General features: G+C 50.7%; 1 protein-coding gene across 8 annotated transcripts; it reads right to left on the bottom strand.

Moving 5' to 3' along the window:
- Nucleotides 1–936: 936 nt before the first annotated feature.
- On the bottom strand, nt 937–54061 carry TSPAN14 (tetraspanin 14). Of its 8 annotated transcripts, none has more exons than XM_019749489.2 (10): nt 53852–53989; nt 52809–52952; nt 27078–27175; nt 11706–11756; nt 9788–9934; nt 8096–8266; nt 6039–6164; nt 4816–4860; nt 3719–3838; nt 937–2630 (listed from the first exon to the last, which is right to left on the bottom strand). In XM_019749489.2, exons 3-10 carry the CDS (start codon nt 27156–27158, stop codon nt 2559–2561), a joined length of 813 nt encoding a protein of 270 aa, XP_019605048.1. In that variant the 5' UTR covers nt 27159–27175; nt 52809–52952; nt 53852–53989; the 3' UTR covers nt 937–2558. The 8 variants fall into 8 exon arrangements, with proteins under 8 accessions (XP_019605048.1, XP_019605051.1, XP_074195799.1 ...); XM_019749492.2 differs by having other exon boundaries at nt 52843–52952; XM_074339698.1 differs by having other exon boundaries at nt 52843–52946; nt 53852–53956.
- Between the last annotated feature and the right edge of the window lie 6887 nt (nt 54062–60948).

Below are 60948 nucleotides of genomic sequence, written 5' to 3'. Positions count from 1 at the left end.
AAGATAAGGAAAGATCCTGAAACTTTGAAGTGTATATGGGAGGCTGAGGGGGGAAGTGCAGAGCTCCCACCCTGGCCTCCATTCCCGTCTGAGAGAACAGGGGGTAGGTGGGAATTCGGGGCAGGCTGGGTGGGGAGTGACGGCAGGGCTGCACTGGGCTCTGTGCCGAGCCCATGTTTGTTGAAGAAACCCATGTGCGCACCCCTTATCCTACGCTTCTTTTCTATCCTCGTCCAACTACTCAGAGTCAGATGACGTGGCTAAAAGTGGCCGAAAAGTTGTATAAACTAATTAGAAAACAAACCCAACTGAACAAGTCATAGCCAGACTTCATCCTGAAGTCTGGCTGTGACCTGTGAAGAGATTTGCAAGGGCTCCATCCACTAGGTCCACCTGAACACAGGGAGCCGTTGGTCCCACACACTGGCAGGGAGGTCGGGGGCCACCAACTCCCCCAAGGCAGGCTGGGTCAGAGGTACCTGACAAGGTGGGCACTGCCACAAACCCCCACCACAGATAGGCCAGCAGGTACAGGGCACACAGCTCATGCAGCGGCCCACATTCCAACCTCGTGTCCCCAAGCTCTTCTGCCTGGATCTTACTGCCTGGGGCTAGACAGAAAGAACCTAAAAGAACGTTTCCTCCAGACCTATGCAGTCCAAGTTCTGTTACCATGTGCTTCTAGCTGGGCAGAGCTAAGCCACAAGCCAGCTCGTGCCAGCTGTAACCTCCACACAAAGGATAATTGAAAGTGGCTCAGAGTCTAAAACTCACTTGATAAATTTCGGACTGTGCCAATAGAGGCCTTTACCATTCCCTCCTGTCGTGTCCAGCCACACCCTATCCCGCTGGTTCCCTTGGCAGCCGAGTTTACCACTGAGATGCTTAATGCTGTCTTGATGTGACCCCAAACAAAAAACCACCAAAACAACAGCATTAATATAAAGATATATTCCATAAAAGAGTTTGGCAGTCAAAGAAAAGCATCACACTTTCTAAAAACACAACCATTCTTCTTCCCCTTGTCTACAGAGAAAATTGTAAAAAAAAAAGTTATAACAACATCATCAACAAACACCCACCAGTATATACCACGCTAGCTAGTCAGTGAAGGTAGCACTCAATCCCTGAACAATGAGGACAGAACTGGTACAAGATCCAGAGAAGTGTTAGAAAGTAGCCCAAAGATGCCCAGATGCCCAGCTATCCCTGGGGGGGAAGGGTTCAGTACACGAGACAGACTTCATTTCCAAGAGCAATCCCAGAATAGCCCTAATAGGAGGGGTGGACACGGTGACCACAGATATCCTGGTCAGGGAAGGGGAGTCACCTTCAAAGTTAGCAACAAAGTCCCAAGCTTGTCCGCAGCTCCAGGCTGGGGACTGCGGCTCGACACAAGGGCCTGGCCAGAGCTTCTCTCTCCAGGGAGAGGCAACGCCAGGCCAGCCAGCCGGCCCTTAGCATGTGGCCTCGAGGGCAGCCCTGGCCAAAGGCTTCAGGCTGGCCGTGTCTGGCTGGGGCTCCTTGGCCTTGCAGTCGGGGGACAGTCAGGAATTCAAGTTCCGGGTGACAGTTTCAGTAGCACCAAGACCAGAAGACAGCGAGGCCAAGCTGGGAATAGTTGGGGGGGGTGCGTTGGGGGTGCACAGAGGAAGGGGAGCACATACATGCCCCTGGGTGGTTAGGGACTGAAAGGAGAAGCTGATGGGGTTGGTTCTGAAGACGCTCAAGGGAAGTGCGAGGGTGTCTTCAGTCCCAGACACTATAAGGCTGCTTAGAGGAGAACGCCAGAGGAAATGAAGAGATGCTGTGAGAACATTCTTACCCCTATAAATAAACTATTTACATCCTTAAGGAAAAGAGCGCCCCACGCTGAGGAGAACCACGCCCACGGTCCCCCCCTCGCCCTCAGGGCATAATGCTGAGCGACCAGACGCAGTTCTTGGCCGGAAGGACGGCAGACCAGGCTGTCCTCCACACCAGTCCATGCACTGGCTGAGGCTTACTTCACTCGGACACGGCTGAGGATCCTGCAAGCACCCCAACTCGTGCAGACACCACAGGCCCCCAGCCTCAGAGGCCCGCTTGTTCTTCTCCCCTCCCCTCCCTGCTGGAAGCCTTGTCCATGCCTGTGGGTCCCCTACGCACGACCCACTCAAAGAAGACATGGCTGCACTCCAGACCACCATTGATGACATGAGTGGTGAAGAGGCCAGGGCGCCCTGCAGACACGTTTGGGTTCCAGGAGGACCGAGTCAAATCCCCCTCGCAGCCACAGGAGCCGTGTGTCCCTCAGTCACCACCCCCACCTAAAGACATATTCCGTCTGTGGGCAGACCCCTGTGGGGGTCTTGGTCCCAAGTTCCTGCAGGTGAGGAGCCCTCGGTCTTCAGCACCAGCAAGCAGGATCAAAGAGGTTACGTCACGCTGATGCTGAAGACGGGGTGCTGGCTGTGGCAGGGGGCATCCACTTCTCTCCCTCTGGACATACAGTTGACGACAGTGAAGGGCTCTGGCCTCCACGGTGTGGCTCAGCTCCGCTCGCTCACCTCTGCTCCTCAGAAGTGATGGCCGGCCTTCACTGCCTCAATGTCCGAGATCAAGGTCCTCGCCAGGAAGATGCCAAATATCTGAAACCAAAGCCAGCAGAGATCGAGGCTGTCAGTGCTGGGACATCAAGGGAGGGGCTGGCTCAGAGGACAAGCTGGTGAGGCGTGGCCTGCCATGCACACCACCTCCACACCCAACCCTCAGAGACTGAGCACGCAGCAAGGGCAACCACCAGCACGTGGCAAAACAAGACCAGCCCACCAGTAAAAAGTGAGTCCTGGGGGGTCTATTTTGCTGTGCGTACCTAGAGCCTGGAAGGGACGAAGAGTAGGCACCACAGAAGCAAAGGGACACTCTGCCCGGCCTCCAACACAACTATGCATGTCACATACCACGGGTAGGGACATACTTTGTATCCTGGGTTAAACCGAAAATAACAGGTCCCTGACTGCTTCTGATTTCCAAAATAATAAACCTTAAATGTTTCCTATAAACCCAGATTCCATAATAAAATCAAGGTTGTCCCCGATGCTGACTGTGCTGGTAACTGAAGCTATATCCTGACCTTGGTGACCGGATAATCATATGGGAAGACTGATGTTTTTCTACCAGAAACAGACTACTGTGAACTTGGTCACCTCAGGAATTTTGCTTCCCCCACCCCCACCCCTTTAAATTCTTATTGTGGTTTGTATTTGGTGAGTGAGATCTTCTGAAGTCTTATTCCTTTACCCGCTTTGCAAGTATATTTTTCCCTGCCTTTTCTAGATGCTTCTTCCTGTCTCTCAGCCTTCCTTTGAGATTACTTGACATGTTTGCTGAGTGAGGGGGAAGGAACACTCAGATGGCTGGTTGGCAGGCCCAGGCCCACCTTCCACAGAGCAAAGCAGCAGCACAGGCTGTCCCAGGGGCTCCTTAGAGGCTGCCAGCGTCTCCCCAGGTGCTATGGGCATGCTGGAAAAACACCCGGTTCTCTGACTCACCGAGTTCTTGACTTTTTCCTGCCAGTTCTTCTCTTGGCAGACACTGGCCAGCCCACTCACTACTCACCAGGCCTCACTGCCCCCCTGGCGACCACCATCTTTCCACATGTGAGAGAAACCTGGTTCACATGAACAGGCACAGCCCGCAAGGGGAGAGGAACCCACAAAGGGCAGGGGGACCAGACCTGTAGCAGTGAGATGGCGATGAAGACACCAGCCACGATGTAAATATTCCGCGGAAGCCAGCCCTCCAGCGCAGGGATGCAGCCTTTCGTGAAGATGACCTCCTCCCACTTGCTCTTCAGCTGCAGGAGAACAGCACAGTAGCCTGAGCCCAGGACATTCCATCAGACCGTCTCCACCCTGCAGAGGGCTCCCGTGGGGGGCAGGGCAAAGCTCAGTGCGAACCAGGGACCTGGGAGGCGAGTGCCAAGGACCAACAGACCTGTCCAGGAGGACACCACTGTCTCGGTCTGTGTCCCTACACTGGCTAGGCAGGGTGCACCAATAACCTACCTAACTACACAGCCTGTGGTACTCTGTACCACAGCCCTAGCAACTAACACAAGTGGCCATTAAACTCATCGCTGGAGAAGCTGCTGTGGATATGGGCCCACCCCTGTGAAATGGAGGTCACTGCAGGACGATCTGAGGTTTCCCAAATTGGAGGTGCACATCCCCACTATCCATGGCCAACAGGAGGGGTGTCCATCAACACCCGAGATCCCTCTCCTTCAGTACAGTCGTTCATATCACCAACGGTCACCAGAGCAAGGGCCAGGGTGGGGACTCGCTTCTCCTCACTTCCAAGTGCACACTCTGTGGCCTGCAGAGCCCCCAAGCACTGACCCTGTTCCTCCGGAGACCCCTCTCCCTCCTTTGTCACCATTGCCTCCATAGGCAGCTGGACCGAGGAACAAGTTCCTGCAGCTTCATCCTGAGCCCCTACGTAAGACACCTTCTGGGGCTCCAAGGAACCTCTTAAAAATGTAGTCTTTGCTCCCCCAAACTTGACCTCTCTCCACTGACATAGCAACTGCAAGGTTGTGTGGGCTTGAAATCACACACATTCCCGATCCCGAGTCTTGCCGCCAGCTCGGGCAGGAAGCGTGTGTGGCAGCCTGTGGCAGCTGCTGCTGCTTGCCTGGCACCCAGCTCAGACGACACCTGTAAGCTGCGTCTCCCCTAGCTCCCCCACTCGCTTGCACTTGTGCTAACTCAGGAAGTTGGACCACGGGAATGAACCTGAAGGACTGAAAGTGAGAAGCACTGGGACTCTCACCTGGGTCCTGACGTCATATCCACACTGTGTGTTCACAACCTTTTGCTGTAAGAAAAGCAGAAAAAATTAGTCATTTCATTCCCTTGAGAAGCCATTGGTGGGAGTCTCCAGAAAAGTCACAACCAAACACCAGCAAACACTGGCACAAACTCCATTACAGCTCACGTCCTTTAATCATGCTGGCAACGAAGCTTCCTGCCAGGGTGGGGTCAGTACAGTTTCTGTGTAAAAGGCTAGACAGGGAATATTTCAGACTCATCTATGCAGCTCTGCCTGCTGTGGCAGCGTGAGAGCGGCCAGTGACGTCATGGAAACACACAGGCATGGCTACATTACAATGAAACTGGATACGGACACTGAAAATTGAATTTCATATAATTTTCATGTGTCATGAAATACTGTCCTTCTTTTATGGTCAACCATTTAAAAATGGCTGAAAGCATTCCTGGCGCAAAGGGTCACATAAAAACAGGCAGCAGGCCCGATCTGGCCGTGGGTCAGAGTTTGCCAATCCCTGTGCTGGGAGGTAAAAGTTACACTTGCTCAGTATTTCAGTCACAGCGGAGACCTCAGACACCAGCTATGCAACCTCAGCAAACCCGAGCCTCTCCCCACCGGGGAACTGGCTCCTGCCACAGGGATGAGGCTAGCTGCCCAGAGCCCTTTGCCCTAGCAGCACGCCCACGTAACAGCACCAAGTTCTGCTCAGGCTCATTTCAGGCAAATATCCAGTGCTCTTTCACATGTCACCCCAAGAGCTCAGTTTCTGGAACCCAAGGACCTGGGCTGTGGACTGGGAATGCAAACAGGTGAAGAAAGAACAGAGCAGACTTCTCCACCACCCCCAGGTGGCGACGTACCCATACTGTCTCTGTGGGCGTGTAAGAACTGGGCGTTTTTCTCCCGAGAAAGGAGAGTGAAGAGGGCAGACCACGGCTCGCTGCATTCATAGCAGCATGTCCAGGCACCCGAGTGAGAGCCCCTCGAGGGAGGGATAAGACTGTTTTTCTCTGCTTCACCCAGGACACTAAAGCCAGGGTGGGCCATGCAGAAATGTTCCCGGAATTTATCTGTGGAGGATTTCGGAGCTGCAGGAGCCCTGGGATGGGACATGGAAGGTGGGCACTCATTCCATCTGCAGAAGGAAGCGGCCCGGGGCCCTCAGTCAGAGCCGCTCTGCTCCGGGGGGCCGCGTGCTCCTCGCGCCAAGCCAGGCCACTCACCGCGGGGTCCGGTACACAGCAGGAGAAGGGCACCCCGCACTTCTCACGGCTGTAGCTGGCGCCACTGCAGTTGAAGTAGACATTGAGGTCCCAGTCCTCAGGGCCATACGCCCCACAGCACAAGTTCTGCAATCAGAAAAGCCGAGAACCATCAGGGTTTCCAGCCAGGGCTGTGGCTGCCCGGCACAGGATGTCAGGCTTGGGGACATGACGTGAGGTACACCTCCACGTGTGTATCTCACACAGAGAAATGGAGGCTGCCCCACTGATCTCCCCACAGGCACAGAGCACTGTCAGGTAGTTCTTTACAAAGGAAACTGCGGCCAACACACAGGGCTGGCTCCACGGCACTCTGGGCTTAGCACAGGCTCAGCTCGTGCCTCCTCGGCATGGAGCCTTGCCTTCCTCCCATCCCCCAGCCCAGAGCGGGTATCTCACTGCCCTTGGAGGCCCCTCGGCACCTCCGATGTGGTCCTCTATACCCCCAAGAGAACACCTCGTGGGCAGTATGTCTTCCTCCCCAAGAAATTTCCAAGCTGGTCCCATCTACCTTTTCCGCTTCTTTACAAAACACAGCAGCTGAGTATCTACTCCCAAGAAAGGAGTTATAACTGGGGTGAGTGGGAACACAATTAAAGCTCTGCCCTCCCCTTCCCACCACCCCAATGTCTGGTGTAGCTGCAAAGAGAGCCCCCATTTGTCTAAAAAAGTGTAACACCAAGCACACTGAAAGCAGTGCTGTGACACTCATGGCACCCCAATCCAAGAGCAGATTTCGTTTTGCACTTGTCATTACAGCTCACATGCTTATGGCCGTAATCACAGCAAACACACAACCGGGATTTCTGGTATTTTTACTTCTAAAGTAAAATCCCATCTCCCCACCTCTACCCATCCGTGATTCCAGCTGTTCTAACGATGACCTAATATTTCACCATAAGGAAGCTCCATAATTGATTGAAAACCTCTGGGAAATTCTATTTCTAAAAGGCAAGGGAGGCAATGGAGTAAACTACAGTGTCTTTAAGGCCGATGCAGTGAGGAGCCACCCAAGACAGTATGAAAATGGAGAGAGAGAGGACGGCAGCTTTAAACAGAAAACGCACAGTAGGGACATCGGACAATGGCTGGGACATGGTGACTTTCACAGACTCATACAGATCACTGTGAACAACACAGGAAGGATGTCTGGTCACAGAGATGGGTTTTGCCAGATCCCATGATACTTGAAATGAGGGTAAACAAGTTTTGGTTAATAATGAGAACAGATCAGTTATTTTTAACGCTTTTGGATTTATTTTGTTCTCAGAACCAAAATGTTCCATATAAAAAGTTCCTGAGGAAGCTAGGTTTTCTGGCAGCGACCAGCTCAAACGAGAGCCTTGCACAGGCCAGAGTGGCAAGAAGTGGGTTCCTCCCCGGGGGAGGCTGGCTGTGGTCCAAGCATCCAGGTGCAGCTGCACACAGGGGGTCACAGAGGTCAGCTGGAGAAAAGGCCACGGCCTGGGACTGCTTAGACACCCCCCCACGGACACCACCACCCACCCCCCACCCCCAACAAGTTCCAGGGAGGTTACATTCCTCTCTATCTGAGGAAGTTTCCTCCAGGCAGCTCTGTCCTCTCAAACAGGAAGGGGAAAAGGTCCCAAGGAGGAAGGAGACAGGAATAGCCTCAGACAGTGAGTCATGTGCCTGGGAGGGAAGCGCCCTACCCCTCAATACCCACAGCACCCAGGGGACTGTGGTCGCCTGCGTGGCCAGGGCTAGAGAGGCTGGGACCCCACAGAGGAGAACAGCACTGGGATCCTGGGGGAGGGTGGCCATGGGGCAGCCGGACCTGCCTGCCCGATCCAGATTGGGGGCGGGCATGTGGAGAGGAGGCCTGGACTCTCAGGCAACCATGAGCAGGCAAAGCTACACTGACCAGAAATGGAGGGGGCCCTCCATGGCCTCCGTGACCCTGTCCCCACTAGCCTGGCTCTCAAGCAACACACATAGGCTCCCGCCAAGAAAGGAAAGCACGCGCTTCATCAGGGCGCCGTCATGGGCGTACTTACGGCTTTCTGAAGGGAGTCAATGAGGTTCTGCAGGTCAATGTCGTCCCGGTAGGACCTGATGTTGCTCTCAAAGAACTCCCGGAACCGGTCCCTCACCCAGTCCTGGAATAAGAAGGCCAGCACAGCCACGGCCAGCTCCAGGAAGAAGATGAGCACGATGGCGCCACAGAACTGCAGGGGGATGAGGGCGGGAGTGGGCGTCACCACACCTCCAGCCCCCAGTCAGACGCATAGCCTCGTCTGACCCGAGCCCCACATGGGGGCCCTGGGAACCCCACATCATTAGCTGAGTGACTCTGGGCAAGTGCACCTCATCTGTAAAATGGAGACATTCACCCCTACTCACATCACTGCGTTGCTGGCTTAAGAGTCAAATGAGCTCGAGTATAAGAAAACTCTAAGCCAATGTATCAAGCATCTCCTATGAAGTGCCCTCCCCAACCAACGCACAGGAAACCCCATCACCGGAATGAAGGGCTATGCTATCCCCAGGCTCTCCTCTCCTCAAGGCAGAGCCAGTGGCCCAGACACTATCTGCTAACTCTCCTCGCACACACAACCATCTGAGTTGCTAGAAATCTAACCCGTCACCCCCACTTTGGGATAAGGAAACTGAGGCTCACTCAGCTGTGTAGCTTGCCTGAGGTGGCAGAACTCACGCATGACGTGTGAGCTCCCTGGCAGGGCTCTGTACAACTCTGGAGCGGTCATGTTATCAGTACCCACTCTGTACGTGAGTATATGATGGTCAACTGCAGAAAGCACTCTCCGGAAGCACAGCTGCCCTGGCCACAGTAGAGGTGGCATTCTACAAGGGCCCGCACAGCCACAGGTCCACATCCTTCCCTCCCACTGAGGATGACTTCCAGCCTGCAGAGGTGTGTTCCCACCACCATTATCACCGTCCATACAGCCTAAGACAGGGTAACACACTCATGCACACACACATGCAAACATACATACACACTGGGCCCTCCAGAATGGAATCTCCATTCACACAGAAGCAAGGTACTAAACACAATTTTAAGAGATTAAAAAAAATTATGGGAAAAAAGCATGTGTTTTGCTTTTTAAGTCAAGCCCAGGAAAGAGGAAGCTTGAGCTAAAAAATTCAACAAATAATATATTGGAAAACACGATTATGTGTTTTTCCCATCAGGTGCTATTTAATTTTAAGTGAATGCATTTCAAAATGAATGTGTTATCTAAATATAAAACTAACTCGCAGTTCTGCCAGCAAATTAAGCATTCTGCACTGCACACCCAACACACCCTGGAGGAGGGAAATGATTTCCTAACATTACTGACAATATCTTTTGATCTTAGTCAGGAAGGGCAAAAGTGAGCAGCAAACAAACAATTCCTTTAGAACTCGGGAGGGAAGATAAAAGGCGGGGGAGGAGGGGGCTGGGGGGCAGCTGGCCTAGGAGCAGCCAACTCCTCCCACTGGGAGCTGAACACCAGAGAGTCCAACTCCTCTTTCTGCAGGATTGAGGAGCTAGCTTGGCTGATTGTTTCCTGAAATCTTACCATTGATGCAAGGGCTGCCCCCTCCCCGCACTGCAGGGCCCGGGGTGGCTTGTTAAGAGCTACCTGTTCTGACCAGATAAGTAACACCCTACCCGGCAGAGCCCACCCCCACCCCCCCACCAATGCCCTGGCTCCTCCCATCCCATCCCTGGGGCCACTCACAAACTTGAGCAGGCAGATGTTCTCCCGCAGGGCCCCCACGCAGCCAGCAAACCCCAGGGTGAACATCACCACGCCCACCATGAGGACCAGCACCACAGGGTCAATTCCGTGCAGCCGGGTCACTTTGGTGAGGTCGGACAGCACCCCCTGAAAGAAGCAGAGACAGGCAGGGCAGGGTCAGCCTCGGCGTCAAGGGTGCCCTGACAGGCTGGGCTGCATCCAGAACTAAACTAGCCACGTATCAGGATGGGGGCCTGCCTTGCGAGGCTCAGTCATCTCAGTCTGAAAAAGCCAGGAGAGAGTGTGGCCCCTGCCCCTTTAGAGGGCCCTCTGCCCAGCAGCCCCCAGGGCCTTCACACGCATCATTCCTGGGCTCCATCTAGGCTGTGACTTCCTCCCAGGCGGACCCCACACATACTCTGTAGCCTCAGGGTGCCTTGTGCCAGGCTGGGGTGGAGGGAGCCCTGAGAGCCCTGTGACTTGTGGTCAAGGCCGCCTGTGCCACCACCTCACCCTGGCCTCTGGACACCTGGCGGCTGACTTCACACTCAATTCGTGAAGGGCACCACTATCCTGAGATGAAAATGGCTTCAATATGAACACTCTTGTGGAAAACACACCCACCAAGGGCACACACGAGCAGCACTGCCCATAAAACATCTTGTGATGACAGTGGGGTCTACATCAGCACCGTTCAAAATAGTAGCCACTGGTCACATGTGCTACCTGATACATGGCTAGTGAAACGGAGAACTGAATTTTAACTTGCATTTCACTTCAAGTAACTTAAATATAAGTAGTCTTATGTGGCTAGTGGACAGAGCAGTTCTACAGGAATCAAAGGAGAGAGGAGAAAACAGCAATCAGACCAGGCAACCCAGCTGGGACGTAAGCAGCCAGGTCTAAACTCAGGGCTCTGCAGGTTGACCTGCTATTCTGGAGGTGGCCACACGGTGGCGCTGTGAGTCATGAATTGCACCGGCTTTCAGTTCACTAGGATAAAGCCACGTTGCATCTCAGTTCCTGCCCTCTAGGGGTTCACAGGCCCCCTTGAAGGTACCCAAATCCAAAGGCTGGCCTTATCCAGTTCCTAAGGCCATGGCAAGAAAGCCCATAGATATAAGAGCTCCTGCTTCCTCCTTCTGGAGGCTCTATTGAAGAAACAGAACCCTGGGCCTGAGGCTCAAGAGGAAGCTTTAGTCCCCAGTTTCCTGCCTGGCCTGCGGGACCTTGTTCCTTCTCTCCCTTCCACCGCCCTCCCTGTTCAGCCCTTACCACCCACTGACCCACAGAGCAAAAGGTGGCACCACAGTTCCATCCTGCCCACATCCAGTCTAGTACACTCCCGGGAGTTCCAACTGCCCTTGGCCCTTCCCAACAGGAAAAGCCCGGCCTCTGCTCCTCACCTGTCCTCCGCAGGATGGGCAAAGAGGTACACAGGTAAGTAAAGACCTACCCCTGCCCCACAGGGCACCCAGGGGCACATAACCCAGCCTTGCTCCCTGATTCTGGGGTTCTTTCTGTGGGCAAGGACAAGAGCTTCAGGAATATACACAGGGACCTCAGGCACAGCTGCAGACAAGCCCCAGGGCGACTTGGAGCTTCTGGGCACAGAAAATAGGGCTCTCCACACTCATAGGTCTCTCCACTCAATGGAGCTCAAAACCCCAGCCAGCCCAGCCAGCCCAGGCCTCTCACAGAGACCCTCGCTCGGGGAAGCCGCAGCACCCCGGGAGTTTTCACGGTAAGTTCAGTGACTATTTCCAAGAGCTGGTTCTGTAAATATTAACGATTACACATCACTACCTCACACAAGAAATGCCTGTCAGGGAGGAGACTGGAGGAGGAAGGGGTAACCGAAGCTGAAGGAACCTGGTTCTGGCTATCTGATGCTCGGGTCCTAGTGAGTTACACCTACCTTTTCGCTCCATGCCCACAGTCCGGCTCCAAGGAAGGCAACACCAGCCAACTGAACAGGGGTGGGGTAGGGGGGCAGAGAGAGACAGAGACAGAGTTAGGTTGGAAACCAGCACCACGAACATGCTTCTTAGAGGAGGGTCCACAGCACTAGTCGGGATGTCAATGGCTGGTGTCCATGCTGGGTGGAGCAGGGGCAAGGTGGCCCCTCAGCCCCTGCAGTTGACAGGGTCTGCACCCCAGAACAAAGGTGCACCAGCCTCTTCAGGTACCCACACCTACCTTCCCTGAATGTTTGGACAAACTCCTTCAACCCCACCCCTCCCCGTGCAGAGTCAAACATCTCAGAGCACACCGTCCTGGAGAGACCAGAGTCAGACGTCAGGCCATGCTGTTTTTGCCCCGTTCCGAAAGCCCCCCAACTTATTTCAATGCACTATCTGGTGTATAAGAAGACATCGCCCCTTGTGACAGCTGCCCTGTGCAGCTAAGGCTCAGCATAGTAATGGGTACCGCTGTCTGGGGCACAGAGCCCAGCGCCACCTCTGCCACCCGCCTCAGGCCTCCAGCCCTGGAGACAGTCCCAAGCACACACAAGCAGCTGCCCGGGCCATTTGCTGGCCAGGGCTGGGCCTCCTCCGCATGGTACCTACATTGTACACAGGGCGTACCTGCGCTTGGGATATTCTGGCTTATTCATTACTACATCAATACAGGCCTGTGCTAAGCAATGTGCTCACCCCAGAAAAGCAGCAAACCCCCCCCAACCCTGACTTCCCACCCACAGGAACCCGTTAGGGCCAGGCTGCCCCACCTGCACCACCAGTACACCACAATACACCACACAGATCTCTGAATCAGGGAGGATTTTTGCCATAAAACAGAATACCTCATGGTCTCTGCAAATTGCACAGCCCTCTGGTGTTCTGTTTCACTGCTTCATACCATGCCGGCTTTTAGCTGCCATGTATCAGTACCTCACGATAAATAATAGGGTGAGGTGCCCCTATGGCTCTCAACTCTCCTAAGTGTATTCTCAAAGCTTCAGGACACTGCTGCGGACTTTATTCACTGCTAGGCCCAGGAGGCTGGAGTGGGAAGGAAAGGCCCTTTAAAGAAAGCCCCGGGAGTTCTCAGCCTCTTTTGCAACACAGACCACTTTCAGAAAATGTGTCCCTGCCCAGTATTTTGGACAGAATTTCAGAGGGTTCAAGGACTTCTCATGGCTGGTTCCCACACAGCCTGTGGACCCCGAGTGAGGAAGCCCTGCCTGGCCCTGACCCCTCTATTTTACAAAGTGGGACATAGGACCTCAAAGGACCAAGACCAAAACGCCACGCAGCAGTGGAGAAGGGCTCAGATCCCAAATCTGTTTCATTCATTCATTCACTCATTCATTCTACAAATACTGACTGAGTACATCCTAAGTGCCAGGTGCCGTCTCAAACTCTGGAGCCAGCCCTGAGCCACACAGCAACACCCCTAGGCTGTGGACCTCGGGCTCTAAGGGGCCCACAAAGCGTCCTTTCCACCACACCACACTGACCGTAGGTTTGTCAGTCCTCCAGTGATCAACTACTTGATGAAAGTCTATTTTCTTGATGGGGTGCATGACCACTTCCTCTCCCCAGTGTCTGACACTGCATGGAAAGCAAGTCCCAAAGTGACCAGTCACTGTCTGCTGATGTCATCCGCCACAGCTGGTCATCCAGTCCCTTCTCTACCGAGGCACTGACACACTCCGCTGTGGGGCCACCAGCTCACACTCAGGTTGTCTTCCACCCCCGCTGTCACTCCTCAGTTCCATCTGTCAGCTCGCTGTCCTCTTTCAGGACCAGACTCTACATGATGGTGAGACTCACTGCTCAGTCCTGGAGCCCTCCAAATGATTTCGTAATTCCCATGGCGTTCAATTCTATCTGTCCTGTATACTGCCGACTCCCAAATCCAAATCTCCAGCCACACCTGCTCCTGAGTCAAAGACCCTAACGTCTGCTTGACTTGTCCACCTCAGAGATCGAAGGACAACATTTTGAACTTAATGTGCCTGCAAATGGAGCCTTGGTCTCTCAGCCCCCAACCAATCCCTTCCCAATTTTTCTTTCCCTTTTCACTAAATGGTACCACTGTCCATCTACTCATTCATTAAAGACAGAAAACCTAGAACTCATGCTTGATGCCTTTCTTCCCCTCCAACTCCACATTCACCCAATCAGGACCCTCTGCTGGTTCTGCCTCCGAAATCCATAGTGCATTTGGCATGTTTTCTTCCTGACTGTTCCCACCCTGCAGGAACCAGCCTCATCTCAGCCTCCTCACAGGTCCCCAGGTAAGTAGAACAATCCTTTAAAATAAAGATCAGATAACTCCACTCCTTCAAACCCTCCAATGACTTTCTTTTACACTTAAAATGTAACTCAAACTCCTTGCCACAGCCCAGGAGGGCCTACACGGCCAGCCCTGGGCCACCTCTCCAACCTCGTATCCTACCCATCTCCCCACGCCAACCCTACTCACAGGCCACCCTGGCATTGTAACTAGTCCTTGATCCCACCAAACTCATCCTGCCTCAGAAACTTGACGCTATTCCCTCAGCCTAGAATGTTCTTCCTCCATAGCCCTTCCTGGCTTTCTCCCTCACGTCATTCCAAGTCTCTTCAAATTTCACCTCCTCAGAGACGCCTTCCTCTCCTGCCCTAGGTGGACAGTTCCCCCTCCATCACTCCTGATCACCTCCCTGCTGGATTTTCCTCCTGGCACTCAACCCAGACCACGCGAGGCTCTGCCTGTCTGTGTCTCCCTGACCCGAGCCCTCTGAGGGCAGGGATGTTTTCTCTTTTGCTCAGAATTGTATCCCAAGAACCTGGAGAAGGACATAGCCCCATAGGGACAGAGTAGGCACAAATGAGTGCGTCACCAGAGCTCCCAGACCAGGGGTTATTGCCTGTGACCCTTCCTGCTACCCTCAGGCACACTCATTCCCGTGTCTAACTCAATCCAAATGCATTCAAATCAAGGGAGGGCCAAGTAAAAGCCCTGCCTCGCCCAGCTCCAAGGCCAAGGCCTATACAGGGCATTAGGGTCAGAACAGGACAGGGCCTGGAGGCTGTCCATCCCTATCCCCCATGCAGTGTCCCCAGGAAGCATTCCAGCCCCTGCCTAACCACTTTCCACGACAGCCCACCCTCGCCTGGCACCACATGGGACGGTGTGGAAAGTCTGCCCCTTGGGAGCCCCCCCATTGAATCAGAGTCCGTTTGAGCCACTGGCTCCCCACCACTGAGCACAGCTCTCCTTCTTTCACAGGGACTGAGCCTCAGGAAGGGCTCGTGTTTTTTTCCATTCTGTTTTAAAGGAAGAACTAAAGTGAACTCACACCAGAAGACAGGAACTGGGGGAGTGGGGGTGGGGGTCACATGTCAGATCATGGGTTCAATGAATACTGGCCCAGGGCAAACACTTTGGGGACCAACACTTGTTTTAGAGACAAGCTGACTGAGGAAAGACCAGACAGGGCAATTGACCTGTCTGGGTGCTCAGACGACGGCCCCTTGAACGAGCCACGACACTCGCCCGCTTCACCGAGCTCCCAGCAGAGCACCTTCCTTGGAATCCTCTCGGGCAGACGGCCTGTGGGCCAGGCTCCTCACTGGCTGCCAACCATCTGGGAGCGACAGGACAGCTAGAGGTCTTCCAGCTTCGGAACCTTCCTCGTCTCTTTTCTATGACCTGATTAAAGTCCGTCCCAAAGAATGAGGCCCCCCAGCCCAAAGGGAGGCCAGCCTCGGACTCCCAGGTATAGGCACTGCATTGGTCACCACCCTCCCCTGGGTGCCAGGTGCTGTGTTAAACACTTAATACACCTCAAGAGGCCCTTCCCTACCTACGGCACTGGTACCACTACCCCCACTTTTCAAATAGGAAAGCTCAGATACAGAACCAGTGACTTGGTGGTTATTTGCCCCAAGTCACTGGCTAGCTGGTGGCCGAGTTAGGACCAAACCTGAGTGTCTCTGACCCTCCTGACACCCACTATGTCACCGCCCACAGGGCAGCCACCCAGGCCCAGCAGGAAGGGCCAGTCACAGGGGCCGGGACGGGAGGATCACTATGCCCATCCAGGACAGGTGTCCAAGGGAGTGGGGCCTCTTCTTTGGGGGGGGGGGGGGGGCCACGGGTTACCATTGTAAAAATTCAATATTGGCCTTTCCACCTAAGCCAAAAGGCCCTAAGAGAACAAAGGTGAGAGGTCCTCTTGGGGCGCTCTGGGCTGGCCCAGCCCCACCTGGTCCCTGAAGCCACACGGAACCCACTCACCATGTGAGCAAGCCTGTGGCACTTGACTCAGGCAGGTTCAAGACACGACAGAAGTGCAGACACCTGGCCTGGCCCTGCTGGACTGGAGGACACTTCCAACACCACGCAGGTCAAAAGCAGCCCCGTATCACCCACACTTTAGTGGCCCAGGACCCTTGCAGGAGCATTTGTGCAAAAGCATTCAGGCAATTCATGCAGCCCTAGAGGCCTTTCCTCAGCAAGCTCCAGGCAGACCAGCAGCAGCAACGCAACTCTTTCAGGCTCTGCCTTGCTGGCCTCTGGTTCTTGCAAATTCCCACAGCTGATGCAGGCTGCCATTCAGAGTCCCTTCCCGAGCCGTCTATGGGAGCCTCAGAGAAAACCGGAAGGAAGCCCAACAAAGAGTAGACCACTGAAACTAAAGGCAGTCCAGAGCAACGCTGAAGGAACTCACAGCCCAGGGCCAGCCCGTCCGGCTCCAGTCTCCACTCTGCAACTTCATGCAAGTCTGGGAACTTCTCTGAGCCTGTTTTCCGCTGCAAAATGGAGTGACCCTCCCTGGGTCATAGGAAGGTGGTAGGGCTGAAAGACGTATATACCTGACATACTTACCCTGGGGCACAGAGCCATTCTGAGCAGGCCCTGCCCTCCTGCAGTGGTGGCAAAGCAGAGGCATGGAGGGGCCTTCAAGAAGCCACCAGCATTTGCAGGACTGAAAACATTCTGCACCCTCCCTCCATCCCCAGAAATCTCCCAGCACCACTTCTTGTGCTAAGACAAGATCATCCCTTCCAGTAGCATCTGTTTCATTGGGTTTCTAGAGACAACAGTAAAGCACAGTTTAGGGAAATGGAGCCTTCTGGAGGCTTTTCAAATGAGGCAGGGAAGGACAATGGAAAGAAAACAGGGCAAGAAGTGGAAGAAGCTAGAACAGAGTCTCATCTCCGTTCCTAACTCACCCTGCAGCCTGAGCGAGCCATCCCTCTCTTGGACCTGTTTGCCAGTCTGCACTACGAAGCAGTCAGAAGCCAATGATCCCCGAGGGCCGATGCACCTCCTGCTGTCTAAGCTTTGCATTCATAAATCACACCAGGTGGAGACCCCATAGTCCTGGCACTCTCCAGAACAGGAAATCTTGACTCCAGGCCCAGTGAGTTCAGAGAACACCGGAGAGACTCGTAGCCACATGAAATGACAACAACTCAATTATTGGCCAGAAAGGACTCCAGAGAGCACAGACCCCAGACCCAACCTGGCCCTGAGAGCCCAGTGGGCTGAGGAAGAGTGCCAGGGCATCTGCCAGGGTTAGGAGGCCTTGCCCCTCAAGGCTGTGGCTACTCTGAACCGAAACAGAACAGGAAACATTCCTTTCACAACGGTACCACTTCTCAGTGGGAGTTTGGAAGGTGTGGGAGCCAGAAAGGACGCTAGAGCTCAGCTTCCTCATTACAGAGGGAAGCAGGGCCCAGGATGGTGCTTTGCACAGGGTCACACAGCATCACACACTAGCTTTTCCTCCTGCCGGAAGGGTGGTTCTGAGAATAAGACACATGTGTGCCCTTCCTAGCACACCCAGTGAACCCACGCTAGCAGCCACAGCGGGAGGGGTAGAGATGACCCAGAGGGTTCTAGGGGCAGCTTCCACAGATGTCTGTGTTCCCTGATAACAGAGAGCCAACCCCCACCAAGCCCCGCCCAGGAATCTGAACATGTCAAAGCCTTTGAAAGGAAGGAAGGAGGAGGGCAGAGTCATCCAAGGGAGGTTACAGGAAGCTCCCCAAGCAACTGAGAGAAGGAACCCCCAACCCAGCCTCACCCCGACCCCAGCCACTGCCATCACTGGCACAGATCAGTGATTAACAGTGGACAGAAAACCAAGATACCAAGCCAGGCCTCGACACTTCTGTAAGCCAAATAGTAAATACTTTCAGCTCTGCACACTGGATGGTCTCTGTTCCAACTCCTCAGCTCTGCTGTTACAGCAGGAAAGCAGCCACAGACAATATGTAAACGAATGGGCAGGACTGTGTTCCAATAACGTATGTGCAAAAACAGGCAGAGAGCCAGGTTTGTCCTGCAAGCCATGTCCTGTACTCAACTACCAAACGCGAAAACCATTTGGACCTACAGAAGAAAGTCACGATTTTCTTCAGCTCAGCCACATAAGCCCTGGGACATCCCTGTAATTCAGGTCTACAACCCTGGTATGTTTTTATATTACCTCACCAGGTCTTATTAGCCTAAAACTGCAAACAATCCAAATGATACATTCCCACAACAGAGCATTACACAATGAAGAGAATGATCTACAACTACATACAAGAGCATGAATGACTCTCATACAATATTTAACAAAACATGTCTGACTCAAAAGACAAAACTGTTAAGGAAATATTATGGATTGAATGCTTGCAGCCCCCCGCCCCCCAATTCATATATTGAAGCCACAACCCCTTCCCCACTGTGATGGTCTTTGGAGGTGGGGCCTTTGGGAGGTAATCAGGGTTAGACAAGGTCACGAGGGTGGGGCCTCCACGATTAGTGTCCGCATAAGGGGAAGAGAGACCAGAGCTCTCTCTCTCTCTCTTCACCATGTGAGGACATAGTAAGAAGGCAGCCATCTGCAAGCCAGGAAAAGAGTCCTCACCAGAACCTGGCCATGATGGTACCCTGCTCTCAGACTTCGAGCCTCCAGAAATGTGAGAAAACAAATTTCTGTTGTTTAAGCCAACCGGTCAATGGCATTTTGTTATGGCAACCCAAGCTGACCAAGATAGGAATACTTAGGTGGAAAAGCTCTATCTAGCATCTAGTCAAAATTACTAGATAGGCAAAAAGGGGAAAAAATGTGACCTATGATAAGGGAAAAAAAATCAGTAACTAGGAAAAGACACAGGAATGACACAGAGGATGGAATTAGCAAAGATTTTTTTAAAAACATTGTGACTATGCTCAGGGATTTAAAGGAAAATATAAATGTAATGAGAGAAATAGAGAATATAAAAAAGATCCAAATGAAACTATCAGAAATAGAAAATACAATATTAGAAATGATAAACTGACTAGATGGGCTTAACATCCAATTAGACACTATAGAAGATGAGTGAACTTGAAGACAAAGCAATAGAAACTATCCAAACAAAAGGATGGGGACGGGGAGAGAGGTTGAATAGAGCCTCAGTGACCTGTGGGACAAAGTGTCTAAGAAAAAAATAGTGGAGAAGGGTGTACATTTGAAGAAATAATGGTCAAAAGAGTCCCAAATTCAGGCCGGCCCAGTGGCTCAGGGGGTTAGAGCTCCATGCTCCTAACTCCGAAGGCTGCCGGTTCGATTCCCACATGGGCCAGTGGGCTCTCAACCACGAGGTTGCCAGTTCAATTCCTCGACTCCCGCAAAGGATGGTGGGCTCTGCCCCCTGCAACTAAGATTGAACACGGCACCTTGAGCTGAGCTGCCTCCCAAATGGCTCAGTTGGTTGGAGCGCGGGCTCCCAACCACAAGGTTGCCAGTTCGATTCCTCAACTCCCGCAATGGATGGTGGGCAGCGCCCCCTGCAACTAAGATTGAACACGGCACCTGGAGCTGAGCTGCCACTGAGCTCCTGGATGGCTCAGTTGGTTGGAGCACGTCCTCTCAACCACAAGGTTGCCAGTTCGACTCCCGCAAGGGATCGTGGGCTGTGCCCCCTGCAACTAGAAAACGGCAACTGGACCTGGAGCTTAGCTGTGCCCTCCACAACTGAGACTGAAAGGACAACAACTTGACTTGGAAAAAAGGCCTGGAAATACACACTGTTCCCCAATAAAGTCCTGTTCCCCTTCCCCAATAAAATCTAAAAAAAAAAAAAAAAGAAAAAGTCCCAAATTTGATGAAAACTGCAAACCCCCAAATCTAAAAAGCCCAATGAATCCCAAACAGAATAAACAAAAATCACACCAGTACATAGATCATAATAAAATTACTGAAATCCAGTAATAAAGTGAAACTCTTAAAGTGAGCCACAGGGGGAAAAGACACATTACATCAGAATATGCGTATACAAGGTATTTTAACCAAATGAAATGAAAATATATCAAATTGTATGGAATGCAGAAAACACATAGCATGAAATACACTAGGAAAAAAGAAAGATCTAAAATCAATGATCTGATCTTCTACTTTAAGATGCTAGAAAAACAGCAAAATAATCCCAAAGTAAGTACAAGGGAGGAAATAAAAACACGAGCAGAAATCAGTAAAACAGACTGGAGATGGATGGTGGCAATGGTTGCACAACAACGTGAATGTACTTAATGCCGCTGAACTGTGCACTTAAAAATGGTCACAATTATAAATTTTGTTATATGTTTTACCACACTTTTTTAAAAATAAAATTAATAAAGAATTTATTAAAGATTCAATAAAGTTAAAAAGAGCAACACAACAGAGAAAACATCACCTAAACTAAAAGAAGTCAGATTCGAGAGTTGGATCTAACTGATGGCAGTCAATGGTTGCCTGCGGAAGGGGGCGGAGAATGACTGGGGAAGGCTCAGGAAAGTTTCTGAAGTGCTGGAAATGTTTTCTCTCTTCATTGTGGTGATGGTGGTTACATGGGGTAGTCAGCTGGCTGTCAACTCATCAGACTATACACTTGAAATGGGTGCATGTTATTCTATCTAATTTCCACCTCAGTAGTGGTGAAAAAAAGCATTTCTGGGGGGAACAAAGGTATAAACAAGATGGGACTGAGTCACTCCTAGGCAGGAACAAACCACTCCAGCAGCCTGGACTATGCTGACTATGTACTAGAAAAGGATGCAGTTACACACACACCAGTGAGCTAGACTTGACACATTCCTGTTCGCATATAATAATCATAGGTGCCGTGCGGGCAATAATCGCAGTGTACGGTGAACAGCCCTTCCTCGGAAATTCTTACTGGGGATCCCAGCCTCAACGTGCCTGAGCCGATGAACCCAGGAGCTGAGGCCGGCAAGGATCAGCTCCACAGGCAAGTGCAGTTCTAGTGGTTCTCTGATGAAGCAATCCTTGACCACTGCCTTGGCAAGCCTACATGTGGAAAAATACACACACCCCTCTGTGCCAAAAGATAAGGTGATCTACTTCCTATGAATTGGGGCAGCCTGTCTGGAGAAGCAACTTTGACTAGGCCAATCAAAACTACGTACACACCTTCTGACCCACTTAATCTCCATCCTGGGAATCAATTCCAGGAAATAATTTCCCTCTTTTCCCCACAGGGAAGAATCTGTATTACAGAAAACTAATCACTGCATCCTTATCTAGGATAGCAACAAAACAAAAAAAAAAAAAAAAGGAAACAACCTAAATGTCCAATACAGGAATTTCCACAAATACAATCAGAAAGAAAGACGATTATAGCAACCTGGAATGTTCTATAAGAGATGATGCTGATAAGGAAAGACAGACTCCAGGACCGCAAGGAGGCTCTCACAAGACTATGAAACTATGTGTGACTGCAGACAGGAGAACGGAGCATGAAGAAGGGGATGGAATACAGCTGAGATGCTTTAGTATAGCATGTCCACGCAATTACAAAAGCTTATTAAATAAAACCTGAAGAGGTAAAAGGTACCACTTCTTCTCAGCAGTGAAAATGAAGACACTACACACATTACTAAAACACTAGACTCTTCCTTTTTGTGTGCATTAATTACCAAGGGATGGAAGAGGAGAAACCATCTGCACCAGACCTGACATCAGGCCTTGGGTCTGACAGGACATGGACAGAGCCCAGCTCACACAAGGGCCGTTCTCTAAGGCCAGAAGGATCCAGAGACAACAGCCCAGGCAGGAGGTGCTGATTTCCCCGCCTCTTCCCTCCCCCATCAAAGGAGGTACAAAATAAAGACCAGAGAAAAAGAATAAGACTCTGGCCCACAAACCTGCTGTAACAGGGGTGGCGGGGAGGGAGCTAACGGTTAAGTCCTTCCCCATCAAACTCGCTTTGCCTCTCTCGTGTAGGGTGACCACATGTCCCCGTTTGCCTGGGGCAAAGACCTGTTGTTGTTCTGGCAAAATTCCTACTAACCTCTCTTTCATTCTTAAGTTTCCTGATTTGGACCATAAACTACACATTCGCCCTACTCATGGGAGGCCTCTGACTTTGAAGGAAGGGGCCGCCAGCCAGGCTGATCAGAGCACCAATGCCCTGGGCTCTCCTCTCACTCAGAAACAGGAGGCACACAGGCTCAGGCGCTAACTCCTGCGTCTCACAAGCAGGGACGCAGCGGCTCAGCCCTGCCGTCCCTGAGGAAGGCAAGGGCAGGGTGCTCTCTCAGGGACACAGGCTTACTGTCTGTGCTCACAACAGGGCTCAGTGCTTCACTTTTAATCCGCCTCTGAAATAGATCCAAGCAAGGGCTTTATCCGAATCTTTGCAGATTAAAACTGCTGGTGGTGGGAAGCAGTCCTGGCGTGGCTGACATCATCCGACTCGTCCTTCTAGAGGACTCACTCAGGAAAACCAGGAAAGCGCAAATTCTCTGTGGAACCAGATGGGGTGAGACGACCAAAGGGCTATATCTGGCTCCTCCAACTACACCTCTCCCTGCCTCCCTTCCGCTGCAAGTCAAGTGAGATTTGTTTTTTTTAATTTAAATTGTGGTAAAGTATCCATAACATAACATTAATCATATTTACGTGTACAGCTTAGTGGCATTAAGTACATTCAGTGTTATGCAACCATCACCACCATCCACAGAACTTTTCAGCTTGCAAAACTGACACTCTACCTATTAAACAATAACGTCCTCTTCTCCCTTCCCCCCACCTGGCAGCCACCATTCTACTTTCTGCTTTCTGTTTCTATGAATTTGACTACTCTAGGTACCTCATATAAGTGGAATCATACCGCACGTGTCCCTTTGTCACTGGCTTATTATATTGAGCATAAAGTTCTCAAGGTTCATCCATGTTGTAGCATGTGACAGAACTATCTTCCTCTTGAAGGTTGAATAATATTCCGTTGCATGTATAGACCACATTCTGTTTATCCATTCATCGGTCGGTAGCTACCTGGGCCGTTTCTCGCTTTTCGCTACTGTGAACAAGGCTATGACCATGGATGCGCCATATCTCTTCATGATCCTGCTTCCAATTCTTTTGGGTATGTGACCAGAAGCGGAACTGCTGGGTCATACAGTAATTCTATTTTTTAACTTTCCAAGGGCCCACCGCACTATTTTCCATAGCAGCTGCACCACTTTATATTCTCACCGACAGGGCACAAGGGTTCCTTCCAATCTCTCCCCATCCTCGCCAACATCTGTTATTTTCTGTTTTTTCATATTAGCTATCCTCATGGGTGCAAAGATAACGGTATGTCTCTGTGGTTTTGATTTGCATTTTCCTAAGTCAAAATGAGATTTTGCACTAGAAACGGGTCTAACACAGCCAAAGAATGATCATAATGAAAACAATAAAAAAGGTAAAAAGCGCAGTGTCTTTTCATTTTCCACTGCTGAGAAGAAAGTGGTACCTTTTTCCTCGTCAGATTTTATTTAGTGCCCTCAAAACGCTGTGCAGGCTGCAGCACCATTTCCCTGACGTCCCTGTGCCCAGCATCCCACGGAGCCCAGCTCAATGTTCACTCGGAACAACACGCAGCCCAAAGAGAGACACAGACACCAGCGACATCCACGTTTCTCACCCCAAGTGCGTATTATCATTACTGCCCTCTTGGGAAAAACTCAGCCCCGAAATCGGAGGGAGAGAAGCTTTAAAAAACAGAGTGTTATAGGTGTGTCATACAGAAAGTTACTGTGAAAATCATTCTGAACAGGACAAACCTCTGCTAAATAAAACCTGTGCTTGTTCCAGCACTGAGAATTGGTCAAAGAAACAACAGGTTGCCTTCTGCATATTCAAACCTGCCTGCTGAGCCCACGGCCCCCATCAATTCTGCTCCACACCTCAATTCTGCTGCTCCACTGCTCATTGTTAATTCATCAAGACAAAACAAACACTATAAAAACCCTGTGCAAAACTATTTCATCTGTGCTTTGCTTCAAAATATGGGGGGGGGGAGGGTTATGATGCTTATGAATTAAACAATCGGATGAGTTGGTAATTTTTGAAGCTAGGTGATAGACCACGGGGGCATTCATTTTATGATTCTATTTTTGTATTTTTCTCCATTTAAAAAAGAGAATTTCTCTAAGGAGTCAAGGGCTTGGTATATCATTTCAGACATTTTCAGCAAACCTGTGAGGCAGGCAGCAGGCAGGTGAGATCAGTATTTCACAATGAAAAGGCTTATCAAGGTCACTAGTTCAGGTAAGAATTCGGACTGACCTCTCCCCACCCCCCAGGAGCCTCCCCGTCCCTGAGGGCTCTGTACCCCAATTCTGAGGCCCCATTCCACACGCCCAACTCCTGTGTATATGACAGCAAATCACCGCCAAGAGCCCAGCAGGGAAGGGCCGGTAACCTCCCCATCCAGGCACCTGGCCTGCCTGGCCTCCCGCTCTCCACTTCCCCCAGCTCTCCCAGGCCTCATTTTCCTGACTGTTCCTTTTTGTCCCTTCCTGTTCTGCCCCAGTGCACACTAACTGAAAAATGATGAACTCCCAAGCACAGGCATTGCCAATTCTGCAAAACGACGATAGTGCTGCAGCATCCTTCAATCACCAAACAGACCGCTACAATTCTGAATTCAAAACTCCACTATTTGAACTTGGTAGCACCTGGCAAGTGAGTAAAGCTTCCCCAACGCTAAGAATCTGTTCTAGAAAGCTCTGAGACACAGAGACACCAGGGCCCTCGGCCGCAGTGGAAAAGTTTCACTGTAGCTGCAAAGGTCAGGATGAGAGCCTGAGGTCAAGGCCCAAGGCCAAGCAAGCCCAGCTGGCGGCGGGGATGACAGCTGGGTGTACAAGTGTCCAAAGCAGGAGGTTGCCTGCCTAGGCCAGGTGGCCTCCACCGTACACCTGGCTGAGGAGTGGGGACTCCAGGTGGAACAAAAGGCTCCCTGCAGACAGAAGCAATGCAGGTCTGGGAAGCCACACATCTCCAGGCTGGGACAGCCAGTCCTCCCCTCAGGAGGGTCCCACAGGAACCACATCAAACAACCAGCACTGCCCTACTTCAGGGAAAACAATAAGGTTGGTGAAAAGTAGGCCAAGCACAGGAAGAGACCTGGGATGAATGGCCACGCATTGAATCCCATCCTGTCTCTCCAGGACAGAAAACCCCCAAAACTTTGAGATAAATCTTCAGGAGATGAGGCCGTGTAATTAAGGGTGAAGGGCTGACAAGTCTGCCTTGTTTCCAAGAGTTCCAGTCCTAATAACTCTGTACAGTGACAGACGGTTACTAGATTTACTATGGTGTCACTTCATAAGGTACATAAATGTGGAATCACTATGTTGTAGACCAGAAACTAATACGATATTGTATGCCAACTACAGTTAAAAATAAATTTAAAGAAAAAAAACTTCCAGTCCAACTAGGAAATGCCAAAATCCAGTAGAGGCCAAGTGTGGTCCTTCATTCTGTCCCTCCTTCTCCACCTGCCCCCCACGCAGACACTGAGAAATGATGCTTGCTTAATGGTTTTAAAAGCCTCTGTGCACGATCACGTCCTCCGGGGCAGAATCAGTCTGCCTGGACCAATCTCACGGGCAGCACACACATGCTCTACCTCCTGTAGCCCTGGACCATTTCCAGCCAGTGCCCAACTATTCTGCTCCTCACTAAGGCAAGAGTCCTTGAAAGAACTGTCCTGAGTCACCAGTCTCCACTTCCTCATGTCTCACTGGCTCCTCAGACAACTGCAGGTGGGGTTCGGTCCCCCCCAGAGCACAAAGCAGCTCTAGTCAACATCACTGACAACCTCTACCTTGTCAAACCCAGTGACAAGTTCCTGTCCTCATCCTGCTTCCCCTGCCTGTGGTACAGCTGACTGTTCCTTTCTACTTGAAAGGCTTCCTCCTCTCAAGCCTTCCATGACACAAATCTCCAGGTCTTCCTTTTACCTCCGGCCACTCACTCCCAGCCTGTTTTGGAGTGGACCCTCCCCCTCAACCCCACCTCCATCACCCCAGGGCTCGGTGCCCAGACTCTCCCTCAGTGAGCTCACCCAGGCCACCCCTTCCTCTGATGGCGGTCCAGACTTGCATCTCCAGGATGGTCACTGACACAGGAAACTGACAGCTCCATGTAACTGGCTAAGAGGCCATTTCAAACCCTTCTGCTCCAAAATTCCATCTCAGGACATGGTACCACCATTCATCCCCTCACTCTGAAAAATCATTCCAAAATCAGATCACACCATCCCACGTATAACTTACCAAGAGTTACTGTAATTAGTAGAAACTAACTTCAAGTACTTGTGAGAACTGCACGGTCCTCCACGCCCTGGCTCCTTCGTGCCTCTGTCCTCACCTGTGTCCCCTGTCCCCTGTCCTTACTGGGCTCTAGCCACATCACCTTGCATATATATGCCAAGCTCATTCCTGCCTCAGTCCTCTGTATTACAAATGCTGCTCACCCTGCAAGATGCTTTCTCCCCCAGACCCCCCGTGGCTGCCTCTTCACTCATACTCAGCTCTCAGCCCGCAAGTCACCTGCTCAGAATGGCCTTCCTGACCCCAGCCAAGGAGCTTCCTCCCTGCTCTGTTGCTTTGGGCAAAACACAAGCACCACAGGGCAGGGCTTCACGCCCTTGTACAGTCTTACCTCGCAGAGCCTAGAACAGGACCTGACCCACAGGCAGAAGCACACAAAATACTCTGCCGCCGATGTGACATTGGGGTGTGACTGGGGCAGAGAGGGGAGGAGACAGACACACATCTGGGCCAGAGACCCAAGCCTTCCTGAACCCCCAGGGTGCAGCAGGAGCCCCTCAGTCTGGTTTTCAATCACCCTGGCCTTCCCCATCACAGCACTTAAGGGTCCATTTTATAATTGTTGCTAGGGCTGGGCTCATCAACTCCGCCCACCGACCCTTCCAGAGCCTCAAGGGGCCTAGCAAGTCAAAAGTATGTGAAGCATCATGATTTCCTAAATAAAGGACTGAGCAAGGGAACGCAGTGGCTTGCATGCACTCACCCAGAAGACGATGTTGTAACTGAAGAGGAGGTACTTGTACCAGCAGCTGACCTCAGCATTAGAGTATCTATAATAGTGCATCTTCTGAGAAGCAGGATCTGTGGAGAGACGTGGCAGCGATGAGGTGGCAGGTTCAGTTTCAACACATCTCCCCAAAACCTGCTTCCCAAGGAAAGAACAAAGGTAAGGCTCATACACACACTCCAGAAATCTCCAAATTGTTTCCCTGTGTTCTTTCATTCATCCAGGCACAGGTTTACTGTATCAACGTGAGCTATAGGTTAGGCAAAAATCAGGTTAAATCAACTTTCCAAAAACAGCCAAAAGAATAGAGGAGACTTTTGGAAAGAATGGAGAATGGTGTGATTTTCAGTGTCTCCTAAATACCAGGACTTCTGCTTGGAGCCTTCCCAAACATTTATCTCATCACCTCTCCATTGGGTATGGATTTTTCTGCTTCACAGTGGAGGAAACAGGAGTTCGGAAAGGTCATGTGACTCCAAGGATAAGAAAAAGATGGCAGGCCCAGGATCTGAACCAAGGACGGGGGATTCCACGGGGCGGCAGGTGGGAGAATATTTCATGCTCCGTGTTCTTTCCACCTACCACTGCCTGGGGCAGGGCAGCCAGGACTTCAGAGAGCCACATGAAGAAACAGGGGCTTGGGAAGAAGAGAGAAAGGCCAGGTTTGGACATAGTCTAACAGTGGCCAATAAAGAAAAGCCAGAAATAAGGCTCCATGTTCGTTCATCTAAGCTTTTCGGAGACAACCTCCCAAGCGCATGGCTTACAGAGGCAAGGAAGGTGGAGCACCCTGGCCTGGGTAGAGAGAGCCCATGAGCCCAGCATTCACACCACTCCTTCCTCCTCTTCCTCCCCTGCTTACCCTCCCGGCCACCCCACCCCCACCCACCCCCACCCACAGAGACACTGTTTTGGCCCCCTGGGACTGTAGTAAAGCTTAAAGTACAGAACACTGAAAGCTGCACAGAGTGGGGGGGGGGGCACTCTTTCTTATCTGTCTCCATCCCCCAAAGCTTCTCACAGAATCCTACAAAAAGGAGGTGCCCTTGAAGGAGAATTCGCAGGGCCTGACCCACCTTTACTACTTTCCTTGCTGAACCCAAGGGTAATCCAGGTGAACCCCTAACTCTCCACCACCCGGGGAGGGGGAAGGAGCGCAGTGCCTCACGCTGACCCACGGGCGTGTAGCATCTGAGGCTTACAGGGGCATGCTCACCCCCAGCCAGGGGCATGCTCACCCCCAGCCCCTCTGTTTGCCCTCCACTTCCCAGGGTGAGAAGAGGGGCAAAACATAACAGGGCCTGAGGCAAAAACAAACCAGGCTGCACCAAAATCCGTTCCTGTGAGGCAGCCTCTGTGGCCCGGCTGCTGCTCTGTGACGTTCTGAGAAAGTGGTGTCCGGCGGGACACACAACCACACCCCCTGCAGATGGGGCCACGACTGCTCCACCATCCTTCCCCCAGAGCAGAATCAACAGGCACAGCCTGGACACCATTTGCTCATGCCCTCCCTCCAAAAGGGATAGGAGAGTGGCCAACGCCCTGCTGGGAGAGCCAGGCCTGTCTAGCCCCCAACACCAGCCAGGGAGGAGGCAGTGACACAGCAGCCCCCTCGCACCTCCACATTCCACCATCAGAACAGCACGTCCACAAAAGTGCCCTCCAAGAATGAGTGTGACCACAGCCGTGAAGGACACGACTGGACACAAGGACACACAGGAGGCCTGAGCACAGCCTGGACCACAGTGGCCGCAGGGAGAGGAGCGGGGCTCCCAGTCAGACCCCTGCCCCCGGCAGCACAGCCTGACCCTGGGCAAGTCCCTGCCCTCTGAGGGCCTCGGCCTCCTCGACTAAGACAGGGCTCCTAGTGGCCAATCCTTAGTGTCACTGGTGTGGAGACCAGCTGGCAGCATCAGAATCACTGATTCTCAATACCAATTTCTGGACGTTTCTGGAGATTCTGCTATGTTGTAGGTCTGGGTTGGGGCCCGGAAATTACATTTTTGACAGATTCCCCAGGTGGTTCTGATGTGCCCAATAGACCAGGTATCGGGCACCAAGAGCTGTGGTCCTGTGGGGTCCTGCACAGGTGGAAGGACCCCATTAGCTATGGGGCAACACACAGACAGGTGTGGCAGGGCTGCCTCCTGTTGGGCAACCAGCTAAAGGTAACCAACACTCACCCATTTGTTTCACAGATAGCGAAGCCCCAAAGCACTGCTTTGTTTTGTATTCCTAGCTACACAGGGCTAGATTCATGCATATGGGGGGGAAACATGTTTCTAACTAAAACTCAAGTAAGTTTATCACAGAAAACAGCCAACTTTGTTAGAAATGCCCTACGGAGCAGGAAAATATTCTACCTCATAAAACCCTGTTACTTTATTTGGACAAGACAATCCTGTTTCTTGGCATGCCAAATGCACTCCGCCCCCACCATGGTTTCTAGAGAAGCCTGGAAGGTAGAGTAGGTGGCCGTGCCCTCCATGGAACTGGGCCACAGAGAAGGGGGACAGCTGCTCAGGCATGGTACCCAAAGTTCAGGAATCCTAGAAGGTGTTCTTTGGACATCACTTAACCTAACCATAGTAGAGAAGTCTCCCAAAAGCTTTGAAGTAGGAAGCAAAGTGAGACTCCCTCCTTTCTCCAAAGGAGAAAACAAAGAAGCCAAGTAATTAGCACATGTCTGTCTGTCTTTCCCAGTACAGGCAGCCTTGTTCCTGCCCCCTGCCTGGGCCTTCGGAAGACGATTATCCTGAGGTGACACAAGGACTGTCAAGATCCCTCGTGTCCTTCCAATCTTTCGTGAAGCATGGAGAACACGGAGAGGCCACAGGGGGCGTCAGGGGCACCCAGGCGGCAGGGCCATCACCCAGGGCAGGGCGATCTGCCACAGGGCACTGGCTTCCTCACCAGCTGCTTCCCCGACTTCCATGGTCTCCCAAGGCCTCGCCCCACAGACACACAACCACCCGGGAAACAACTCTGCTTTCACAGATGTCAGGGTCCATACACACACCCAGAGTATCTCAGTGACCATGACATAAACTCGAAGCCCTCACTTCCTGGTAACTTCAAACACTCAGAACTATACCAGCCAGGTCCACGCCAGGGAACAACTAGAGAGAAACACCCTAATCCTCCCTGAAATGATGTACTGAGCTCAGACAAGCCCCTTACACGCCTGCCACACACAAGTCAGAGCACTGGCACAGGCAGTTGTGCATTTCTGTTGAACCCTGTGAGGTCTAGGGGCGGGAATGGCCCAATGACACTTATTTTGCCACTCCAACCACAAAGGAGGAAACTGTTGAAGGGAAACAGTTTAGTCTTTCTTCACCCACTGTTGATTCCTCCCCATGGGAAGAGATGGCACACAACTGCCCAGTGAGAACTACCCCATCCAGACCCCTCCCCTTCCCCCAGCCCTCATGCTCTGCTGTTCTATCCACCCAGATGAAGAAGCAGGTCCTGAATTTCAATGTCACCAGAAGAGCCTGGTCTCCCCGTAGGCACAGCCCAGAATTTAAACTGAAGGAGGTAATGGGAAGACTTCTTTGGACCCCAGCCTAAGCCACATCTGCCAACACAGGGCACGATGACCTTCGGTGTGGTGGGAATAAAAGCCATGCTAAGCTTCTGAGGTCTGGCTCGGTGGCTTCAGAAACTCAATGCAAGAAAAGCGACTGATGAGAACTACGGTACCGAGCCGCCAACCTGAGGGGCTAACTGCATCTACAAAGAACCCCAAGAAGGTGATAAAGGCAGCGGTGCTGAGACTAGAACCCAGACCTGACCACAAATTCAGCCAGAATAACTCCAAAGTGACTGTGGGTCCTTATTTGCTAAACCGAGTTACATCAGAGGAACTTAGCTCTCTACCAACGGATGATTACACACACACACACACACACACACACACACACACACACACACACACAGACTAAAAGTCTCAGTTTCCTAAAAGAAGATGGATAAACTGTGCACACATACTAATTATCACCACTAACTGAAAAGGACCTCCAAAAGTTATTTTGTGTTTTTGCATAGAAAAAAATGATCAGAAAAATGGAATTCCAAGTCCCCAAACCATCTCAACTCCAAAACTTATTAAAACGGAATCAAGCATTCATGTGGCAAAAGGAAGGCATGTGTTGGTCAAAAACCAACTTCTCAAAATAAGGGGAAAAGTTAGGATTACTTAAATGTTCAGATAGCTAGTTAGCACTCTGAGAGGAACTCAAAATAAGCCAGAATCAACCTAAATATTAAAGCACATGTGCAGGCACGCACGTGAGTGCACATACACACACAAAAGAACAGTATTTCAAGCCTATATTAATCTTCACTTTTGAGCCAACAGGAAAAAAACAATCCAAAGTGCAAAAATATCAACATAACACAGATAAAAAGTTTTAAAGTTCCCATATAATTAAAAGTAACAAAACAAAACGGAAACACAAAAGTTATCTGCAGCTGTAGCAATTATGACAAAGAATGAATACCTACAACATACAAAATCTCAGACTTAATAAAACAAATACTCCAGTTTTAGACAAATGACAAAGAAATGGACATACTGAAATGGAAGGACAATATAATCAACAGATGGACAAATATTCTATGTCATCGGAAATGAAACTTAAAGACAATCCAGAAATCCAGAGATACTATTTTACACTGTTTAGTTTAACAAAATAACCACCATTGTTGCTGGCAAGCCTGTGGTGAGGCTGGTACTTGCTGGTTACAGACTTTCAAACCCTCTCCCCCTACCCCCTGCCCCCAAAAAAGTGGTCAAACCCCTAATCCAATAAATTCATGACCAAGAATTTGCCTCAAGAAAATAAACCGAGAAGAAAAATATGCATTAAGTATGAAATCTGAACATCACGGTTTCAACTATGGAACAATTTGTAAGTAGGTGGTTAAAGAGCAAAATGGAACCTGAAAGCATGAAAATGGTTGCACGGGGTGGTGGATTTACAAGTGATTTTCCAAAAAGGTTTCCATTGTCACTTACCATTACCACCTCTGTATTATCAATGGAAATCGAGGCCATTGCTGGGGGGGAGGGGGGGAGCCTGCCTGGAGGATGCTGGTCTCCCCGTGTGACGACCTCAGCAGTCATGGTAAACAGGGCTTGTCTGCTTTGGGATTATACAGAGGATGCCAAAAAAATGTAAACGCATTTTAAGAAAGGAAAAAGCTGTATTAAAATTGTAATACTCAATATACACTGGTAACAAAAGATGAATACAAGTCATCTGTATACATTTTTTTGGCACCCCCAGTATTCACCTGTAAGATTCCTTCTTCCTCCTCTCCCCCTCTTTTTAATTACAAAAGTAGCACAGGCTGAACCGTCAAATATTTAAATAATTCAACTGTGAAAAGTGAACTGGCAATGAGAAAGCACTCAACAATGGCTTTCAAATTTTTCACCATGGCCTATAGTAAGAAACACATTTAGCAAAACCAATCCAGTGTGCACACACTTGCAAACACAACTAAAATTGGTTTCAGGAAAAAAAATTCCTCTTATTAGATGACATGCATTCTAGACTCGCTGTCGTTTCTTGTTTTTTGTGTTTTTTTTCCAAAATTATCTCTGTGCACAATCTAAGAATCAACTATTGTAAAAGCTGTGCTGAGAAAAACAGCAGATCCAATGCCAAGTCTTCCCCTTTCCCGGGAATACTTTCAACTTTTCGCTGATCTTGACATTGCTGAAGAGATCACAGGCCTAGCATGGCATCACTGCTACGAGAAGGCCTGACACCAAAGCTAGATTGAATACCTGATCTAATTGCAGTTTCTACCTCTCCCAGAAACATAATCTTAATCAGCCAATCTTGAATTTTCTGGTCAAGCACCAGTAAGGTGATCTGTCACAAAGGCTCTCTCAGTACCTCCGCCCAGGAAAGAGGCAATCTGCATGATTAAAAACCCTTCCCTTTTCTGCCCGCAAAGAAAAGCAGTACAGGCCCCCAAATAATCCTTTCTTTTCTTAATACCTCCCTTGCCCCACTTTTCTTCCTATAAAAACCTTCCATTTTGTACAACTCCTCAGAGCGCCCTTCTAGTTCATGAATCAGGATGCTGCCTGATTCAGGAATCGTTTAATGCAGCCAATTAGATCTTCAAATGTACTTGGTGGAATTTTGTTTAACACTGTGTATACCCCAAACATCTCTTTAAAATTTCTGTATATAGTACGCTTACATTACTACTCCTGGTTTTCCAGTTTTAGTTATTCCCTCTCCACTTCCTCTCCAGGAAGAGCAAGATATAACAACTCTCTTTACACCCCTACAAACCACCTCTACCCCCAAACCACTGCGTCAAACGTCTTTCCTGTATCTCCAGTCCCATTGTAAACTGTAGCTCTGGCTAGAGTAATTTTCAGTTTACATTATTATTACGACTACGTGAGTCATCAGAGTGAGCCACATAAACCATGATTACTTTTCCTGTACAACTTTTAGCTCTCTGGGGGTAATAATTCTTTTATGTTTTCTGTTTGCTTAATTTTCTAGGATTTTATCAATATTCAATCCCAAATTCAAAACCAGTTGTCCAAATCTCTCATTCACATCAGATGTTCTATTTTTACTTCTTCCAGATATCTCTCCTGAAGTTTTCTGAGCTGCTTCCATCCAGACTGTGCACAGAATTCCTTTTATCTCATTTGGGATACAGCTTATCAGACATCTAACCTTTGCTCACCTTTGTGGAGAAACCCTTCATGGCAAAAGTTAAGGTTTTCAGCCCCTGGATGTCTGAAATCTGAAAATATCTTTATTCTTTTTACCTTCATTCTTGAATAAGATTGGCTGTGTGGAGAATTCCAAGATGGGAATCAATTACACGGAGAATGAGGTTAGCCACTGCTCCACGAGCATCTTCTACATTCCCAGGTATTGCGAAGCCCCAAACCACTCAGATTCCTGACCTTTGTATCCGACCTGTTACCTTTCGCTCTGCAAACTTGCAGGTTTATCCCTTTCTCCCCAGCATACTGATCTGGGCCTATCTTCATCCACTTGGCTCAACTTTTGATGAGCCTTTCTGATATGGAAACCAATTCCTTCTCTTCTAGGAAATTTTTTTCTTGATGATTTTCCCACTTGTCCCACTTGTGTTGTTTTCTGTTCTCTTTTTGTAACTCCATCCTATTAGTAGAAATGGGAATCCTGGCGGACCCTTTCGTTTTCTTACCTGTTCTGCTCTATTATCCATCCCTTCATTTTCTTTATCTATTTTCTGTAAGACTCCTTCACCTTTATCTTTTAATAATTCTATTGATAGTTTTGCTATGACTTTATTTTTTTAACTTTTAGTACTTTTCTGTTTTCTGAATTTTTTATAGTATCCTGTTCTTATTTCATAGAGACAATATTTCTGTTATCTCTTAGAAAATGTCTAATTTTTTTCAAAATGTTCTTCTCTCTAAATAGAATATTTCACTTAAGTTGCTTTTTTTTCCTGTTTGTTTTGCTTCTCTTCCTGTTAGGCACTTCCTTCAGATGTCAAGCATTCTTGGTAAACCTCATGATTAGTTAATCCTCATGACTAAGAATGAATGTTTAAGAACTAACCGGAAGGGCTGAGTCCTTTGGCAGGTGAGTCTGTGCAGGGTGATCTGGTTGGACCATTTGCTGTGAAATTCCCGTTTTCAGCATCTTTAGTTCTTTATTCTTAGGCCAGTCAGGTTCCCCAGTGAAAGCTCTTTTAATCCCTCGCCTGGAAGGTGTGGGGCTGCTGTCAGTGCTCTAGAAGCCATGTGGGGGCAGAAGGCTGGGCAATGGAGACGGTCTTCATAGGAACCGCCGAGAGCACCTGGAGTCTCCAGACCCTTGGTTTTCCCTTCTGTAGAATAAATCTCCAATGTCCAGCTACAGAGGAAAGGCAGTCACCACCATGGCGGAAGGAAAGGGATCTAGGTATCTAACCACATCAATTGTTTTCAAACAATTCTTGTATTTAGCCACCTCTGACGCTCCTTCCCTCCTCTACTCACCACCCCTCCCCCCCACCAATAATAATACAGTGGTACCTCAGTTTTCTAACGTAATCCGTTCTGGAAGACCGTTTGAGTTCTGAAATGTTCGAAACCGAGGCACAGTTTCCCCATAGAAAGTAACGCAAAATGGATTAATCCACTCCAGACCTTGAAAATCAACCCCTAAAACTGCAAATTTCGCATGAATTTTACTATCTAATGATACCATAGATCCATAAAATTTACAGCGTTTGTAAATCAAAATGTTCGTCAATGGAGACGTTCGAAAACCGAGGTCCCACTGTAAGGTGACACCAACACCTACATTTTAAACTGGGTAACTCATCCATCTAGTCCTGGTTTGCAGATGCTTTCTTGCTGTCGTCTCCTCTCCCCTTCTCCCCATCCTCACAGATTGATTCCTTTTATTAAAATTCCCTTTGACTGATTCCTTTTTTAAAAATTCCCTTTATCTTAACTAGTGTAGGGTTTTAGGACAAAGTATAATTTATAACCATATAAAAGGGCAAAAAAGACTGCAAATGTAATTAAGATGACTAATCATTTGACTTTAAAAATAGGAAAATTATCCGCATTGGTCCAGTGTAACTGTGTGAGCCCTGAAAAGCAGAGCTTCCTCCCCGCTGAGACTCCAAGTATGAGAAGGACGCAGTGCATTGCTGAGGGATCTGAGACAGAGGAGTCGTACGCAAGGACCAGAGAGAGGCTGCAGGAGTTAGGGGTAGCCTGGCTGAGGAAAGAGGACTTCAGCCCTACGACAGGAAGAACTGGATTCTGCCAACAACCTGAGTGAGCTTGGAAGCGGAGTCTTCTTCCCCAGAGCTTCCAGAAAGAAATGCAGCCCTGCCAATACGTTGCCTTGGGCTGCGTGAGACCATACGCTGAGAATCCACTTGGAGCAGGCTGTACCTGGGCAACGCCATCGCCCATATCCCGAGCTAGAACCCAAGTTATCCTGCGGGCTCTTCTCCCCCCGTACTCCAGTCAGCCATTCACCAAAATTGAACCTTTCCACCTGGCCTTGCGGCTGCAGTATTGGCACCTGACCTGGTCACAGGCCTCTCCGAGGAAGGGCAGCCAAATTCCCAAGGCAGCTGGGGGTTTGCTGCACCTCTGAGTAGCACACCTTAGGCCTGGGACATTGCCACCATCCTAGAAGGGAGTCCGGAGAGCCCACTGGGTGCTGGGGAACGTTCACAGACAAGCCAAATGAACAGGTGGGCCCAAGGGGAGAAGGCAAAAAGGGACAGGTGAATATGCGAGGGAAGGGCTCAGGTAAGAGCGAGGTCACTAGGCAGGCCAGAGCTCACACCCACAGGCTCCCCCCGCAGTTCTCTGACTCATCACCCTCAGTCAGAAGCGTCTATGTCCTACTCTAACCAACCTCTCAGGAACCAACTCTCTAGCCCCAGGGTCTGCCAGAAACAGTGCAAATTGGACGCGGGCAGCAACCACTCACAGGGATCCAGAAGTTTGACTCTTCACCAAACAAAGATACTACAAAGCCACACAGCGGTTAGGGTGGGGGAAGGGAGGTTCCCAAAGTTCTGAGACCCTCAGGCCCTTGACTGCTAGCCCTGGATGACCTCCACGTGGAGTTCCAGGAAAGCCTAGGCCACCAGCTCTGGGCCCTCCCCACGAGTCTGGGGCCTTGGCTTCCTGTATGAAACTCTGAACGTAGCAAACGCAGCATTATGAGTTTCCACCAGCAAAAACCCACGACCTAAAACCTGTTGAGTTTAAGGAGCACCGAGGGTGAGGAGACATCTGTCTATCTTGGTACTGTCATCAGGAAAGAAGCAGAAGGAGGGACGGATGTGGGTCAGAGGAGGGAAGCTGGTTGGCTGTCGCCTCCCAGCTTCCCTCCTCAGCAGGAGAAATGCTGGGCCTGGAATGGAGGTCACCTAATCCAGTGATTTTCAAACTTACTATTTTTATTACTTTTTAAGCTACAGGAGCTTTTGTTCAAAAAAAACTCTGACCCAAAAACCCAGCATGGAAACGGGCAGAGCAGGTCATTTGCCAGCTCAGGTGGCTGGGGGTGGGGAGACGGGAGGCACTATGGGGTGCACACTTGAAAAAGACGGGCCTCGTGGGGCTGACCCCAAACTGCACAGAACATCAGAATTACTCAAGGAGCTTGTTCCAAGCTGCACACGGAGACTTCAAGGGAACTGCGACGACCTGGAAATTCACATTTTTAAGAATTGTCCTTTCCGGTTATCAGTTTGAACAAACCCCCACTGGCCAAATCTGGAACAAGGTGCACATCAAAATAAACAAGAATAGTGATGCATTTTAACTCTGAATAAAATAAGAATCCATGTGTCCCATCTAACATATAAATAAATGGATAAACAAATGGAGAAGAAGGGAAACTTCTTTATAGCACTATCCCAAACGACAAATGTAGAAGGAATTCATTGAATTAAATCATCACCCTTGAGCAACCATGACAGAAATAACTAAGCCTGTTAATCACCCTCCATGTCTCAGTCTGTTCTGGCTGCTATAACAAAACCACAGACGGGGTAGCTTATAAAGAAGAACGGAAATTGACTTCTCACAGTCCCGGAGGCTGGAAGGCCAAGATCGGGGCGCCAGCAAGGTCAGCTGAGGGCCCTCTTCCTGGCCCAAAGCTAGTACCTGCTGACCGTGTCCTCACAGGGTGGAAGGGGCAAGGCATCTCTGTGGGGTCTCTCAGAAGGGCACGAATCCCATTCCCAGTGGCCTAAGTGCCTCCCAAAGGCCTCACTTACCTCCTCATACCATCACGTTGGGCATTAGGGTTTCAGTACAACACGAATGGGCGTGGGGGGCACAAACATCCAGACCATCACAGGCTCTAAAATGCGTTGATGAGAGACAGCATATTTACTTCGTCTCCAAGTCTCTTGCCCACAGGACATGTACTAATTACCAAGACAAGAGGATAGTAACCTAGCAGTGGAGAACCCAGCAGACACCACCTTCATCAAGTGATCGCTGTTGTCATAACCTGTGTCTGAGTCAAGCCAACGTGGGATGGGTCCCTCCTGAGGGAGGGAATGCCCTGAGAAGGACACCTCACTTCCATGCTATTCCTGACGAAAATTCATAGCTTAAACCTCATCATGAGGAAAGAGCAAAGAAACCCAAATTAAGGGAGATTCTACAAAATAAATGACCTCAAGTCAAAATGTGGTTTGTGGTCATTTTCTTTTAAAGGGGTAGTGGGGTGGGGAGGGGCGAGGATAAAACACTCGGAAAACAATCCTAGGGCTCACACACAGGTCTCAAGAATGAGTCATCAGGCAGCTCATTCAACTGCAGTGGCATCAGCAGGCAGTCCCACCCCACCCAGGTGAGGCGGGGCCTGGGCACCCACAGGTGCTGCCCCCCACTTCTCAAGAAGCTGGGCAAAAGGAGGCCTGGCACCTTCCTGGCTTCATAGCAGCTTTCGCTCTGCTGCTAAAGGTGCAGCTGCCAGCTCATGGGAGGACGCAGAGCACATGCTGCCACATGCTGCATGGTGCCCTGGGCCCTGATTCTGTTTCTGAAAACCTAAGTCCACATAAAATGTCTACACCCAGAAGCCAGTTGCACCCAGTTTACAGTCACATCTCCAACGTGGACAAGACCCCAGGAGGCTAACGTGCCAGGACTTCCAAACCTCAGGAGGCCTGGACTCAGTTCTCTCTCCTCCCTGAAATTCTCAACGAAAGACTTGAAGACGGGGCGGCCAGTTGGCTCAGTTGGTTAGAGCGCGGTGTTCATAACACCAAGGTCACCGATTCAATTCCCACATGGGCCAGTGAGCTGTTCCCCCCACCCCCGCCACACACACAACTAGATTGAAAACAATGATTTGACTTGGAGCTGATGGGTCGTGGAAAAACACACTGTTCCTCCATATTCCCCAATAAAAATTAAAAAAAAAAGAAGAAGAAGAAGAAGACCTTAAGACCAAAAGGTTTCCGAGATTGGCAAGACTTAAAACAACCTGCCCAGATCCATCGACACACAAACTCACTCTGCTAGTCCCTCAGGGGGACCAGCTTTGTTGTGGGAGATAGACATCTCCGGACTTGTTTCTGCATGTTCAGGCACCCACTATGGACAAGGCACCCCGCGTGAGGCTGTGGAGCCCACGAAGGAGGACGGAGACCCAGGCCTGACTCAGCACACACTTCCCTCTACTAACTGGAGAGTCGGGTAGCTGCTGGAGGGCAGGGCTGGGCGGAAGGAGGAGGAGGTGGGCAGCCAGTCAGGGAATGCTATGCAGAGCAGATGGCTTAAGCATGAGCTAGATGAACCTCCACATGGAGGCACTCACCAGTTTGGGAGGAACGGTGTACTCTGGGATGGGGGGGCCACACTGCGATCTCACATGGCGGCAGCCAATAGACTCTCCAATGTGGACCGTCAACAGAGCCCCAGTGTGTCCCCAGCTCTGGAGGTGGTACCAAGATGCAACCTGAGTGACTGCCCTTGCAGGGCTGACACAGTTGGGGTGGGAGCGGCTCCTAAACACCACAGACGTTCTGAGTGATAAGTGGGCCCTCTCCTGGGGAGAAATAAATTCTGCTCCAATAACTGAGTCTTCAGCAGCCATTAAGGGAGTTGCCCCAGTACGGCACAAGGATTTGGCCTGCATGTCTACGGGAGATCTGAAATGTTCTCTTTGTAGGAGTTGCCCTACCCTCACCTTCTTCTCCCCCAACACAAAGTAACTATACAAGAGAATATAGAATGATACACATTTACTTCTTTTCTTCCCTGTTTTTTTTTTTTTTTCATGCCTGAAAGACATAAAGATTGTGGCTCTAAGATGTTAAAAATCTTTGTATCCAAAATTGCACAGTATGTTACAATATACTGTGTTTTAAGACAAACAAAACAACCCACTTCACTTCAAAGACAGCATTAGGAGCACCCCTAAATACAGCCCAGAATGGGGAGCTCATCAGCCCCGACAGAGCCTGCTTCCTGGCCTCTGAGCAACGCAAACAGCCTGGGGAAAAGGTTGAGAGCTAACAAAACAAACTTCCCAAACAAGCTATGAAAAGTGAAGCCTGCTGGAGAAAAATAAATAAAACAAAGTGCACTGAAAATGTCAAGAGAAAAAAAAAATTAGGGGTGGAGTGAGCAATAGATTTTTTTTTAATGCAAATCAATGGCGGGAAATTGCTGGAAAAGGCAGCAGAATCTGGAGTCAGATTAGCAGTTCAGTCCCTAAAACAGTCCCAGAAAGCCAGGGAGGGCCCCCCCACCCCAGCAGCTGAGCCGGGGAGCCCAGGGCTTCTCTAGCCCACCAGCGCTTTCACCCCCAGGCCTAGGGGGCAGCTCTTCCCCACAAACAACCACCGGCCTCCGCCGGAATGCAGGGAGTGCGCAGGCAATTCTAGTAAAACCTGGAAAGGTATCTCAAACTTTTCTCCACTACAAAAGTATTACCAAGAATAAAGTTACAGGGCCCCTTCTGAACTACTTCTTTCAACTTGAACATACACCAAAACGTCTTTATAAAAGACGGAATGCTTTGTGTTTCTACAAAAAGCCAGCAATTCTTATGCTGTCATCCAGCTGGGAGGCACTGGGCGGGGCAATGGCACCAGATGGCCCAGGGAGGCTCTGTGCTGCCCGTTCACAAAGGAAGGCTCCAATTACCCCTGGGCTCTGTGCCCCAAAGATGACCTTGCCAGCAGGCTCAGGGAGGTGCTGGCAGCTGCAGCTGCCAGCCAAGTCGGCTTTCTTGGTCCCCAGACCCACCTCTGAGACACCCCCAGCGCCCAGGGATACCTGCGGTAAACTGCACGCTAGAGAGGATGGGGCCCCCGACTGAAGCTGCCAGACCCAGATAAAGTCGACAGCTTTAAAGAGCACCAGACTGCGAAGACTGCAAAACCACAACACAGACTGAAGAAGATGGGAGCGCAACAGGGCGGGCAAGAAAGGTGTGTGAGCCAGGGCTGCTCAAACTTGAAAGTGAATGCAAATCACCTGAGAATCTTGTTAAAATGTAGATTCTGATTGAGTGGGTGTGAGGTGAGACCAGTCCCGCCCCCAGATTCTGCACCTCAACAAGCTCCTGGGTGATGCAATGCCGCCTGACAGGCCTGTGGGCAGTGCTTTGAACGGTGAGGGTGTAAGATGCCTAAGAGAAAAGCACCAATACTGAGGAAGGAAAACAGCCATTAAGGCAAGTCAGGGGAGGAAAGCCCACCCATCTTTATCGTGGGTTGATTTACAGGGACACGTTCAGCGTTCCTGGAGGAAGGCTCTCATTTTGAAGTTTTCTCATTATTTTAGGGCATCCCACTGCATCCTCACAGGTTATTTTTATTCCCATTTCACAGCTGTGGAAGCTCCTAACCAAATGATCAGTGAAGCGGGACTCCCTGCCCCTTGGGCGTCTTCCCAGAAGGCAGGCCTCCCGTGACGCAGGGCAGCACCACACACAGCCCAGAGCAGTGACACAGAGGCTGCTCCAGGCCCAGCAGACAATGGGAGGAAAGCCACAGCCGCCCAGGGGGTGGGGGCTGGGTGATCGCTGGGTGGGGAAAGGCAGATAAAGGGCCACACACCCACCCTGAAGGAGCAGAAGCCGAAGGATGGTTTTGCCTCCTAGAATCAGTAATAAAATAGACTCAATTTAAACTCAGGCCCCTCAGGAAGAGGTAAGGGGATATTTAAGTACAGAGGGTATCTCTATCTTACTGTTTTTGTTTTCACTTTTAACAGCCTGACTTCACTTTGGTGGAAGATAAGATAAAAGAGCTTTACTGCCTTTCCCCCAGGTTCAGAAAGGGAGTGTGGCATTTCCCAGAAAAGAGTTAATGCCAAGGTCTGAGGCAAGACGGCTTATCAGTGGGCTCCTGGTGCCTCACCCAGCCCCTGAGAACTGACCGCGTTAAGGGAGGGGGAATGGGTTTCCACGTGAAAACCACAGACCTCGGTGGGAGTGACCATTGCCACCACCGCCCCTCCAGAGCTCATGGAAGAACTGCCCTGGAGATATGCCCTCTGGTAACCCCATCTGATGACACTTCTAAAGAATATCCTGAGTTGGCAAGAGGGGTTCAGGGTAGTGACCAACTGTTTTGAAGTTAGATTCATAGAACTGAAAGAGTCACAGCTAGAAAGTTTCCGAAGTTCATCTAAACAATTCCTCCGTTTTTCAGAGACCTACGCCCATGGAAAGAAATTGCCAAGGTCAAACAGCCGGGGCTCACCCCCAGCATTCTACTTCCGTGTACTTTTCCACTTTTCCGAAACACCATGCTGTCTCCGTCATGACCTTTCCCAACCTCATTTGGGGCCAACTGCCCTGAAAGCAGCATCTGTTTCAATGCATTTGACAGTGAACACAGCCCTTTTGCCAAGGCTTGTACATTTGTACAACTTTTTTTGAAATAAGGACACTCCAGGGGGTCATCCTGTTTAGGCCTGGGACTTGCTTCCTAATTTATGAAACATGGCTGATGAGAGTCTGAAAAAGACAGTCAGGTTACTCTCAGGATCCATGCGTTTAAAGGGTAAAATAAAACGCTAAACACAAAAAAGCAAAGAGAGCTCCGAGTTCTCATACAAAACAACTCGATGTCAAAAGCAGGTGACTATTACAGACTCTGGCTGCGGTGTAGAAAGCAAGAGATCTATGGCCCCCAAGAGGAAGCTCATCTTGCCCACCAAAAAGTGGAAGAGCAGAGAGATGTTCAGATGCAAGAGGCAGGGGATGGTCCTTCCCAGTTGGAGAAAAATCCCCACAACCATACAGAGACCAAAATAAAAAGAAACTTTTCTCAACCACCCCTGCCACTAAATGCTAATAACTGTTCCTATACAGACTTCACGGGGAAGGGTCAGAAAGTAAAGGAAGAGCCCACTTGGTGCCTAGGAGTGGCTTTTTCTGGCCAGGAGGCAGTGCTCCCAGAGGCACATGTGCAGCTCCCCGTCTCCCCCACATCTCTCTTTTCTTCCCTCCCTTCTTCCTCTTCCTCCCAATTCTCCCATACCCTCAAGTGGCCACAAACAGGTGAGACCTCCCTCTGTCCCAGTGGACATGTCACCATCATTCTGATCCAGTAAGAGTGCTAGAACCTCTCTAAACAAAGAAATCCCAGCACCACTGGGGAGACGGGGTTCCAGCTGGGGGAGCTGATGGTGCGGCCAGGGAACTGCATGCCTCTAGCTCAGTGGGGAGATTCATGTCTTAAGGGCTTCCGCTGGTGCTGTGAGACCGCTGTCTGCTGCCTGCCCAGCTGCCTGCCTGCCCGCCTGAGATTCAAGAGCCCGGAGATGGCAGAACAAAGGAATATGGCTGTGGCTCAGGCAGCGGGGGAGGCAACAGGCCAGCCTGCCAACAAGCAGGCTTTTCTGCAGCTGAGTGCTCGAGTGAGGAACAGGAGACCCTGGGCTGAACACTGAGGTACAAAGGAAAGTGGGGGCCTGCAAGACTGACAACAACCCAGGCACGCGCCTGGCCCCCACCCAAGGGCGCAGCTGGGCCCGGATTGCTCAGACAGAACCCACACCCAGGGGCAGTGGGGCAGGTGGCTGGCTCACAAGAAAGGCACGGGGCACTCCCACTCCTTGCCCAGCTGCTCAGAACTCTTGTCCAGGGGGGGTTCCAGACACAGCATGGGGACTTGAGAGAGGGGAGGGGGATCTTGACAGAGGTGCCCGCAAAGGGCAGGGCCCCTTCTGAACTCCAGGGGTGGAGGGAGTGCTGGGAGGGGGCAGGGCCCAGGCTGGGCAGCTCCCACGGCATCAGAGAACACAGGAGGGGCCGCGGAGTGGCTGAGAGCTGCCCACCAAAGGACCTGATTAAGCACAATGGGCTCCTGCTGCCAGCAACAATTGCAACACTGGCCACCCCCTTCCTCCTTCCCTCCCCAGCAAAAGATCCACAATGGGAGGCAGCAGGAAACCAGGGCAGAGCCCATGAATAGCACCACTGTCAGCACCCAGGCCCCACCCCCTCAGCCCCACAGGTCAGTCCTAGCTGCCATCCCGCCATAATAGAAACCTCTGTGCTGCCAAGGCCCCAAGCCCCACACCACAGAGCTGTGGGCATGGGAGCCTCTGGACTTCTCCCAGGGTACCATGTAACAGCCATGGTGGGAGACAAGGCAGGGACACAGTCCCCAAACCCCGCAGCTCAGGATCATGTCGGGGCCACCTTTCCGCTTACAGCGGGGGGGGAGGGGAGGGGGGCCAACCAGTCCTAAAATCTGCCAGCCAGTCCTAAAATCTCCCTGCTTCTTGCCCTGCCCAGGCATGGCATGGCCAGAGCCACACAGGGAGACTATCGTCATGTCAGAGGCCCACAGTGGCCACAAGGATGAGGAAAAAGAGTTCCCAGGGCTCCCGGGCGGATCCCAGCAGATGGGTCCAACTCACGCCCTCGCTCTCATGGCCCCCTCCCTCGCCTCCCCCCCAGGAAGAAAAACTCATCTGCCCTCACCCCCTGCGTCTGCTATGAAAGGAAGCCGCTTGCTCAAAACAGAAAACGCATCTATTATTTACACCAGGTGCCTTCTACACAGGCTTTTTAAATCACAGGGTGGCAGTCAGGCTCAAGGCAGCCTGAAGCAGCACGAAGCCGGGGCTGCAGAGCAGGCAGGAGATGGGGGAATCCCAGAGCAGAGGAAGGTCCAGTGAGCCCGCGATGGAAGGCCTGACCCTCACACCAACTCCTGAAACTGAGGGAAAATCTGCTCTTCTAAAAGCTGATTCCCAGCTCCAGCTTGTTTGTCAGCCAAGACTCCTCCTCATGCCCCGCCCAAGTTCTGCAAACTCCTAGAGGCTCAAGCCCACATACTGAGCAGCCTCCCCCTTCCATCCCCCATCTGGCTCTGGCTGCCTCTTCACCCTCCTACATCACTTTTGATACACAGCCCTCATGGCCCACAGGGCACAGCCAAGGGCTGCAAACAACAGGTGCTAAGGAGACTGGCTGGTCTGAGCTGAAAACAGACTGTGGTGGGAACCAGCACACCAGCACCCCACTGTAGACCATCCAGCTCTAGGGTCCAACTGCAGAAATACAAGATCTCTCCAAAAGAAAAACTCAGCAGCTTTCATGCTCCCTCTTGCAATCAAAACAGCATGTTTCTTTTCCTGTTAAGCACCCAATGCCCGGACGCCTTGTCCAGACATCTCTGCGACGGAGCTACTACCAGCCTGTGCAAGGCGTTCCTTAGTTTGGCCGGCAGAAACAAAATACTGGACGCAACCTCAATGTCCATCAATGAAGGGCTGACAAAGCGAATCGTGGTTTCCCATACAGAGGAATAACACGCCGCAGTTTGAAAGAATAGCCTAAACTGTGTGTGCTCAACTGGAGCAATCCCAAGATAAACTTGAGAGTAAAAATCAGTAAGTGCAGACCAGTGTAATTAGCATACCAGCAAGAGAATAAACACACACGGAGTAGAGAAGCTTGACTAGGCACCCAACATCTGGTGACAGAGGCCTCAGGGGAGCAGAACTGAAGAGGTCAAGGATGGAAATGTTAATTTTCACTGTATATCTTTATGTGTGTTGCATCATGGATACATTTTTTTAATAAGAAAGTTAAACTGACATTTAAAATCCCTGAAGTTTGTGGCTGGAGGCACCCAAACTTTTACCTGGAGCTCTCTGCAGGGAATCTCTGGTATCTCTCTAAAACAAGGAGCAGTTGGGGGTGGGGGGAGTGCCAGCCTCCAGAATAAAGACTCACCAATTCAGAGTGCTAGCTACCTCCCTGCTCACAACTCCTCCCCAAGGCCCAAAATAGAAAGTTTTCCTAGGAAGGCCAAGAGCAGATTCTGAGAAAGGTAGAAAGGACACCTGGAGTTACTCCACACAGAGGACCCGGTGACACTGTAAGACTGTCAGGCGTGGGGTCTGAACCACAGGAGTCCCAGGCCCCAGCGGGGACCCTCCTCAGGGCCCTCCCCAGTCACCAGGGAGCATTAAGGTCCCAGTGTTACCAACCCATCCCAATTTTAGCAGCTAAAGAAAGCTATTTCAACAGATTTCTAGGCCTGGCCCAATTCCAAGGACAGGCTAAAAACAGTTTCTCCAAAATCAAAGCTCTAAATCCCAATCCCTTAACCACTAAACTCCATGTACCTTTCAGGAAATGGAAGCTGCAAGATGCAGTTGTGAGATGGATTTGTGTATTATTCCTTACTAAAGGGATACATATGTGTTGTTGAGAAGCTTCCTTTAACGGACACATCAATCAATACTCTGCACTGGAAGGACTGACGTATTTCCTCCAAGTGAGTTTCCCTCTAAGGAACAATATATTAACCATTCCAGTTTCTCCTGCTTCTCAGGGGTATGACACATGCCTATTAGAACCAAGACTGGGAGGGCCACTTGGGTGAGACCATTTGGAGGACAGGGAGTGGTTCATGAATGAAACACTTTCTACCTGGCGGAACTCCTGTGTCCCACCCCCAGGCCACCACAGCAGGCACTAAGGTGTCCTAACGACCTAAAGCTCATGACTGCCCAGGCCACAGAGAAAGACAACTGAGAAGAGAGGAGATGTTTGGCTCCTCTATTCCATGAGATACTTTCTGATGACTGCTCAATGTTCTATAAGTAGCCCCCAAATTAAGAAGCACAAATGAGATTTCACAACAAGTAGAAACACGCTGGCATTTGGAGCCCTCATACCTCAGCTGCCTCAACAAGTTCCTGCCCCTCACAAGCCAAGTCCACTCCAGCACAAAGCCCTCGGCAGCTCTTGCCCATCAGACTAAGACCAGTCCCTCTTCAACCATCTTCCGGCATGAATGGGCAGGGCCTAACACCCAGGTAGGCACAGATGCTCAATACACCAAACCCTACGACCACTCAGGTGGCACCTGCCCCACAATCTCATCTGTCTTCCCACAGAGAGCGCTCCAGGACCAGCCCACCCCACCCTGGACCTGGGTACATGCCACTCCCTCCTCCCTGCTCCCTCGCGAATGAACAACCAACCGACCACGACCACCAACTCTTTTGTTGACATGTCCCCTCAAAACTTATCTGCGTTTATACCAGTACTTGTATTTCACAGGAAGCAACTAGGACACAGCAGACAATCGCTGTGACAGGCAGGATGGCTGCCGGGAGCTGGCTTCTGTCACCACCACTGGTTCCCTGCAGGAGTCGAATCCAGTGGAACTTTGGGAAATGGGGAAGGCTCCACCCACTGCCAACAGGTTTTCTTCACACCCTTTTTTCTCACAATAGCAGGTGACCTGGTTCCTAAAAAGCTGGCTGTTGAGACAGGAGCAGCCGCAGGAGCAGGAGACACACCAAACAGGGTCATCTGTGCAGGTCTGGCCAAGTAGAGAGCAGGGGCAGAAGAAGAAGCAGGAGCCTCAGGCACGGAGGGGGAGGAACAAGGTTGGCTGCTGCAGAGATCGGAAGTCCTCAGACAAGGGAAGGAAGGGGGGGTGGGATCTGGACAGCAGAGCACAGTCCAGGCAGGGGGAGGAGATCCCCACAGCACCTCGCTCAGCCCAGCTCAAACAAGTAAGACAATGAGTCCCTAGTAGGTGGGAGAGGGAGGGTTCCATGAAGTTGTCAAACTGGTTTGCCCAGAATAGGGAGAGCAGGAAACACCAGGTACAGAGGCCAAGGAAAGAGGGTAAAGCAGGAAAGGTTGTCCAGAGTCAAATGGCTGTTGTCTGGCACCCAACAGATCTGGCAAAGGGCACCACCACTGGTGAGTGAGGCACAGGGAACCGAGGCCCAGGTCCACGCTAATTCCTGGGTGCAGAGGGCAGTCTAGCCAGCAGAGAGGGAGCCAGGAGACAAGAAGCCAGCAGACGCTGACAAGAAAAGGACCAGGGTTTCTGGAAACAAGGGAGTGATGCCCACAGGAGGGACACCACTCCTGAGGGACACGTGTGGGCAATGATGGGCTCAGGCCAGGGCAAGAATGAAAGCAGGCCCCAGGCAGCCTCCGGACACTGACAGCCTCTCCTTGACCAAACTTTAGTCAGGCCCCTTGGAGCCCTCTGCTCAACTGGACCTGACCTTGGGCGTCCATCTCTGTCCTTGTAAAGTCCAGTTCTTAGCAAGAATCCTGCTAAGTCAGTTTCGCCAGGATCCCCCACCCTCCATTCTGATCACCTTCCATATCCCCCAGGTAACCTCTGATCACCCTAACTTGCCTCTTAGGTTGAATAGGCAAGAATCCTGTTGGGTCAGGATTACCCTCTCAGAAATTTCAATCCATCAACCGACTTCACCCCCAGTTCCTCAGCTATAAATTTCCACTTTTTCTTGTCATATTTGGGGTTGAACATAACCTCTCTCTCACTGCAAAACCCCATTGCAGTCGTCCTTATACCTATCACGATATTTTGAATAAAGTCTGCCTTACTGTTCTAACAAGTGTCAGAATGGTTGTTCTTTAATAACGCAGAGCTTTAAGTCTTCCTGAATCCCTCACCCAGTGTGAGCACTATTATACTTGGTCTGGGGCTGACGGCCGTCTGCCTGGCCAAGGGGTGAAGGGCTGAAACCAGACAGCCAATCCACAGGCTAGGCAGACAATAGGGAAGTCACCTGGAGAGGAAACAGGGTCTCTTCACAGCAGTGTTCACAGCAAGCAGAGCCTCTCCGTGGAGCAGCCAGTGGCAGCAGCCAGGAGGAGGCACAGAAGGAGCAGGGCCCTGGGCACACCTGAGTGGGCCCTCCAGGCTGGGGAGCCAAACACTCCTGGCTGGTGCAAGTCACACCGATGGCTGACGGCCTGAGGAGTGGTGGGCGGATTGGACGGCGGAATCGCCCCTCCCTGGGAGGCCCAAATCTGAAGCTAAGGTGGTCGGATTCCTTATTTCTACTTGCCACTTTCCAGTGAGCCCAGGTTTCATGAGGTGCCCTGGTGGGCTTTTCTGATGCTGTGAGCACAAGACCCCACCTTGGGTCTGTGTATCCAGGGATATGCTGCTGCCCTCAGCCCTCCCAGGCTCAACGCTCAGACCCTGGGCTGTAGACAAAAGAGATTCAGGGGACACTCTTTTAATTCCAGTTGCTGTGAGGGCTACTCTCCCAGGTATTAGGACCAGGAATTCCTAAAAACCTCTTTTTTTTAATGTTCTCTGAGCCCTGCAGAGGAGATTAGCACAGGCCCCATAGCTGGTACACTTAGTCAGGGAAAACCCAGAGAGGAGGTTCACCAAACCCCCCTCAGGTCCACCCTGCCCCACCCTGTTCTGACCCACTCCTCTCCCAGCCTTACTCAGCAGGGAAGCCCAGCCTCAGCGCTCCCAAATCCCAGGGACACACAGAGTCTGAGGCAGCACCAGGAGCTCACCTCTCACCCAGGATCCCAGAGGCCACTTTAGAACCAATTGCCATGGCTTTCAGCTACGCAGCACAGGCTGACAGCGCCCAAGGAGGGCGGAGCTGGTCCCTCCAGCTATCTAGCTGATGGACAGCAGGGCTCTCTCTTGGCTGCTCAGACAGGGAGGCAGAGAAGTAATGACTTTTAACTCCAGCCTGCCCAGGCCCACTTACACGCAAATTACCAGGCTTACTGCCTCAACAAAAAAACCACAGCACCGCCCAGCCTGGCCCAGCCCCCTCACCCCACCAAGCCCAAGCGTGGAGGAAGTGGGGTTCCCAGAATCAGCTACTGGTGAGCACTTTGCTGAGAGCCGTCAGCGTGGCAGCAGCAGTCCTAAGCCAGAGTGTCAGGCCTAACTCGGGACCTTTGGATGCTGCTTCTCAAACCTGAAATGTGTACGCCTGCTTCACAGTAACCCCAAGAGAGGCAAGAAGGGCAGATTCTTCTCACTTTACAGATAAGAAAACCAAGCCCAGGAGGGAAAATAAAAATCAAAGGCTTGTCTAGGTTACTCAGCTAGAAAGCAGACACAACTCCAAAGCTGGCATCACCGCTGTCTACTCTATGAGCTGGACAATGTTATTCGTCTTCATGTGTAATTGGCTGAGGCTCTGAACACTTTCCACCAGCCAGACCCTGCGCTGTTCCAGCACAGCTACCTGTCCTACCTGAACCAAAAACACATGCTGCTAAGGGAGAAAACGGATGTGGAGAAATTATGAAAACCCAGCACGGATTCAGTCAGAGAAGACACTGATCTAATGGGAGCTAAGACAAACGAACAATGCTGGTATGCGCCTAGACCAAAGACTCTCCAAGCACTGGTCTACACAGGCCCCTGGGGACTCTGTGACCGGCCAAGAGTGGGAACACTGTTGTAGACCACCATCACCTCTCCCTCTATTCCAGATGGCAAAACAGAGACCCTGAAAAAGGAGTAAATATGACTCAGGATAGTGAGTTAACAACAGTGCAGAAGAACCTGCAGTCTTACCACCTCTACCAATGATTCCTGGCCCTGCTGGATGTCAGCAGAGACCAAGCAGGTGACAAAGCACAAAAGCAAGGTCCATAGTGTGGCCAGCTCTTTAACATCCTGCAAGGGTGGCAAGAGTGGAAATACAATTAACAAAGAGGTTCTACCCCCTTCTACAGGCCAGAGAACCAGCCCAGCCCCACACTCAAGCCTGTTCTCCAAGTGATTCCATCCTTTAGTAACCTCCTACACCCCTAGACCTGCAAGCTCAGCCCCAGAGTCCCAGAAGTGGAAGGGGAAGGTGAAGGCCTGTAGGGGTACCTCTACCTGCTCCTGCTTCTAGGAAAGGTGGCTGCCCCAACGGGCCACATACAAGTAGAGCATGGGGAAGTCCAAGGGCTGATGTGCCAGGGCAGTGAGGGGAGCAGGAGCCAGATTCCCTTCCCATGGACATTAACATCCCTCTTCAAAGGCCCCAGGAAACAGGGATGAGCATCCCAGTTCACAGCCCCTAGCAACAAGCCAGGAGCTAAACATGTGTCTGATAAGAATCCCTGGCCCGGACTCACCGTTAGTCCTTGGGCCCATGAATAAATGAATGAGCAAAAAAAGACCCAAGGAACTCAAGCAACTTGCCCAGGGTTCGAGAAGCAACCTGCCTCTGCATACCACTTCTTATTACCTTAACAGGTATTCTTGTTCACCATTCCCCTGCCCTTCAAATGTGGCACCTCAATTCATCTTTAATCTAAATAACATTTATTTGATTGATGCATGATCAATGTTCGTGGTGACACAGAAATATGACACTCAGACCTTGGAAAGAAGTCACAGAGGAAGGCACAGTTGGCGGTGGCAGGCCTTCGTGCTGTCCGCCAAATATTTCTAATCCTCTTCCCCTCCCCACCTTGTAAGGTAAGTATGGCCATGTGTCTGCTTTTGCCACTGAAATTCCACTTCTGGGTGGAAGCTTTAAGAAGAGCTGGGCAAGATTCATCATGCTCTCTGTCCCGCTGCCCAAGTGACCAGGAATGTTCCAATTAATCCACATGGGTCCCAGAATGAGGATAACCTAAAGCAGATCCAATAGGTGTGATGTGAGCAAGAAATAACCCTGTGTTGCTTTAAGCCTCTGAGACTTATATAGATTGTTCCCACAGCAAAGCCCATCTATCTAGACAGATGCACTGACTTACTCCCCAGTCTTTTGTGCACGGCCATTTGGGTCTCCCTTTCCCTGGCATTAGGGAGACAAAAGCTCCAACACCAGTCAAATCATCAGGGGTTCAGGGGTACCTGCTGTGTACCCAAACAGATGAGATGCTTCCAGAAGCAGGGGTCCAAGGGTACCAGTACTGAAGGACTTACTAGTTCCACTGTAGGCCAGGCTTATTCAGTGTATTCATCAACTTCAATCACTTCTGAGATGAAGGTGTTATCTCGATTAGAAATGAGGAAACCCAGCTCACACTGAGACCTTAAGCAAGTTACTCTGTGACCTCTCTAGGCCATCTTCCTCATCTATAAAATGGGACGTTCACATTATCTACCATGCTCTGTCATTTCAAGGGTTAAAGGAGTAAATACAAGTTTCTGAGATAGCGCTTGGTGTGCGTCTCACCAGTGGGCTTGAACTCCTGTTGCCTGAATGCCGCTGTGAAGCTGAGCTCAAGCTCAGATCAGTAAACACTATGACCACCTACTGCATGTCCAGCCTGGGCTCTAGGACCACAGAGAGCTGACAGTCAGCCAGGGTTGTGAGCCTGGAACAGTGCTTGCAACAGCGCCTGGCACCCTGGCACTCTCAGTCGTGCTTTGTTAAATGAATCGAAGATCACTTAGTGGCCAAGCAGTGGAGTTCAGAGATGTGGGGAAAGAAACTCTCCAACTGAAAGTGGGGTACAACAAAGGATGAGGCAAGAAGAGGAAAATCCGTGTGGTAGCCTGGGCTACTAAGGCCTGTCTCGCAGGCATCATGGATCCTCAGGATGGAACAAAGCTTGGAGGGAGATGAGAAGCTAGAAGGAACATGAGGCCATGATGGAGGAGTATGAGCTTCATTCTGAGGGTCCAGAGCCCAGGAGGATCCCTGGAAGGAAGTGTGCCTCATCCTTCCAAAGGGCTGGATGAATGTAGAGGGGATATAGGGGTGCTGGGCAACCTAATGCTCTGATGGCCTAGGCCTTAGGTTGCCTATCACAAACAGGGAGGGGTGGCCCAAGCATCCAGCAGGCACTAACTTCCCCTATTTTGAGGTCAAAGTTTAGGGGGAAGACTACTTTTGAGGATTTGGCAGGCAGCTCCACCCATTCCTATCAGCCCACAGCAACCCCACCTCAGAAGGAAGAGAGCTGAGCAAAGGAGAGTGGGTACCTGCAGAGGCTCCGAAGCAATGCCTTGCACTCACCGCCCAGGACGACTTGATGCCAGCAAACACCAGAGCCCAGGGTCAGCCAGCGGCCAGAACAGTACCAGGACCAACGCCTCACCCCACACGGGCTTCTGCATGGACTGCTCCTAGCCAGAGAACAACTTCACTTCTCAGATGTAGGTGTCCCAGATGTCCCATGGCCGAAATCCCTACCTACACATACACACACACACACACACACACACACACACACACACACACTTCCTACCCACCCGCACCACCTCCCCTTCCCTGCAGGAGCAGCGGCCCGGGAGGAGCCAACTCCATAGCCAAAGACTCAACTCGAGCGAAGCTCCAGTTAGGTCAGGGGTCCGGCTTTGCTCCCAAGCACAATCCCAAATGACCAACACGCAGACGCCGGGTCACCACTTACTCAAACTCGAGCCGCCAAACCCATGCAAGTGAGAGTGGGACGTATGGCCAGGGTGGGCGACTTGGAACATACCCAAGGCCGGGAGGGGGAAGGGAGGGGACAACCCTGCCTGGTCCGCACCACCCTCCACCCCTGGCCCGACCTCCGCGCGGCCAAGGGTCCGTGACGGAGCCAGAAGGAGTGCCCATCCCAGGACTCACAGCTGGGGACAGGGGGTAGAGCCCCAAACTGCGGCGGTCCAGCCTGTCCCTCTCCGAGAGCTCTCACCCCCGCCGGGCCCCTGCGCGCACCCGTCCGGGGACGCGGAACGGGCGAGAGCGATAGAACCCCGCGTGCCACCCGGGTGGCCCGCTAAGGCTCTCACTCCGCCCGGCGCCCGAGTTCGGCTCAGCGGGGTCCGGGCCAAGGCCTCCAGTCCCTCGCGGGCGATCCGGGCGAACAAAGCCAGCGCCGCCCGCAGGGCCGCCCCCGGGCAGGGACCAGGGAGCCTGAGGGGCCGAGCCCGGACCTGGGGAGCAGTCCTCGTCCCCAGAGGGCGCTCGGGGGGATCCGCCTCAGACAATGACGGGGGCAGGGCCCGACGCTCCCGCAGGAGCTCAGCGATCTACTCACCCGGGCGCGGCGGCGGCGACGGCAGCGGCGACGGCGGCGCGGCCCGGCTCAGCCGAGGAAGTTACAGCAAGTTCGGGAACGCTGGGCCGGAGGGCGCGACTCCGCAGTCGGAGTGGGGGGGGCGGGGCGCGGAGGGGCGGGGCCGGGGGCGCGGCGCGGCGCGGGCCCTGGTGGGGAAGGACTCCACTTCCCTGCGCCGCGCTCCTGGGACCGCCCCCGGCCCGCCCCTCCGCGCCCCGCCCTCGGCCCCGCGCCCCGCCTCCCGCACCGCACCGCCCCCAGCCCACGCGGCGGCAGAGGCGGCGGGGCCTGTTCCCGGACCGCCCCTTTGCCATGCTCGGGGGCGGTGCCGGAGGAGGCGGGGCGGCCCCGTCCGCCCCTCCCGTGGGTGTGTGGCGGAGGCCTTGCCTGAGCGGGGACTGGGCACTTGTGGCTGTCGTGAGCGCCGTGCGGAGGTGTGCTGCCAGGAAGCCGCGCGGGCCTGGCCTCTGACCCGACCCGAGCCTGGGAAAAGCGTGATTTGTGGGAGCCAAGGGGAGGCCACATCTCGAGGGATACGGGGGTGACCGGCAGAGGTGGGCGCAGAAATAGAAAAATGGCTGTGTTGAAAATAAGCAGCGTTCCTGCCGAGCCTAGGAGGCTAGGCGTGAGGGTAGGCTTCAAGAGAAAGGTAGTAAATTAACATTTTTAAAAAATTTATTTGCAAATTTGCATGTTTCTGGGCAATAAAGACTCGGCCCTGTGGGCCTTGGTGCTAAAAATACCTGGCTTTCTTTGGATCGCCTGCTGAGATTTGTTCCTCACCTTCATCCTGAGGTGCTGCTGGGAGGATTCTTGAGGGAGAGACTCCGGAAACAATCTGGGGTTGAGGGATATTCACACTGCTGCCTGGGCTCTGGTGTTTAAAAGACTGACCTCTGCCGTCTCAGCTCACCTGTCTGTAGAATGAGGCACAGGAACACTACTGATTCTTAAATCATTCATGGGGAGGTGGTTTGCTTGAGAATAGGAATAGATCACGAAATACAGATCTGTTTTAAAACTGGGACAAGAGACTGGTTGCACCACATTCTAGTATAAGCAACCAACAGGTGAAGTCCAATGTAAAGAGATCTTGAAAAGGAGACTGTTCAGTCCATTCTCAGTTTTTTGTTTTTGTTTTGTTTTGTTTTTAACAGGCTGCAGCCTGTCTGTGCCACCCTAGGCAGCTCAGGGACCTCCTTGGGGAACCTGTCCATTCACTCACTTGCGCAGTTAGTGTTAGATTGAGTGCCTGATGTGTGCCAGGCCTGTTTTGATGCTAGGGGATACAGCAGTGAACAAGATACCTGAGGCTTCCTGCTCACTAAAGCTTATTGTTAGTGGAGAAGGCAAATAATTGCAAATTAAAGTAAATGCTGGGACAAAACCAAAAACAATGGTCTGGAAGAGAGAATAAGAGCTACTTTGGATGGAGCCATCAGGGAAAGTGTCTTTGAGGAAAGGGATGTTGAAATGGAAGTCAAAAGAATGAGGAAATAGCCTTGAAAAAAGCTGGACAGAGACATTCCAGGTAGAGAGCAGTATGTGCTGAGGCCCTAAAAAAGGTAAGTTCTGGATATGTCCAGGAGCTGAAAGAAAACCATTGTGGCTAGAGTAGCCAGCCTAGGAAAGAGAAGCAGGATGAAGTGGGGAGGTGGGCAGGGGCCAGAACATAAAAGACTATATCAAGGAATGGAGATTTTTTTTTTTTTTAAGAGTTTTTGCAGAAGACTAACGTGTTCTGATTTACTGCTGTGCGAATAATAAATTGGGTTGGTGGCAGGCAAAACTAAAAGCAGGGGGCCATTAGACTGTTGTGGTAGTCCACGCCAAAGATGGTGATGGTGAAATTGTGACCACACTATGATTATTAGTTGAGAGATGCTATTTTGGACATGGACTTGACAGGACACATTGATAGGATGAATGTGGGGGTGGGGGTGGGGGAAGGAAATGGAAAACCAAAGATCACTCAAGTTTCTGACAGAAAGAAATGAATGAACAGTGCCTCATTTATTGGATGGGGTAGCCTGGAGGAAAGAGACTACATGTCAGGGAGGAACATTAAGAATTCTGCTTTAGCTCTGTTGAGTTTGAGATGCCCGTCAGAGATCCAATTGGATTGCTCAGTCACTGGGAGCTCAGAAGAGAGGGCTGGGCTGGAGGTGGGGCTTTGGGAGGCATCAGCTTAAAGACAGTAAAGGCTGTGGGATCCGAGGACATCACCTAAGGTGAGGAAGTAGTTACAGAAGAGGAGGGGGTTCAAGAAAGACCTAGAACAGTCAGTCAGAGGAGCCCGAGCAGGAAAGAAGACTGAGAAGAAGAGGCTGGGGAGGCAAGAGGAGACCCAGGACAGTGCTGTATCCCAGAGACTGAGAAAGGAAAAGTGTTTCCAGAAGGGAGCTGTGTTAGATGCTACTTAGAAACCAGATAAGATGAGGACAGGGAAGGATCCCTTGACTCGCGCAACATGAAAGTCATTGGTGAACATGATAAGGGCAGTGTCTCTGGAGTAGAGGGGTGGGAGCCAGACCATGGTAGAGCTATCATGTTTGGACAACTCGTCTCACAGATAACTAGGAGGGATCTAGAAAGGGATGTGGGATCGGAGGCTTTGGCAGAGATTGCTAGATGACCTTGATAGCTATTCTCCCCCTTTTCCTTCAGCATAGAATTTCAAATTCTAGCTGGCCACATGGCTTCCCAGAATAGGTGTGGACCCCCTTGCAGCTAGGTATGGTCATATGACTCATTTCCAGCCAACAGGAGGTAAGTAAGTGGTGGTGTCCATGTGCAACTTCTGAGAACTAGCCTTAAAGGGCAGTGCTGTACTTTCTTCAGCCATTGCTCTTTCCTGCTCACTGGAATACATAAATATGTAGCTGGGGCTCAAGTGGCCATATTAGACTTTGCAGTGGAAGCCATGAGTTGAGAATGTTAGTGGAACTACTTAGACTAAATGTGGATTCCTAGTGTGCAGGGAGCCACCATACCTGTTCTGAGCTACCTACCTCTTGACTTTGTATATAAGAGAAAGAAATTTCGGTCTTGTTTAATCTTCTGTTTTCTGATGCTTATAGCCATATCTAATTTTAATCTTTGTGAAAATACAGAGTTTTGTTAAAATATGGAAGCTACTGGAGCAGGTTTGCAGAGTGATAGGAATGATCCAGGAGTGCTGATTCTGAAGACAAGGTGGAAGGAGATGGGAGACAGGCATTGAAGGAGATGACACCTGTGACAGAGGGACCTCCGCTATTACTAAGGAGGCAGAGAAGATGTTTCCAGTGAAGGTTGGGTTTGGAAACATGATCATTCACACCTGAATTTCTGCTTACTCCTGGATGTGAATGAGGTCATGAGCTTAGAACAAGGGGGAAGGACGGGGGAGCCAATTTTGTGAATCACACCTAAGTGGAGTTGGAGGTCCTGTGAGCCTGAGCAGCTTCTGGGAGACAGCTCCATTCTGGACCAGTTGGCCACACTGCTGCGGGCATGAAGAGGGTGAGGGAAGTTCCCAGAAAGCCTGCATGGCCTCCACCCCAGCCCCAATCAGGCTTCACTTCACAGTCACTTATGACACTTGCCTACCATTCCAAGCTGCCATATGAGAATGAGACCCACTGAGCTTTACTTGACTAATTTTTACAGCACTATGGCGTGCGGGGCGGTGGGGGGCCTTCAGAGAGCATCAGGGATACTCAAAGCAGAGCAAGCCCACTTTATTTTCCTCTGTGAAAAAAATAAAAAGAAGTGAGATGTGGACATCCCCAACTCACAAGGGCTATGTTGTAACCAGTGACTTAGTTTCCAGGCTAGCCACCTAGAACTATAATCGTCAAAAATACAGCTGAATTATAGTGCAGACTGCAAGCCTGAGGTGTAGATTATGGGAACAGAAAATAGTACAGGAAAGAGGAAAAGAAAAAGGCTGAGATTTTCTTTTTCCTGGACCTGGAGTTGGCTATAATAAAATTTTAAATGGAAGGCCTTCGCCTTTATTTTTCTCTGACTTCCTCCTTACCCCTCTGTCCCGGTCCAGTCCTGGTCTGGTTCCGGTCCCAGTGCTGTTCTTACTCATCCTGGACTCCATCCTGCAGCACCTCTGTGTGTATACAGACTGAGTGGGGGATCGGGGAGCGTAGCTTGAAAAGAAGAGGGACTTTGTATTCACCCCCTTGATCTTGAAGAAAACACTTTATATCTCTGAGCCCTAGTTGTCTTACCTATAAAGCCAAGATAATAATAAAACCCACCCCATGAGCTTATCATAAGAATCAAATGAAATAACATTCATAAAACATCTTGTAAGCTGTAAGGAACTCTGTTTGTTATCTGGGAATGATGACTTAGGGCCAAACTACCAAGGATCTTCACATTAGTCAGAGCATTTGGTTGGAAGTGAGAAAATGCCACTCAAACTAGCTTAGGAGGGGAGATTACTGGAAGGATAATCACGTCACTCACAGAATCAAAAGAACTTGAAACCAGCATGACTCGGGAACAGGGCTGACCCTGCAGGTTACCCAGACCGGGAGCCCCTCCCTCTGTTTCTGCTGGTGTTCTGAGTATGCATATACATGTGACTGAATAACTGTCTTCTAGGTTGGTATGAACAAATCCCAAGGAAAGACTCTAATTGGTCTAGCTCTGGTCATATGTCTACTCCTGGACCAATCACCGTGGTGAAGGAGAGAGGATTCCATAACCGGACCAGGTCCAGGTCACATGCCCATCCCTGTGGTTAGTTGGGTAACACCCAACACCCATACCAAAGAAAAAAGTGGGGTTTCTCTGAGCGACATCATAATTCCTGGCAGAGCCTTATATGCCTGGAATTCCTTAGGCCCTTAGCAGTCACTGAAAGATTTTAGGCAGAATAGTAACATTGTTACATTTGTGTTTTAGGAGGATCCCTGAGGCTGTAGCAGGAAGAGTGGACTGGAATGAGCCAGATTGGAGTAACAAATAGTTAGAAAGGAAACTGTTACAATGGTTCAGGAAGTAGAGATGAGGAAATGGAAAGAAATGAACAAATTAAAAAACATTTAGGGGGGAGAACCCAGTGACTAATTGGACAGAAAGATGAGAAATAAAGAGATATCATAGTCTGGCTCATAGACAATGATGCTATTTATTGAGACAAGAATCCAAGTGACCGTGTAAGTGTGTGTGTGTGTGTGTGTGTGTGTGAGTGTGTGTGTGTGTGGTGACAACTTCACCTCTTCCATTTGAAGTGTCCCTGACAATAGGAGGGAGGACCAGTTTGCTGTTTGGAGTTCAGGAGAGACATCTCAGCAGAAGCTATAAATTTGAGATTTGTGTTCAGCTCCTGTAAAAACAACCCAACCACATTGCTTGAACCAAATGGATTCTGTCGTTGTTTTCTGCTACTGTTGTTGAAAAACTCTGACATAACAAAAAACCTAGAGGTAAACAGAGTAAGGCTAGTCAGCAGCACCAAAGGTCATTCAGGCCCCTGGTCCATTGTGTAGGTCTGTTCTGGCTCTCCTTACTGGAAAGCTGTCGTCCTCAGAGACAGCTTGTGGCAATTCAATGGCAGCTCCAGCTATAGCTTCCCACCTGTATTCCAGACGGGCTGAACAGACACGAAGTTGATGAAGGAACAGCACCTGTATTGGAAAGCAAAACTTTCCCAGAAATCCCTACAGACTGCTGCCTCATTGATCAAGTCTGGTCACATGGCAAGTCTTAGCTCCAAGGGAAGCTGGGAAATACAATTTTAAAAAATTAAGTCCCTGAGCCTGTTTGAAGGAAAAAAGAGCATAATGCATATTAAGAAAGCAGCACATGGATGATAATTAAAACCATGGGAGTAGAGGAAGTTATCCTGGGACTGGGAGATGAGAAGGGGAGAAGGACTGAGGCAGAATCTTGATGAACACAAAATTGGAGAAGATCAGGAAGAGAAAGGGGAGAGGGACTAAGGAGCCTGAGAAAGAGTGGCCAGTGAGGGAGGAGCAGAGCCAGAGGGTGGGTGTGTGGAAGTCACAGGAAACAAACGTCTCAAAAAGGAAGGAGTGGTCCCCAGTTTCCAGTGCTGCAGGGAGGGCCTGCAAGGTAAGGCTAAGGAGTGACCATTGGCCTTGGCAGCTTCCAAGAGCTGTTTCAGTGGAATTGTTTAGTCAGAAACCTGTTAACAGGGGGCTGGAGAATAAATGAAGACCAGGGATAGGTTGTTAGCTGGAAGATGATGAGGGTAAGAGGCTGAGGGCGAGGCTATTTTTATTTATTTTTTTTTTTTTTAAAGAAAGGAGAGAATTGAATGTGTTTAAATGATGAAGGGAAGTAGCAGTAGAAGAGGAGAGACTGAAGAGTCAGTCTGGAGGAAAAGAGAGATGATGCTTGCTGGACAAGGTGAGAAGGATTGGGGTTCAGAACAAGAAGGCAGCCAAAGACTGCAGGACAGATGGGCCTCCATGGAAACAGGAGGAAGGCGGAAAAGCTGAGTGAGGATGTGATGTGTGTGGGTTTGATGGGGGTTCCTGAATGAAGGCTTCCGTTTTTTCCTGCTGAATGTAAGTGAGGTTTTGGTGGGATCCAAGGATTTCAGAGAAACTTAGGAGAAAATGAGAGAAGCTTCTCAGTAGCGGCAAGCAGGAGGGTTTGAGGAAGGATTACGAGCCCAGCAGAGACGGGAACCCTTCATCAGTACTCAGCCGCTGGGGTAAGTACAGGTGCAGAAAACACAGGCAGTAAGACTGATCAACGTTTGGGGTTTTACCAGGAAGACATGATAGAAAACAGTGGTGCAGAGGATTCAAGAATATTGGAAAGAAATACTTGAGGTTTTGTATCATGACATGAGTCTTGCTTGGCTTATAGGGGAGAGAAGTGACAGCTGGAAGGGCTAGTGGGTGGGGGAAAGTTGAAGATAGGGGTGGGCTGGGGGGTCCTCGATGACTGCAGAAGACAGGTATGGTTGAATGAAGCCATGGTCAGACAGAGAGATGTATCCATGGGAGTGAGTGATTAAGACAGACTGATGGGACCAATGGCCCTTGGGGTGAGGAAGTCAGGACCAAGAGGCAGGGTGACAATGGGTCACGAATCTA

This window comes from Rhinolophus sinicus, linkage group LG07 (assembly GCF_036562045.2).
Source record: "Rhinolophus sinicus isolate RSC01 linkage group LG07, ASM3656204v1, whole genome shotgun sequence".
Lineage (NCBI taxonomy): Eukaryota > Metazoa > Chordata > Mammalia > Chiroptera > Rhinolophidae > Rhinolophus > Rhinolophus sinicus.
Note: the sequence above shows the minus strand (reverse complement) of the source record. Positions and strands in the feature narration are given on the sequence as shown.

Coding starts and splice junctions, on each gene's coding strand:
- TSPAN14 (XM_019749491.2), bottom strand. CDS start 27,158: ATGCACTATTATAGATACTCTAATGCTGAGGTCAGCTGCTGGTACAAG. Junction 8,267..9,787: donor ACATCTGCCTGCTCAAGTTT/GTGAGTGGCCCC, acceptor ATCCCCCTGCAG/TTCTGTGGCGCCATCGTGCT. Junction 4,861..6,038: donor GCTGTGTACCGGACCCCGCG/GTGAGTGGCCTG, acceptor CTTTTCTTACAG/CAAAAGGTTGTGAACACACA.